Here is a 72,089-nt window from a genome sequence, read left to right on the forward strand (position 1 = left end):
TCTGCTGACAATACCTTTCCAGCCCCTGCTCAGAATAGCCCTCAGCAGAACCACAAAACCTCACCCAGTCCAGAAAGCTTTAAGGGCAACACAGCCAATGCAATGATACAGCATTCCCTCTCAGAAAACATTTCAACACTTGGGCTCTTTTCCAGTAAATCTGAGCTCTCCCTCAAAATCCATCCCTTGGTCAGAATAACCTGAACCAGACTTTCCATGAATAGTAGAAAACAGCGAGAAATTGGAGAGGTGACCCACTCCCACAGTGGCAGGACTGTACAGGCACCGCGATTCCCCACGTGCCAGGACCACTTTCACATTGGCATCCTGCACCAGCTCAAAGTCAGAGACATTCTGAAAAAGACAAAATGGATTTCCATCAGATTGGGTTACTATCCACTCTTCAGTCATTCCACCAGCCCCTCACTCACCCTCTCAGTCCTGTACACACCCCACCAGCCCCTCACTCACCCTCTCAGTCCTCTACACATCCCACTAGCCCCTCACTCACCTTCTCACTCCTCTACACATCCCACCAGCCCCTCACTCACCCTCTCACTCCTCTACACATCCCACTAGCCCCTCACTCATCCTCTCAGTCCTGTACACACCCCACCAGCCCCTCACTCACTCTCTCAGTCCTCTACACATCCTACCAGCCCCTCACTCACCCTCTCACTCCTCTACACACCCTACCAGCCCCTCACTCACCCTTTCAGTCCTGTACACATCCCACCAGCCCCTCACTCACCCTCTCACTCCTCTACACATCCCACCAGCCCCTACTCACCCTCTCAGTCCTGTACATATCCCACCAGCCCTTCACTCACCCTCTCAGTCCTCTACACACCCCACCAGCCCCTCACTCACCCTCTCAGTCCTGTATACACCCCGCCAGTCCCTCACTCATCCCCTCAGTCCGGTACACACCCCACCAGCCCCTCACTCACCCTCTCAGTCCTGTACACATCCCACCAGCCCCTCACTCACCCTCTCAGTCCTCTACACACCCCACCAGCCCCTCACTCACCCTCTCACACCTGTACACATCCCACCCTAGCCACTGTCCCCCTACATCAAAGAGATCTCGGAAATGACTGCCAGATGACTCAGACCCCTTGGTATCATACAGTCGACAAACCCACCAACACACTAAAACAGTAGCTAATGAAATTGTAAACCCTACACAGACAACAAGCAAAACTAATGTCATTTACACAATACCTTGCATGAACTGTAACAAACACTACATTGGGCAAACAGGCAAAAAAACTAGCCACCTGGATACATAAACACCAACTAGCCACAAAAAGACATGACCCTCTCTCACCGGTATCCTCACATAGAGATAAGGAAGGACACCACCTTGATTGGGACAACACATCCATCCCAGGACAAGCCAAACAGAGACATTCCCAAGAACTCCTAGAAGCGTGGCATTCCAACTGGAACTCTACGAACAAACACATTGACTTGGATCCCATTTCCCACCCCCTCAGAAAAAGGACATGAAATTACATCACCACAAGAAATGTCATCACCAACATAGGAAACCCAAACATATAAATAGAAAGTGGGCTACACCACCAGTGCTTTATCCGGAGGCTCAGTGAAGATGTTACCTAGTATGGTGATGAAACATCTGAAAACGAACCTTGTAGCTCAGCGAGCAAACCTCCATCCAGAATTCCATCTCTGTCACACTCTGGAAATGTGAAAGTGCTGACACACAAGAGACACCCACAACCAGATCGAGGTGTCAGTGACAAAAGAGAATTTCTATTACAATGTTTGCACATTTTGAGTTAAAGGCAAATGTCCCACATGTGAAAATGTGTGTGTCGTTGAGGTACTGCAGGACCCAGATGAAATTATTGCATTCTTTCTGTAAGACATGAACCCAAGAGATTTCCTCCATCATCCTTTCTCCGATGTTTCCCTTCACAAGGGACTCATAGCCATGGATCCATAGCACCAAGCATCAACAAGAAAACATCTCCAAAAGTGACTCTCCTCAACTGATAGAGCCGTACAGCATGGAATCCAACCCTTTGGCCCAACTCTGCCATGTAAACCAAGTCTCCCAAACTAAACCAATCCCACTTGGCTGTGTTTGGCCCTTATCCCTCCCAATCTTTCCTATTCATGTCCCTGTCCAAACATCTTCTAAATTATGACCTCAGGGTATAACTTCATGACCTTCTCTACCTACGCTGTGAGCCTTTGCAGTCTCAAAATGAATTGAGTCGTTTTGGGGTAGTGATATAATTCACTATTCATCCAACTCATTGCTAACGTTTCCTGTAAATACCCAATCTATTCCTGCAACTTCTTCTCAAGTTATTTTTCCACTCTTCCCATCACTTTTTCTCACCTCTCTTTTACATCTGTTGTTCTTAATTATTTTGTAATTGTTTTCTTTATAGTTTATCTCAGTCTTCCCTCTCCTTGAAACATTAATTTATCATTTATTGAGCTACCAACTAATCCAGAGTAGAGATAACTAAAATAGAGCAAGCTCTCATCATCCATCTGCACCTCCAATAGGCAATGTTGCTCACTCCTTATCATGCAGCTTGCTTTTGTATCTCACCCATTTCCCTCTAAATCCACTTAAAGTCAGAGGTACTCAGAAAGACAAGCTAGGGATGAATATGGGGGATTGATAGATAAAACTTCTGATAAAACTGATAAATCTTCCTGAAACATTATCTTGCTTTCTCCCCTCACAGATCTTTGTCTTCAGACTATGTTTCCAGCATTTTCTATTCAAGGTGGTCTTCTGTCGATCAGCTTCTTGGTTCCCTATCGAAACCCCTCCTTCATCTCATTCTTGATCTGACCACTTCCTGATAACTGAGCGCAGGTTTCCACCAGCACTAGCACTCCCCCTGGGATTACTGTGCCATGTGCAGGTGCACAGCTGGTCTGCCCTTCTATGGTGCAATCCTTCCTCTGGTCCTCCGAGACTTGTCACGCGATCTGCCAGAGAAGTGGACACGGGTGAACTGAAGAACTGCATGGAGGAAGTAGTTAATGGGTAAATAGAAAGGAGCAATGGGTTCCTGTCATATTACTAGGTGAAAGTGAGGACTGCAGATGCTGGAGATTAAAGTCAAGATTAGTGTGGTGCTGGAAAAGCACAGCAGGTCAGGCAGCATCCGAACAGCAGGAAAATCGACGTTTCGGGCAGGAGCCCTTCATCAGGAATCCCTGATGAATCCCTTCCTTCCTGCCAAGTTACTTCTGACCATCTCAATGATCCACAGTTCAGGGTTGTATGTAACATGTAACTAAACTGTGCACATACTGTGGCTTTCAGTACTCTGCTCAAATTCATAATGAAATTAATCCATCACTGCAATTAAAACTTCCGTTAAGATATGAACAAAAGAGTGAAAATGGATTGTTTCTTTAAGCTCATAAAGATTTCCATTTGAAACCTCCAGCGTGGAATGAGAAAAGGACAGAGACGGGTCGGCAGGTAGCCTCCAAAAGGTCCGCTGACAAACAGGAACCTGTTCGTAGAATCATAGAGTCCTTACAGTGTGGAAACAGGCCTTTCAGCCCAACAAGTCCACACCAACCCTCCAAAGAGTATCCCATCCAGACCCATTCCCCTACCCTATTATTCTACACTTACCCCTGACGAGTGAACCTAGCCTACATATCCCTGAACACTATGGGCAATTTAGCACGGCCAATTCACCCAAGGTGCACATCCTTGGATGTCTTTGTGTCTCCCTCAATATCACACCTCATCATCTGCTATTATATGAGGGGGGGGGGAGGGGGGGGAGGGCTTGTGGGCAGGTGTGATCCACCACAGCTGATAAAACCATAACATGTCGGAGCAAGTCTCCCCTTCAGCCCATCGAGGATCTTCTGTCATTCTTTATGATCATGGCTGATGTGATAATCCTAGCCCCACCCCCCTTTCTTTTCTCTATAACCCTTGATTCCCTTACACGTTAAAAATCCCCCATCTCAGCCTTGACTGTACCTAATGACTCAACCTCGACAGCTCTCTGCCGTGAGGAATTCCACAGATTCACTATCCTCTGACAAGAGAAATATCTTCCCATCTCAGTCTTAAATGTGTGCTCCCCTTATTCTGAGATTACACCCTCTCTTTCCAGAGTCTCCCACAAGGGGAGATAATCCTTTCATATAGACCCTGTCAAGTCCTTTAAGAATCTTATATATTTCATTAAGGTTGACTCTCATTCGTCAAATGAACACAGTCCCCTCCTACTCAACCTCTCTTCAGTCCCTCCGTACTGAGGATTAGCTAAAGGAACCCTGTCTGGACTCCCTACAATGCCAGCGCATCTCTCCTTAGAGAAGGGGCCCAAAACTGTTCACAGTATTCCAGCTGTGCTCTCACTAGTGCTTTGTGCAGTTTTAGCAAGACCTCCCTATGTGATACACCATTCCCTTTGAAATAAAGGCCAACTTGCCCTAGTACCTGCTGAACTTGTATGCTAGTCTTTTGTTATTTATGCATGAGGACTCCCAAATCCCCCTGTGTTTCACAGTCTTTCTCCATTTACACAATATTCAGCTCATCTATTCTTCCTGCCAAAACGCACAGCCTCACATTTCCCACACTATATTCCATGTGCCAGGTTTTTGCCAATTTGCTTTCGTCAGTGGCAAATTGATGGTCCATTTCTCACCCCACGCACAGGCCTAACTGAGGCTAGGGGCTTGGTGTCAGTGGGAGGAGGGGTGCAATGGGAGAGGGACAGGAAGCACTGAAGGTTATCCTACTTGGGCCTAGGGGGCATGGGGATGACTTTCTAGGTCACCCAGGCTGCCCTCACCCATCCTACAACAGCAGTTGAATAGATCCATAATGATACAAAATGATCATGAACCACAACGTACTCCCTAATGCTTTAACCTCTTGATTCACGGCAGTAAGGCTAAGAGCACAGATCGTGCCTCCAGCTCCCACATACAACACATTCTCCCTCTTTCCAAGCACTAGGACCCTGCAGTCAGGTACATGCTTCGTGTAGAAGTGCCAGACAATGGGTGTGTGGAGGTCTGTGAGGTAAAAAAGGAAGGTTTTGAGAATAATTCCTTGGTTGTGCAACATGTAAACTTTAAAGTGGCAAGGCAGCTCTCATTTTCCAATGCTATCTAACCTCTTCTGGGCATGAGAATCTTGGTCTATCGAGAATGTACACATGTAGCAGGGATATTTAGTTAAGTACTACCCAGGATTCCGATCAGGAAAAACAACAGAAAAAAATCTCTGATGTGCTCAATTGGAAAACTGCATGTGACAAAGGAAATTTAGACAAAATACACACGTTATATCCATGTGACCCATTTGTGCATTTGTCTGTGATTAGAGTGGATACAGGGTCTAGTTATAGGCATGCACTTCCTGTACTTCACAGTTAAGTATATCCCATGGAACTAACTGGACTCAATAATCACAGTCAGCAGTCAATATCTGCACATTCCCACAGATATGGGCTAGGATTATCACATCAGCCATGATCATAAAGAAAGACAGAAGAGACTCGATGGGCTGAAGGGGAGACTTGCTCCGACATGTTATGGTTTTATCAGCTGTGGTGGATCACATCTGCCCACAAGCACCCCGCCCCCCCTCATATAATAGCAGATGATGAGGTGTGATATTGAGGGAGACATAAAGACATCCAAGGATGTGCACGTTGGGTGAATTGGCCGTGCTAAATTGCCCATAGTGTTCAGGGATATGTAGGCTAGGTGCACTCGTCAGGGGTAAATGTAGAACAATAGGGTAGGGGAATGGGTCTGGGTGGGATACTCTTTGGAGGGTTGGTGTGGACTTGTTGGGCCGAAAGGCCTATTCCCACACTGTAGGGGCTCTATGATTCTATGAACAGGTTCCTGTTTGTCAGCGGAACAATCCCACAGATGCACTACCCCATGCACCTCAATGTCCTGGGCTGTTTACAGATTTCAACTTTTCTTAAATAGGCTGCATTATGAAGCAGAAACTGAGGGAATATTTGAAGATTATTTATTCATGATGGGGTTATAGGCCTCCCAATAGCCCAGGTAAGATAGAGGAACAGGTACGGAAACAGATCATGAAAAGATGTTAAAACTCCAGGGTTATTGTAGTGGGTGATTTTAACTTCCTCATTATTAACTGGGTTTCTAGAAACAATCCATTGATAATCCAACCAAGGAAGGGGCAGTACTAGATTTATCTTGGGGAATAAGCCGAGCCAGGTGATTGAAGTTTCAGTGGGAAAGCATTTTGGAAACAGTGATCATAATTCTGTCAGTTTTAAAGTACATGTGGATAAGGATAAGACTGGTCCTCAGCTAACAGTGCTAAAGTTGTGGAAAATGTATTACAATGGTTGGCATGATGGCTCAGTGGTTAGCACTATTGTCAGGGATATAGGCTTGATTCCAGCATTGGGCGACAGTGTGTGTGGAGTTTACACATTCTCCCCGTGTCTGCGTGGGTTTCCTCTAGATGCTCCTGTTTCACAATCCAAAGATATACAGGTTGGGCGGAATGGCTCATGTGGGGTTACAGGTATGGGGTGGGATGCTGTTCGGAAGATCAGAGTAGACTCGATGGGCTGAATGGCCTCTTTCTACACTGTGGGGATTCCATGATTTATGAACAATATGATGCTGGAATGATAGAAATTAGATTGGGGATGGCTGTTTGAGGATGACATGGAGTGGGAGTCTTTTAAAGGTCAGTTGATCAGAGTTCAGGACAAGCATGTTCCTGAAAGATTAGGGTGGCAAGATTCAAGAACCTTGGATAAGATATGTTGAAAGTTTAGTCAAAAAGAAGAAAGAAGCGAATGTAAAGTTTAGCAAACTGAAATCAGATGAGACCCCTGAGGAACATTAAAGAAGCAGGAAATGAAGATTTATGAGGGGTTGAAAGGGACCAGGAGATGTCCTTGTAAATAGAATTAAGGAGAATCCCATGGCATTTTATATGTATATTAGGAGCAAGAGGGCTATTTGGAAAAGGATAGGCCCACTTGACGACAAAGGAGAGAATTTGGGTGTGGAGCCAGAGGAAGTGGGTGAGGTCCTTGACGAGTATTTTACATTGGTATTCACCAAGGAGGAGGACATGGGTAAAGGGAAGGCTCTGTTTACATTCCAGGGCGTGTTGATATTAAGGAGGAGGCAGAGTTGGGGTGTCTTGAAAACTATTAAGGTAGACAAGTCCCCAGGGCCTGATGAGACCTATCATCGGGATACTGAGGAAGGCAGGACAGGAGATTGCTGAGGCTGTGACAGAGATCTTTGCATTCTCTTCAGCTAGAGGCAAGGTCCCAGAAGACTGGAGAATAGTCAATGTTGTTCCTATGTTTAAGGAAGGCAAAAGGATAATCCAGGAAATGATGGGCTTGTGGGCTTTACATCAGTGGTAGCAAGGTTATTGGAGAAAATTCTTAGGGACAAGATTTACTCAACATTTGGAAACAAATTGACTTATCGGGGATAGTCAGCATGCTTCATGAAGGGGAGGTCTTGTCTCACAAATTGGATTGAGTTTTTAGAGGAAGTGATGAAGATGATTGGTGAAGGCAGGGCAGTGGATGTTGTCCACATGGACTTTACTATTTGACAAGATCCCTCATAGTAGGCTGGTCCAGAAGAGTAAGTCACACAGGGTCCACAGTGAGTTGGTACATTGATACAAAATTGGCTTGGTCATAATAAACAGGGTAGCTGTGGATGGGTGCTTTCTGACTGGAGGTCTATGATGGCACAGTGGCTCAGTAGTTAGCACGGTTGCCATACAGCGCCAGGGATCCAGGTTCAATTCCAGCCTTGAGTGACTGTGTCTGTGTGCACTTTGTATGTTCTCCCTGTGTCTGGTGTGGGTTTCCTCCCACAGTCCAAAGACATGCAGGTTAGGTGGATTGGCCTTGCTAAATTGCCCCACAGTGTCCAGGGGTGTGCAGTCTAGGTGGTTTAGACATGGGAAATGCAGGGATACAGGGATAGGGTAGGGGGATGGAGCTGGGAGGGATTCTCTTTGCAGGATCAATGTGGACTTGATGAGCTGAATGGCCTACTTCCACACTGTAGGGATTCTATGATTCAATGGTGTTCCACAAGGTTCGCTGTTGGGAGCTCTGTTGCTTGTGATATATATAAATGATATAGATGAAAATGTACATGGTCTGATTAGTAAGTTTGCAGACAATACAAAAAAGTGAGGAAGGTTGTCAAAGAATACTTTTACTGGAAAATTAGCAGATGGGGTTTAATCCAGATAAGTGTGAGGTGATGTACTTTAGGAGGTCAAAGAGGAAAGTATGAAGTCAATGGTAGGACCCTTCAGAGCAAAAATATGTCAACGCACCTTGGAGTATAGCTCCCTAAAAGTGGCAACACAGATGGATAAGGTGAGAAGCAGGTGTGTGGCATGTTATCCACCAATGGTTGGGGCATTGAGTATAAAAGTTGGTAAGTCATATTGCAGATGTACAGAACTTCATTTAAAGTATTATGTACAGTCCTGATCGGCAAACTATAAGGAAGTTCTGGAGGGTTTACCAGCATGTTGCCTGAATTGGAGAATATTAATTATAAGGGGAGCTTTGAAAAAACTTGGATTATTTTCATTAGAGCATCAGAGGCTGAGGGTAACCTGATATGAAATTATGAGAGACATGGATAGGGTGGATAGAGAAAGAGTGACAGAGAGATATCTAGCATAGATACAGCCCCACCATGTCTATGCCAACCAACAAACTACACAAAGTCCATTGACCTGCACTTGCCCTGGCATTTTAAATGCCCATCCAGATTCTTCCTTATGTGAGTGTACCCACCTCCACCACCCTCTGAGGCAGTGCATTCCATTTGTCAACCACACTCTGGGTGAAAGAATTTCTCCAGATCTCCACTAAACCACTCACTCCCTCACCTTAAACTAATGCCCTCTGGCCTTAGACACACCTGCCGTGGGGATAAAGATTCTTACAATATATCCTGTCTGTGCCTCTCATAATGTTATACCCCTCAATCAAATCCCCCCTCAGCTGCCTCTGCTCCAGGGAAAACAAACCCAGCCTGTCCAGTCTCTCCTCACACCCTGTACCTGTCTAAATGTCTTTTCAATGTTGTATCTGTCCCTGCATCTAGCACCTTCCTCTGACGGTTGGTTCTGCAGTTTCAAAGAATAGATATGTTTCTAGATTTCAAGAAAATAATTAAACCTGCCGACACAAGAGTGCTGCAAGTTTACAACATCTTGAATGGCACATTTTATCAAAGATTCTATCTCTTAGTGAGTCATAGAGTCCTGCAGCATGGACACAGACCCTTCGGTCCAACTCGCCCATGCCAGCCAGATATCCCAAATCAATCTTGTAGAGTTTGAGGCCCTCTTGAACTGTGACTTGTCGCGAAACCACCTAGTGACTAATTTTAATCCATCCTCTGGAAATCTGACCTGATTGGCTGCTCAATTAACTCCCTCTTGATTTTACTCACAGGAGTCAACTGAAGGAAGGACCAGGTGGTGTCTGAAAAATCCAATAACTGACTGATTGTCTATCAACCTCCCATCAAGACAGGTTAGGTTAAATGTGACCCTTGACTAGAATGGATCCTATGGGCCAGAGTTTTGCTAATAAAGGAGGACAGGAAGGTAGGGGCAGGAAATTTGCCAACGTGATAATCTCATTCCTTTACAAGGGTCACATGGTGACAGTAGCTTAGGGAGGGTGGAGCAGTATAGAGTCAGGTCAGAGGCAGCCAACGACATGGATGAATGAGCAATTAGATTAGATTCCCCACAGTGTGGAAACAGGCCCTGCGGCCCAACAAGTCCACACTGACCCTCCAAAGAGTAACCCACCCAGACCCATTCCCCATATTTCTCCCTGACTAATGCACCTAACTCGATGGGCAGTTTAGCGTGGCACAAACCCACACAGACACAGGGCGAAGGCAGGAATTAAACCCGGGTCCCTGGTGCTGTGAGGCAGCAATGCTAACCACTGAACAACTTTGCCGTTCATTGGTTTATCATAGATCTGCACCACTTTAGCTCAGTTGTATTAAAGGCTGTTGATTCTCTCACCCCACTCCTCATACTACCTTACACGACCCTATTCATCCTCATCGCCCCATGTCCTCTCACACCCTCACCCACTCCGTTCTAAAACTGTAATAAATACGAGCCCAGCCAGCAACCCACATCTTAGAACGGGCCGAAACAAAACGTCTACCCACTGAAAAAAACAAATTATAGACATGACAAGTCGGACTTTGCACACTGACATTGTCAGTTTTAATTCTAAGCAGTTATTACTGAACCATTTCTTCCATTGAGCAGAGAATTCAAAAATCAAGCCTGACCAAACTCTGCTAACACGCCGATCTTATTAAAATTCAGAAGAAGTTTCAGAATGAAAATACTTAACTCAAAACCTACTTTAATTCTAACCTTTAAATTAGCATCTGGAGCTTTTGATCTGGTATTTAAAAAGGAAACTGCAAATCGGTGTCATTTTTTTCAACCTACCTCTCTCCCTGGAGACCATTCTACCCATCGTGTTTGTGCTACCCCTTTGAAGGAGCACTCCGGTTACTCCCACCTCCCTGCTCTTTCTCCTTAACCCGGCCTTTGCTCACTCCGCCATTAAAAAGTTAAGACTTGATTAGCCTTCCAGAACAAGATAAAATTTACCAGATCTCTAAAATCCCAGCCCCGGCGCTGTGCTGACTGACTGAAAGGCACATCTCAAGTTTTTAACGAGAAACGTATGCAAATTCTGTGGAAAGGAGAAATGTTTTCTCTAGACTAGAGCACTCTGCCAGAGTTTCATTCGAGACAAGGTTTAAATTAACCCACGAGCTGTTTATAATCCTGGGCGGGACTCTTGTTCAGATTGAAATAAAGGAACCAGCAAGAGTCAGTGCATCTCATCGACCTTCATGTTTCCTGGGTATTTCTTTTTGTTAAATGGGGGGAGGTGGGGGAAGAAGTGCTCACTCCCACCCGTGAGCTGTAACCGCTGCTCAGTGCTTCATCCAACACGGGCCCATCCAAAGTTAAAAATCACAAAACACCAGGTTATAGTCCAACAGGTTTATTTGTAAGCACTAGCTTTCGGAGCACTGCTCTTTCATTAGCTGATAATGGCCCACTATTACCTGATGAAGGGCTCTGAAAGCTAGTGTGCTTCCAATTAAACCTGTTGGACTATAACCTGGAGTAGTGTGATTTTTAACTTTGTACACCCCAGTCCAACACTGACATCTCCAAATCGAGTCCATCCAGACTGTGTTGCTCACTTTCTAGTGATGCTGCATCCTGTCCCTGTGATTATACTGTGTGTGTGAGTGAGTGGGTGTGTGTGAGTGTGTGTGCATGGGTGTATGTATGGGTGTGTGTGAGTGTGTGTGTGTGAGTGTGTGGATGTGCGTGTGTTGGTGTGTGTGTGTGTGTTGGTGTGTGTGAGTGGGTGTGTGTGAGTGTATGTATATGGGTGTGTGTGTGTGTATGGGTGTGTGTGTGTGTGAGTGTGTGTGTGTGTGTGTGTATATGGGTGTGTGTGAGTGTGTGTGTTGAACACTCATCCAGCACCAAATGAAACACACCTTTCCTGGCACCTACCCACAAGCACTTGCACTCAGACAAACCCGTGGGTTTGAGCTGATCACTCTCTCCAGACCTTCTGAGGGGGAGCAGGATCAGTGAACTTGGTCTTCCATCAAGTCTGGGGGGTCTAATGGGTTATCTTTAAACAAGGTTAACATGGCCACCTCAGGGACAGGTCAGGCTTGAACCCAGGCCTACACTAACCCCAAATGCCTCAGTGAGAGTGTAAGGAACAGAGGGTGATACATTGTGCTGCTCACAAACTAAAGTTTAACCATCTGTCATGGGGGGTTCAAACTCACTGCTCTAGAATATTAGCCTTGACTCTGGATAATTATTCCAATATCAGTACCACTCCAGCACAGCCTGCCCCTAGCTGCTGTCTAATAAGCAGTGGAAGTACAGGACTCAGTCATACTATGGCCCTTGTTTTTACCATGAAGTGTATATTGTGATGGGATTAGTTATGTTGTTGTTGTCCACTTTTGGTCAGCTCAGTCAGTGGTATATCTGAGTGAAAAGCTTACTGCTCCAAGTCCTACATCAGACACTTCGGCATTTATTTAAGCCAGGTTTGTCACATCTTTCCTCACAGTGGGGATGGGGAGGGGTGGTCACATTTCAATTTATCTCTCAGGTTAATGCTAGGTTTCATGTAAAGGACATACTTAGGCAATTTTCCACATTGTCAGGTAGATGCCAGTGTTGAAACTAGTGGAAGACCTTGGCTAGGGGAGTGATTTCAGATATTCACTATCAGATATTGACGATCTGATTGTAGATAGTCAACATGGTTTCGTCAAGGACAGGTCAAGTCTCACAAACCTCATTGAGTTTTTTGAGAAGGTGGCCAAGCATGTAGATGAGGGTAGGGCAGTTGACGTGGTGTACATGGACTTCAGTAAAGCCTTTGATAAGGTTCCACATGGTAGGCTGATGGAGAAAATGCAGAGGTATGGAATTGAGGGTGATTTAGCAGTTTGGATTAGAAACTGGCTTTCTGGAAGAAGGCAGTGAGTGGTGGTTGATGGAAAATATTCAGCCTGGAGTCCGGTTACTAGTGGTGTGCAACAAGGATCTGTTTTGGGACCACTGCTGTTTGTCACTTTTATAAATGACTTAGATGCAGGCATAGGTGGATGGATTAGTAAATTTGCAGATGACATTAAAGTCAGTGGAGTAGTGGATAGTTTGGAAGAATGTTACAGGTTGCAGGGGGACTTGGATAAACTGCAGAATTGGGCTGAGTGGTGGCAAATGGAGTTTAATGTAGCTAAATGTGAGGTGATTCACTTTGGGGAGAATAACAGGAAGGCAGAGTACTGGGACAATGGAAAGATTGTTGGTAGTGTGGATGTGCAGAGGAATCTTGGAGTCCATGTACATAGATCCCTGAAAGTTGCCACCCAGGTGGATAGTGCTGTTAAGAAGGCATACTGTGTGTTAGGTTTCATTGGTAGAGGGATTGAGTTCCGGAACTGCAATATCATGCTGCAACTATACAAAATGCTGGTACGGCCACACTTGGAATATTGTGTACAGTTCTGGTTGCCATATTTCGGGAAGGATGTGGAAGCATTGGAAAAGGTGCAGAGGAGATTTATCAGGGTGTTGCCTGGTCTGGAGGGAAGGTCTTATGAGGAAAGGCTGAGAGACCTGGGTCTGTTCTTATTGGGAAGAAGAGGCTAAGAGGGGATTTGATAGAGACATACAAGATGATCAGAGGATTAGATAGGGTAGACAGTGAAAGTCTTTTTCCTAAGATGATGACGTCAGCGTGTACGAGGAGGCATAACTACAAATTGAGGGGTGATAGATTTAAGACAGATGTCAGAGGCAGGTTCTCTACTCAGCGAATGGTAAGGCCGTGGAACACCCTACCAGCTAATGTAGTTCCATTTGAGAGATTTAAACAATCTTAGATAAGCACGTAGATGATTTTGGGATAGTGTAGGGGGACAAGCTGAGAATAGTTCACAGGTCGGTGCACCATCAAGGGCTGAAGGGCCTGTTCTGCGCTGTATTATTCTATGTTCTACGTCTTCAGGACTATTGCTGGAATGTTATCAGGGCCCATAGCCTTTGCAGTATCCAGTGTCTCCAACCGTTTCTCAATATCATGTGGTGTGAATTGAACTGGGACCTGGACTTTGCATATGACCCAAACCCATCAGCTGGAGAAGTTTGATTTCAACTGGCTGCTTGTAAAATAAATTTCAGGAGACTTTAATCTCAGTGTTTCTGCTCTTCACCTTTGCTAATAAAAATATCCTTCATCGTTTTGTCACACTTTCACCTTCTTTGCTCCACTGTTATCTCAATAAGGAAATGCCCTTTGTTCCCAAACGTATCAGATCAGAACAGAAGCTACCAATCTATTCCCTGGTTGTCAAGGATATAAATAATTTGGAGTCACCAGGATGTTTTAAAGTATGGTTACCCTCAATTTTTGTTGGATGTCTATTAATTTTGTACACACCTTTCTGAGCTCAGCATTCACAATCCATATCAAATAGCCGGCATGACCTGGTATTATCCTCACCCACTGAAGTTTACAATGGATCACATACCAACTGGTAGTTATAGCCCACTTTGAGTTATTTATCCATGTGGAACAATAACTCTGGGCCAGATTAAAGCCTTTGCAAAACTAACAGGAACGCTGGGAAAAGCCTGCTGATCAGGTCATCGAGTCATAGAGTCACAGAGATGTACAGCATGGAAACAGACCCTTCGGTCCAACCCATCCATGCCGACCAGATATCCCAACCCAATCTAGTCCCACCTGCCAGCACTTGGCCCATATCCCTCCAAATCCTTCCTATTCATATACCCATCCAAATGCCTCTTAAATGTTGCAATTGTACCAGCCTCCATCACATCCTCTGGCAGCTCATTCCATACACGTACTATCCTCTGCGTGAAAAAGTTGCCCCTTAGGTCTCTTTTATATCTTTCCCCTCTCACCCTAAACCTATGCCCTCTAGTTCTGGACTCCCCCACCCCAGGGAAAAGACTTTGCCTATTTATCCTATCCATGCCCCTCATAATTTTGAAAACCTCTTTAAGGTCACCCCTCAGCCTCCGACGCTCCAGGGAAAACAGCCCCAGCCTGTTCAACCTCTCCCTGTAGCTCAGATTCTCCAACCCTGGCAACATCCTTGTAAATCTTTTCTGAACCCTTTCAAGTTTCACAACATCTTTCTGATAGGAAGGAGACCAGAATTGCATGTAATATTCCAACAGTGGCCTAACCAATGTCCTGTACAACCGCAACATGACCTCCCAACTTCTGTACTCAGTACTCTGACCAATAAAGGAAAGCATATCAAACGCCTTCTTCACTATCCTATCTACCTGCAACTCCACTTTCAAGGAGCTATGAACCTGCACTCCAAGGTCTCTTTGTTCAGCAACACTCCCTAGGACATTACCATTAAGTGTATAAGTCCTGCTAAGATTTGCTTTTCCAAAATGCAGCACCTCGCATTTATTGGAATTAAACTCCATCTGCCACTTCTCAGTCCATTGGCCCACCTGGTTAAGATCCTGTTGTAATCTGAGGTAACCCTCTTCGCTGTCCACTACACCTCCAATTTTGGTGTCATCTGCAAACTTACTAACTGTACCTCTTATGCTCGCCTCCAAATCATTTATGTAAATGACAAAAAGTAGAGGGCCCAGCACCGATCCTTGTGGCACTCCACTGGTCACAGGCCTCCAGTCTGAAAAGCAACCCTCCACCACCACTCTCTGTCTTCTACCTTTGAGCCAGTTCTGTATCCAAATGGCTCGTTCTCCCTGTATTCCATGGGATCTAACCTTGCTAATCAGTCTCCCATGCTGGCCACAGAAACGTCTGTCTGTACCTCGGACTACAGAATCCCCTAACACAATTGATGTCTTGGAAGCCGACGTACCCATCATTGCATTAGAGCCAGGCTCAATACCAGAAACTTGGCTGTTCGTGCTACGTACCCCTGAGAATCCATCACCACCTACATTTTCCAAAACAGCATACCTGTTTGAAATGGGTATATCCACAAAAGACTCCTGCACTAGGTGCCTATCTCTCTCACCCTTCCTGGAGTTAACCCATCTATGTGACTGTATCTGAGACTTTCCCCCCTTCCTATAACTGCCATCCATGCAAATTCCTCATCGCTTCTATCTGTCTCTCCAACCAATCCACTCGATCAGATAAGATTCACATCCAACAGCATTTATGGCAGATATAATCCACAGTAACCCTTTAAACTCTCTTTAAACTCCCACATCTGACAAGAAGTACATATCACTGTACTAAAGGCCATTTTTGCTCCTTCACAATCTACAGACCCAGAAAATAACACCGTCTTATTCCTCTACAAACACTGCTCCAGGTTAAATTAATAGCTATGGCTTATATTTTAAGTTTAATCAAGAGACTTATCTCCAAAAACATATTATCAAGAAAGAACCCACGATACTCACTACTGCAGCCTTTCTCTTGGACAGACTTAAAACAACAATTAACTTCTCTGATTCTGTGCTGTGAACTTCGCCCAACAGTTCCTCCAAGATCAGTTGTGAATTTCACTGTTTGTTAATTTTCCCAGATGCACTCCGATGTCCAGCGATACACGAATTCAAACAGCAAAGGCGGTAACTGTGCAGGTTCTCTCTCTCTCTCCTACATTGTCCTCACCATGTGCTTCCTTTGTCTGCTCTTCTCCCTTTTAAAACTGCTGTTGTTTTGATTTTTTTTTCCAAAGTTCCAAAACAACATAACAGCATATTCAACAGTAATTGCTGCTCCTGGAATTCGAGGAAATCACCTCCAACACCTAAAATACCTCAAAAAAAAGGAGCAGCTCTTACAGACAAGCCAAGGTGTATTTGGAGGAAGAAGAAATGATATCTTAGGGTGATGACCCTTTTTAAGAACTAGGATCTGGTTTCTGGTAAGCATGCCCAGCTTCTAGTAAATGATCATATGATGATTAGATTAGATTAGATTAGATTACTTACAGTGTGGAAACAGGCCCTTCAGCCCAACAAGTCCACACCAACCCTCCAAAGAGTATCAAGTTACTTAGAAGATAAATAATTGAGAAGTTAATTCATCAGGAAGTTCTCTTAAGCAGTTAACTTTTAAGGTTTAGGACAAATGAGAGATAAGAATTTAGCAGAATTCAGTTAAAATTATGGGTGTTGGCTGAAAGATTGAAAGTTCCTGTTTTGTGAAGGACTCCACCAACAGTGAGTTGAACTCCTGATATATCAAGGAGAGAGAGCTTTAGATCCAAAACTCCAAAGCATTCAAGGATTTTACAGCTGGGAGAGGTCTGACCGAAGGTGTCTAAATGTATGTCGGCTTTGGAATTGCAGGGCAGTTGGAGAAGATTTGAAGGGGGAGGCTTTCTGGAAATACGCAGAAAGAACAATAAATCTCAGCTCGCGTCCAAGTTATTGACAGCACCCAATCAAACTTGTAATCTTTCAATTTGTGATAAGTATCAGACTAGAGCATTTTGGGATGCAAATCTAATAGGTAAAGGAGGAAAATGAAGTTAAAACATTTGACTTGCAGTCGAGGTAATTACGTTCATTGTATTTTATTGTTTTTACCGTATGATCTTAAATTCCATTTAGTAATACAGAAATGGAGAATTGCTGAAAGAGGATATGTTTTGTTGAAGCTTTTCATCTTGAATACATCTAGACATTTCACAAAAATACCTCTTCAAGAGGGAAAACCTTTTTATAATGTAATCAGAGGAGAGTGCTGATTATATGGCAAATGGACTCTGATTGGTAGATGCATTGCCATGGGGAATGCACCAGTTAATGATGAATGACAGTTAACTGCCAGGCTTTGGTTAAATTTTGAACTAGGCAGGATGATTCATATATCTGAGGGAAATGCTTTGACCACTGAACCCGAAGCCTGGAATGGTAGGAAAATCTTATGAGGAAAGGCTGAGGCACTTGGGGCTGTTCTCATTGGAGAAGAGAAGGTTTAGGGGAGATCTGATAGAAGTGTATAAGATGATTAGGGGTTTAGATAGGGTAGATACTAAGAACCTTTTACCGCTAATGGAGTCAGGTGTTACTAGGGGACATAGCTTTAAATTAAGGGGTGGTAGGTATAGGACAGATGTTAGGGGTAGATTCTTCACACAGCGGGTTGTGAGTTCATGGAATGCCCTGCCCGTATCAGTGGTGAACTCTCCTTCTTTATGGTCATTTAAGCGGGCATTGGATAGGCATTTGGAAGTTATTGGGCTAGTATAGGTTAGGTAGGATTCGGTCGGCGCAACATCGAGGGCCGAAGGGCCTGTACTGCGCTGTATCCTTCTATGTTCTATGTTCTATGAGACAGTGAGGACTGCAGATGCTGGGGATCAGAGTTGAGAGTGTAGTTGTGGAAAAGCACATCAGGTCTGGCAGCATCTGAGGATCAAGAGAATCGACGTTTTGGACATAAGCTCCTCGGATGTTGCCTGACCTGCTGTGCTTTTCCAGCACTACACTCTCGACCTTAATGAACCAGAAAACTGCCATCACCTCTTTTGTTGAATTGAAATAGGCGCAGTGCACATATATATTCTTCTTCTCTGCAAAGACAAGGAGCTTATGTAGCTTCCCATACACAATTGCACCACCAAAGACAGAAATTGCTGGAAAAGCTCAGCAGGTCTGGCAGCATCTGTGGAGAGAAATCAGTATTAATGTCGTGACTCTTTGTCAAAACACAACTGCACCAAACTGTGAGCCTGACTGACAAATCTAAATTGGCTTTCTTCAGTGTAATTCTTCACATACTCAGAATTAGCCAGCAAATTTGCCCAATTGCTGAGTTTTACAGTGATTGATCATTGAGCATTGTCCTGAATAGGTCAATTGACCATTACTTTGGCCAATATTGTCTAAATATTGAATTACTTTTTCTGATAAGGATATGTTGTGAGATATGTTTCACAACTGATAAATTATTAGTATGCATTCAAAACAGTAGAAAACAAACAAACAGTCAGTGCTTGGGAATTCTGAGGTCATGATCTGAAGTGGCTGAAGTGGACATGGTTGAAACACATTGGCGCGCTGCTCTAACATTTTAAAACAAAGTTATCTGCAACTGAAATTCTTCTAATGTGCAGCTTAGAAAAAAATTAGCCCTCTTTTCTTTTAATTTCAATATTGCGTGAAGCTGCATTGACTGTTTTCCCACAGGAGAGCCCATTACTAATGCTCACCTGCATTTCAAAAGACTAAAAAGCACTTAGCTTATCAGAAGGTTGTCTGTAGCATTTAATTGACATTTTATATGGTTATAAAAGGATTATTTGTCTTTGATGTGGTTTCTGAATAGGCATTTGTTTTTACAACTCAATGACCACTGGACAGGACTTTGTTTTTTCTTCTTGAGTCTGACCTATTTGTTTCTGTATGGTATGGATGGCATGTAACAGAGTGACACCGCTTTTAGACCTTAAGATGTTTATTTTCTTTGCACCCATTTTAAGGACCACCTATTGTTGCTAAGTGACTCTTGAGGCATCTGTCCCGAGCAGATGCAGAATGGCAGTAATGGAGGGGAGGTTCAGAGAGGGCCTGGGTTGGGCTGGAAGGAGGCGTGGATGTGATGATACATGGAGAGGAAAAAATCAGGCTCAAGGAGATGTACCTCTCCATGTCACTCGGCCTGCATTTACAGATTCACTGGAGAAAATGAGAAATATTAGAAAGTAATTGTTGAAAACCTGTAAATTGATAAACATTGTTAGAGAAATTGTTTCCATTTCAGTAACCACTCAGCCAGCCCTCTCCCCAGCATCCCATACCCGTCCACATCCCCAGTTCAATATTTTCGCAGCTCGGATGGTCTGCTAAACTTCTCCAGTTTTCCTTCTCGGGTCTTACTCAATTCTTTGGAGTACAGATCAGTTAGAACCTCTTGGATACCAGCTGGAAATTTTGCTTTTGTGACTTTAGAGGCTCCGGAGCTTAAGGAAGTGTCTCGCTCCTTGGGTGTTGTCCCAGGAGGAGTCTGGTGTAGATCACCTTTCTCATTGACTGTACAATCATCCTGTTCACCTTCAAATGTCAGCTGACTGCGTTCAATCACAACATTCTCATAATCTGGGGTAGAAACTGATGTACTGGAAGACAAGTTCTGATCTTCAAGGCTACCCTGTGAATTTTCATAGAGTGACTTTTGTATGTCCTTGAGAAAGGATGGCTCGTCCTCAAAGGACAGCAGTGATTCTATATCCGAAACATTCTCATACACTGGGTCTATAGAAGAGTCATCACTGTAACTATCTCTATACTTTGTAGGATTAACCGTTGGCTCCTCCACATTAACCTTTGTTGCCTTTCCTTTAGGATATTTGACAGTAGCATAAACTATTCCACCGACACCCTCCCTATCATCGGTTGTAGGGAAGTTCCTTTCGGCTCCTGGAGGTGCCCTTGGTACAGCCCCAGAAGGTGAGTTACGGCCTTTACAACCTCGATTTTCTTTTCTCCTCCTAACCTCTTGATTTGAATCTGTGTCCTTCAAGGGTTTCACCCTTCCACCCTTTTCATCTGAAGATTCCTGACTAGGGGATGCTGCACTTGGCAGTTTTTGACTGGACGCTGTGGAAGTCTCAGAGCTAACAGAAGTTAAACTTAATCGTTTCTGTTTTTTCTTGGACTCCTTTTCCTTTACTGCTGCATCAATAATGTGGAAAATTCCTTTAACTGCCTTTGTTTTGAATCGAAAAATCCCCTGTCCTGAATCGCATCTTCTTCCTGCTTCAAATGTAAATGTTGCCTGATGATAAAGGAAATCTCCGTCAGACATAATGCCAGTATACAATTTTCATTAAATTACATTCAACTGCATATAACATTGTAATATTAGAGCTTGCATATAGAATGGTGACTCAGTGGTCTCTCAGTGCCTCACAGCACGAGAGACCCACCTTCGATTCCACCCTCCCTGTCTGTACGGGGTTTGCACGTTCTCCCCGTGTCTGTGTGGGTTTCCTCCAGGTGCTCTGGTTTCCTCCCACAGTCCAAAAATGTGCAGGTCAGGGTGGAATGGCAATGGAAAATTGCCCCATGGTGTCCAGAGATTTGCAGGTTAGCTGGATCAGCCATGGGAAATGCAGGGTTACAGGGATGGTGTCATTGTGGGTGCGATGCTCTTCTGAGAGTCAATGGGCCATACGACCTGCTCCCATACTGTGGAAATTCTATCACGACAAATTCCACACAGTAACTCTCCTGCGTAATCCACAAGGCAACCTGAAACTCAAGCCTGTTCCCCACTAATCACAGAGGCTATTTCATTTACTGTCTGTGTCTCTGCAGGAACTGTAGTAAAGAGCCAGCAACAAATGAAAAGCTTCAGACAGGGAGAGGGTCTGAGAAATTACCCCTATCTGGAGCAGAGCCAAGATTGGTTCATCCAAGTCAGCACTATCTGCTTAAACCGCTGTAACTGAACAGCAGATGGAACTGTGGAGTTGGATATATCAAAACGACAGACTTTGGGATAGTGGGAATTTGATCGAGGCGTTGCTGTATTATCAGCTTTGGCGTGAAGTCCCTGCCCTGTTGTCGACAGCACATTGTCTCAATGGTTAGCACTGCTGCCTCACAGCGCCAGGGACCCAGGTTTGATTCCATCCTCAGGCGATTGTCTGTGTGGAGTTTGCATGTTCTCCCTGTGTCTGTGCGAGTTTCCTCCCACAGTCCAGGGATGTGCAAGTTACATGGACAGGCCTTGGGAATCGCAGGTCAAAGAGATAGGCTGGTGGATCTAGGTTGGACCAGTGTAGACTCAATGTGCTGAGCATTTTGTCCCCACTATGATTTTAAAAGCACAACTTACAGAGATGGGCCAAGCACAGGGATGTGGTCACACTGTAACACTCTAGGTCTGTGTGAGGAGAGTACTCTGCACTGTACATATTAGATTATCTTTAAATAAATCATCAGAAATGATCAATTAGTGGAATCCTCATCCCTCAGCTCCCTCACATTTAGGTGATGACTAGCTTCCTCACGAGTTGAGATTTGAGTAAGGCTGAATACTAATTCCTGCACCAGAACTCTGTCTTTAGTACAACAACCAAAGTGACATTAATCAATTGTTCATCGAGAAGTGGGTGAAGAGAGATAATCTGCATGAAGGGCTTTTATTGCACATTCCACCTTCTTTAATTTAAAAGGAGAGATATTTGCCTCACACAGTTTTACTGTCTCACATCCATAAAACAAATTTAATCAACAATTTATTTAAATGATTTGGATTTGAGGGGCCAGATCGTAATCGTTCTAAGTTTCTGGAGAAATGGAATGAGCTGGGAATACAAGTTGTGAGGAGGATGAACAGAAGCTTCAAGAGGAGCTGGGCAGGATACAGGAACCAGGCAAAACAAGGCAGACAGAATATAATGTGAACAAAGATGAGTTATTCACTTTGACAGTCAAAACAGAAAGGCTGAATATTTCCTATTCCTGCTCCCAGGAGGACCAGTTCCAATCGTCTCCGCCGCATCTGCTTCCAGGAGGACCAGTTCCAAATATTCCCAATTCCTTCGTCTCCACCGCATCTGCTCCCAGGAGGACCAGTTCCAATACCGTACAGCCCAGATGGCCTCCTTCTTCAAGGACTGCAGATTCCCCCCAGATGTGATCAACGATGCCCTCCACCGCATCTCCTCCACTTCCCGCTCCTCCGCCCTTGAGCCCCGCTCCTCCAACCGCCACCAAGACAGAACCCCACTGGTTCTCACCTACCACCCCACCAACCTCCATACACAGCGTATCATCCGCCGTCATTTCCGCCACCTCCAAACGGACCCCACTACCAGGGATATATTTCCCTCCCCTCTATCAGCGTTCCGCAAAGACCACTCCCTTCGTGAGTCCCTCGTCAGGTCCACACCCCCCCACCAACCCAACCTCCACTCCCGGCACCTTCCCCTGCAACCGCAAGAAATGTAAAACTTGCGCCCACACCTCCTCCCTCACTTCCCTCCAAGGCCCCAAGGGATCCTTCCATATCCGCCACAAATTCACCTGCACCTCCACACACATCATCTATTGCATCCGCTGCACCCGATGTGGCCTCCTCTATATTGGGGAGACGGGCTGCCTACTTGCGGAGCGCTTCAGGGAACACCTCTGGGACGCCCGGACCAACCAACCCAACCACCCATTGGCTCAACACTTTAACTCTCCCTCCCACTCCACCGAGGACATGCAGGTCCTTGGACTCCTCCATCGCCAGAACATAACAACACGACGGTTGGAGGAAAAGCGCCTCATCTTCCGCCTGGGAACCCTCCAACCACAAGGAATGAACTCAGATTTCTCCAGTTTCCTCATTTCCCCTCCCCCCACCTTGTCTCAGTTGGTTCCCTCAACTCAGCACCGCCCTCCTAACCTGCAATCCTCTTCCTGACCTCTCCACCCCCACCCCACTCCGGCCTATCACCCTCACCTTGACCTCCTTCCATCTATCCCACCTCCATCGCCCCTCCCCCAAGTCCCTCCTCCTTACCTTTTATCTTAGCCTGCCTGGCACACTCTCCGCATTCCTGATGAAGGGCTCTGGCCCGAAACGTTGAATTTCCTGTTCCTTGGATGCTGCCTGACCTGCTGTGCTTTAACCAGCAACACATTTTCAGCTCTGAATATTTCTTAAACAGTGAGATTGCAAAGTGTGGCTGTTGAAAAGGATACAGATGTCCTTGTCTTTGACTAACTAAAAACTACAATGTGGAGGTGCTGCTGTTGGACTGAGGTGGACAAAATCTGAAGTCACACACCAGGTTAGAGTCCAACAGGTTTATTTGAAATCACAAGCTTTCAGAGCGCTGCCCCTTCGTCACCTGACATACTCCTCACTTCAGCTGATGAAGGAGCAGTGGTCTGAAAACTTGAGCAGTACTTTGAACACAGCAGCAGAGATATCGTGCTGCAGTTCTGTATCACCTTGGTGAGACCCCAGCTAGAGTTCTGTGTATAGTTTTGGTGTCTTTATCTAAGAAAGCATGTATTTGCCATAGGGGGAGCTCAACAGATATTCATGAGATCAATCCCTGGGATGCAGGGTTGGTTTGAGAAGAGATTGAGAAAGAGCTCTGAAATTACTGGAGTTTTCAACAATGAGAGGCAAGCTTATTGAAACTGATAAAATTCTAAGAGATTGTGACGGGGTAGACGTAAGTAGATATGTCGCTTTGTGACTCTCGGATCAAGAAACGTAATCTCAGGATTATGACGGTCAACATTGAGCATTCTGTACCTGGAGCTCTGTAGGAGCTCTATCATTGAACATGCTCATGATAGAAATCAATAGGTTTCTGGAGACTAATGACATGACTGAGTGTGGAGAAAGAGCAGGAAGGTGGTATTGAGGTAGACGTTTCTAAGGACTGAAGTGTCCCAGTTGATAAATCACTGAAGACTAACGTGGAAATGCAGCAAGCTCTTGGGAAGATTAATAGGATTGTTAGTAGACAGGCAGGAGGCTGGAAGAACACAGCAAGTCAGGCAGCATCAGGAGGTGGAGAAGTCAACGTTTTGGGTAAAACCCTTCTTCAGGAATGCTTACAGAATTGTTAGCGTTTATTGCAAGAGGGTTTGTGACAGGACGAGTGAAGACTTGCTTCAGTTGTATAGGAGCTTGGTTAGATTGCACATGGAGTGGTATGTGTAGACTTGGCCTCCTTATCCCAGCAAAGAGATCATTGCCATACAGAAATACAGTGAAGGTTCGCCAGTTTTCCTCCTGGGATAGCAGCGCTGTCTTATGGAGAGAGATTGGGCAAACTGGGTTGAAAATCTCTGAAGTTTGGAGGAATGAGAGGTGATCACATTGAAACCTACTTCAATACACAGTGAGTTCCTGGACAGTTACAGACCTGATATAGTCTCTCCCTTCCTCAGTTGGTTCAGCTATCACAGTCATTGACTGTGCCAATGACCTCTCCTCAATACTCCACTGTCCTAAATCAACGGGCCCTAATTCTCAGTCCCCTGACCTGAAGGGATTGGGGTTAGGGTGACTAACCTGGATTGTTTATGTGAGACATGGGAGTTAAATGGCCCAGGCTTTATAGTAAAGGGCTTATGCCTGAAATGTCGATTCTCCTGCTCCTCGGATACTGCCTGACCTGCTGTGCTTTTCCAGCGCCACTCTCTCGCCCCCAGAAGGGATGTCCATCCCAAACGAGCCCCCAAATAAAATCAAGGCAGAAGGCTCATTCCTATTGTAAATGACTTTACTGTAATGCTAAATTTTGTTCTAATTGAGACTAGTTAGTTGTTTCACTGTTCTTCCCAAATATTCCTGTGGTGTTTACTGCCTCTTATTTTAACAGGCATTGTCCATGGCAGTGATGTGGGGGCAGCTGACTTTAGCAGAAGCATTACTTTCTGAATACTACAGTAATATTCAAGAGAAACATCAACACCAAGGAAGCAACACAACAGGACGAAGATTCAAACAGATATATTTTCACCTGATCCATTCCATATCGACGTAGATAGCTGTAAGGCCATTTGTAGACATCATGTTTTGTTATGGGATCTTTCAGAATCAGGCTGTCTTTGCCTGCAATTAACAGATAGGTTCCATGGAGCTCACACCTTGTTGCAGCTTCAGACTTCTGCACCGTCACAGTGAATTGATTTCCAGCTGTTAAATACATTTTCAACAATTTAATGACAAAGAATGTTCACCTCTGAACAAGAAAAACGGGAGGAACTGCGCATGCTGTAAATCAGAAACAAAAACAGAAGTTGCTGGAAAAGCTCAGCAGGTCTGGCAGCATCCGGAGTTCTGAGGAAGGGTCACTCAACCCGAAACATTAACTCTGATTTCTCTCCACAGATGCTGCCAGACCTGCTGAGCTTTTCCAACAATTTCTGTTTTTGTTGTTAATGTTCACTACTAGAATATTTTTGGGAGGAGCTTTCTCCAGACGTCTGTGATCTGCCATTCTCTGAGACAAACACACGAGGTCCTCCCATTTCCTAAACCTACCTTAGCATCGAGATTTAGTGTAATTTTCCTTTGGAAGTATGTTAGTTCATTTTGTTCTTGAAATAAGTAAATCAAGTTGGAAACTCCATACATTTATTCCTAATGACTTCAATGTCTACTCACAGAATCCAAATAACATTGGTGAGAATTGTTCCGCTCACTACACCCAGCATCTTCATAGGCTGGGGCTTACAATCTGAGGAACTACCACTGCCACCATGGCTTCACAGCCAGACAGTGTTTCCACCTACACATCTGCTGTCAGGTTGGAAGCAACTGCAACAAACTCCCCTGTCATTGGACGTTTTCTCCAGCCAATGCTGTTGCTCAACAAGTTTAGGACCATGATTACTGAGACATAGAACTCATACTCTACTGTCAGCACAAGGATTCTTACTAGTTTTTCTCAAAAGGTTTATGCCCGTACTGGAAGACAGAATTTTATGTTGAAACTATTGCCTCTCAAGAGTGCTCCTCTGTTGTCAATGTTACTGGGATCACCTTACTTTGTTTTACTCCAACTCTCCAATCAAAGCTAAATAATTTCCATCTCTTCCCATCTCTGATACCTCCTGGGTTCCTCCAGACATGTTTCCTTCACTACCTGCACTTCCTTACCTGCCTGCTGACCATTGGCAAAATCACTTGTGGGCATGAGGTCAACTTCTGACACCCAGGACCAGGCTTAGGTCCTTCGAGGTGGGGATCGTGATTCAGACCATTCCTGACGTTGCAAAATCATGTGCCAAGTGGCACTGCCTGGCTATACCATCTTCATTTAGAGAGCTAGTGTAGACACAATGAACTGAAAATGACAAGCCGTGATTCTGAGTGGTGGAGATGGTTGATGTTAGACCTTTCCATCTGGAAACAGGTATGAAGAGAGAGCAAGACAGGCAGATCCAAGGACCTGGTTCTATTCACAGTGATAGAAGCCCAATTCTGTTCCCTAGCTCTCACCACTTATATACCTCTTGATCCCTTTCAGCCTCACTCATATCTGCTTACCCAGAATCCACAATGAACTGAACTTATGAACCCAAGGAAGTATTTGAATGTCTTTGAGATGCTCATAAAACTGTTTAAATAAAAAAACAAACATCCATTCAAAAACCTCTTCAAATGAATGTAATCCTATTAAATGCTCATAAAACTATTAAAATGTTCATTGTCCATTTTACAGTTCTGTCAATATCACCTGAATCAATGAGTGATATTTAGAGCTTACTGAAACACCACTAATCAGGTCCCACTGCACAACTGATTAAACAAAGCCTCCAGAGATGAATAGATTAAAGTCTTAAGTAGTGAAACAATGGCTGAGCACCCAAACAAAAAGTCAGCTTTCTGGTTAGCCATTTAAAGGATCAAAGGATGGCTGATCTGTCAATCAATGCAAAGATTAAAGCACAGGATCCAAATGATATTAAGACATGAATCTCAACACTGATGTGTGGAGAAGAGCACTCCATCTGGTAAACAATATGCTCACATCCCTTTATAGACTTCCCCAATAGAGTCGCAGAGTTGTACAGCATGGAAACAGACCCTTCCCAAACTTAATGATCACATTTGCCTGCATTGGGCCAATATCACTCTAAAGCTTTCCGATTCATGTACCTATCCAAACGTCTTGTAACTGTACCTGCAACTACCACCAGCTTTTGTAGTTCATTCTATACATGACCCACCCTCTGTGTGAAAAGGCTGCCCCTCAGGTCCCTTTTAAATTGTTCTCCTTTCACCTTATAATTCATTGTACTCTCCTACCCTAGAAAAAAGACATTTGCTCATTCATGCCCCTCATAATTTTATAAACCTATATAAGGTCACCCCTCAACCTCCTACGCTCCAGGGAAAACAGCCCCGGCCTGTCCAGCTTCTCCTCATAACTCAAACCCTCCATTTTAGCAATATTCTGGTAAATCTCTTCTGAACCCTCTCCAGCTTAATAATATCCTTTCTGTAGCAGGACGACCAGAACTGGGCTCAGTCCTCCAAGAGAGACCTCATCAACATCTGTACAACCACAACATAACGTCCCAACTCCTATACTCAAAGGTCTGAGCAATGAAGGCAACTGTGGTATATGCCATCTTAACCACCTATCTATATGTGATGCAAACTTCAAAGAATTATGTACCTGAACCCCTAGGTCCATCTGTTCTACAGCACTCCCCAGGGCCCTACCTTTAACTGTGTAAGCGGTAAGCCCTGCCCTTGTGCATCTTACCAAAATGCAACACCTTGCATGTATCTTCTGAAACCTCTGAACTGACTTGCCCTACACAGACTTTGGAAACCTATCCACTTCTCTGAAGATTTTAAACTTGAGGAAATACAGAATAATATGCAAGTCCCAACTTCTCTATTTGCGTCAGTTTATCTCAGCCTTGAATATTCAAAGTTAAAAATCACACAACACCAGGTTATAGTCCAACACCAGGTTATAGTCCAACACCAGGTTATAGTCCAACACTTTTAATTGGAAGCACACTAGCTTTCGGAACGACACTCTTTCATCAAGTGGTTGTGGAGGGCTGCCCTCCACATTTAAGAAAGCTAGAGTGTCACTCCGAAAGCTACTGTGCTTCCAATTAAAAGTGTTGGACTATAACCTGGTGTTGGACTATAACCTGGTGTTGTGTGATTTTTAACTTTATACACCCCAGTCCAACACCGGCATCTCCAAATCTTGAATATTCAAATTGACCCAGCCTCTGCTGCCCTTTCTGGTAAAGAGATCACCTGAGAGAAGAGATTCCCCTCATCTCCTTCTTCTGAGATTATGCCCTCCATGCTCTCTCCCACAACAGGATACCTATCCTGTCACATCCCCTAAGAACTGAGCCTGTTTCAATAAGGTTACCTCTCATTCTTCTATATTCCAATGAGTTTAGGCCCAATCAACACAACTTCATAAAATAGTCTGATCTCTTCCTGGTATTGGCCTTTCTCTCAGTGGCCTCAAATGTGAGCCTATCTTTTCTTAGATAAGGGCCCAAAGTTGTTCAAAGTAATCCAGCCATGGTCTGAATGGTGTGTTGTACATTTTTAGCAAGACTTCCTTACTTTTATATCCCAGTCCCTTTAAAATAAAGGTCAACGCTCCACTTGCCTTCCCTATGACCTGCTGAACTTGATGCTCACTTTTTATGATTCACAGGCGATGAGTTCAGAATCCCACTATTCCATAGCTCTCTGCAGTCTTTCTCCATTTAAATAATATTCACCTCTTCTATTCCTCTTGCCAGACTCCAGTACTTCACATTCCTCCACATCGTGTTCCATCCACAAGGCTTTTGCCGACTTGCTTAACCTGCTAATATCCCGAACAATCTGTTTGTATCACCTTCATCACCTGCTTTTCCAACTATTTTTCTGCCATCCACAAACCTGTCTCTATTACATTCACTTCCCCCATGGGGAGAAGGTTAGATGTTCTTGACCTGGACATGAATTCAGAATGGATAGCACATTTTCCTTATCTTATTTCATACTGCACCTTGGGATATTGTTGAATAAAGTTCATTTTCCTCCATTATTAATGAGTCACCAGGCAACATGTTACTGGAGGCAGAAACATCTTCATTTGGTTTTGTTGTACTAGTATTCTGAAAAGGTGGAGGAAATGAAAGCTGTAATTATAGATTTAAAAGTCATGACAAAGTTCAATAATGCATGTCAGACCACAAATGTAACTTTCCACTTTTGCTGGGGACTACTCAGTGGAAGCCAGTATATTGAACAATTGACTGTATAGTGTCTCCAAACCTGGGGGAGTAATCTGAAACAGCAGAGACCAGCGCAATGCCTGCTGAAAACATCACCAAGCAATTATGTCCCTGTTTTACTTATTGCAAAGCATGTAGACAAAATATCTTGCATAAATGTTGTGTAAAGTTTTAAAGAATGATAATGTAAATTGAACTCTCTTAAACATTTCTGTTATGTTTATCCAAATGAGGGATGTCTTAATGGATGGCAATGCTATAGTGCTAATGTCATTGAACTCATAATCCAGAACGTCATGGTAATGTTATTAGATTAGATTACTTACAGTGTGGAAACAGGCCCTTCAGCCCAACAAGTCCACACCGACCCTCCGAAGAGCAACCCACCCAGACCCATTCTCCTACATTTACCCCTGCACCTAACACTATGGGCAATTTAGCATGGCCAATTCACCTAACCTGCACATCTTTGGACTGTGGGAGGAAACCGGAGCACCCGGAGGAAACCCACGCAGACACGGGGAGAAAGTGCAAACTCCAAACAGAGAGTCGCCTGAGTCGGGAATTGAACCCGGGTCCCTGCCGCTGTGAGGCAGCAGTGCTAACCACTGTACCACTGTGCTGCCCAAAATAAAAGAGAAACTTATCGTCCTGAGGTCATGGTTTAAATGCCACCACAGCAGGCGGCAAAATCTGCGTCTAATAAAAATCTGGAATTGACAGCTGGGCCCATTTCATAGAATAGAATCCAACAGTGCGGAAGCAGGTCGTTCAGCCCATCGAGTCCACACCAAACCTCTCAGCCAGATCCACCCCCACCCATCCCTGCAACCCTGCATTCCTCAAGGCCAATCCACCCTAACCTGCGCATCTTTGGACTGTGGGAGGAAACTGGAGCACCCAGAGGAAACCCACACGGACACTGGGAGACTGTGCAAACTCCACTCAGAGTCACCCAAGGGTGGAACTGAACCCGGGTGCCTGGTGCTGTGTGCGGTGGTCATTTGGGGAAATAAGCATGCTATCCTTCCCTGGTTTGTCTTACATGTGTTTCCAATCCCACAGTAATGTGTTTAACTCTGAATTATCTTCTGAAATGGCCTAGCAAACTTTGCATTCCTGATGAAGGGCTTATGCCCAAAACGTTGATTGTCCTGCTCCTTGGATGCTGCCTGACCTGCTGTGCTTTTCCAGCACCATGCTCTCGACTCTGACCTCCAGCATCTGCAGTCCTCACTTTCTCCGAGCAAACTTTGTATGTCAAGGGTAACAAATACTGACCTTGTCAGGAATCCCCATATCCCATACAAAAATAAAAACAAACTCTAGAAATTTACAATCACCAGGGAAGTGGTCCTGGATTGGAGCTGTGGACCCAGGCCCTAATGGATTTCATCCTTGGGACTTTTTAAAAAGAGTGGCTAGTCAGAAAGTTGATGTACTGGTTAGAATTTTCCAAAATTTATTTAGGTTTGATTATGGTTCCATTGGAATTGAAAATTGCAAATGTAGTTCCTTTATTTGTAAAGGCATGCAGCAGAAAGTAGGAAGCTGTGGGCCAAATAGTTTAAGATGTGTCATTGTGAAGATATTAGAATTTGTCATTGAAGGCAGTAAAACAGAATCTTTCAAACTGTTCAAGGAGATCAGGCACAATCAGTGATTTTGTGATCAGGAGCTCAAGCTTAACCAATTTTTCAGTGTTCTTTGAGGAAGAGGGAAACCAGCAGGAAATGCACTATTCTTAGATTTTCAGAAATCTTCTTGTGAAGTAACACATCAAAGGCTACTGCAGAAAATGGTAGCCATGTTACGGGCCTAACACATTGGCGTGGATAGAACATTAGCTAGCTAACAAGAAACAGAATCTGTACAACTGGGTCATTTTCTGGTTGGCAAGGTGTAGGAAGGATCAATGCTGGGACCTCCACTTTTTACATGAACAGGAAAGGTTTGGAGGGATATGGGCCAGGCGCAGGCAGGTGGGACTGGTTTAGTTTGGGAACATGGTCAGTACGGACTGGTTGGACCGAAGGATCTGTTTCCGTGCTGTATGACTCAAGGTGTGGTTGGCAAGTTTGCTGATGACACAAAGATAAGGCTAGAATGTATGTTGTGAAGAGGGACATAAGGAGGATACAGAGACATACAGATGGACTAGGTACATGCCAAAGATCTGGCAAGTGAAGCACACCTTGGGACCAACTGTTTCTCGAATAAAGAATGTTTTTGTTTTTCAGATACACTTATACCAACCAGCCAAGGGGGTCTATCTTCAAACCTGAGACTGCCGACTGTTTAAGCTTCCTGCTTTAATTGATAGTCACAGCCTGGTGTAATCAGTCCTATTGACATTACAGAGTATCAATGTGCATACATTTATTTGTCTGCTTATGTGCTGTGTCTGAAGTGATGGAGATCTGAGTGGATAAGTAATCTACTCTTTTCTAATTGCTGGCCCAGATTGGTTAAAAAGTGATGTGCACTGTACAAGAGGATTTTTAAAATATCGAAACCATAGGAAATACACTACACGCAAAATGAAATTCTACTGACAAAAGTGGATAAATCTGTTTGGGTCCTTTGGAAAATAAACTTCATTTGACCCAAACAGAACATACAGAGCGCTGGACACTGAGTTCATGCCTTTTGGAAAAACAACTTGCAAGTTTGAGCTGAGCAGAGCTAATCTCCAAAGGATCATGTCAACAGCTCTGTTCAGGTTTACTTTGTAAAAGAGCTTTGGATTTTTAGATCATTTCGGTTTAGGGAGGTAAGGGGAAATATATATATAAGGTGAAAATGTGAAATTGTTCATTTTGTCAGGAAGAATAAAAGGGAAGCATTTTATCTCAAATGTTGAGAAATTGCAGAGCTCTGAGATGCACAGGTCTGGCTGTCCTGAATAACAGCAGGTTAGTGCGCAGCTACAGCACCTAATCAGGAAAGCTAACAGAATGTTGTCATTGTTTGAGAAGTTAACAGAAATCAAGAGATGGGTAAGCCTCAGTTACAGATTCATTGTACAATATTGATTTTTTTTTAAAAGAAGGAAGGATTTTAATGTATTGGAAGCAATTAAGAAATCATTCACCAGATGAATACCTGGAATGGCAGGTTGTTTTATGAGGCAACATCACAGGTTTGGCTACAATACATTGAAGTCTAGAAGAGTAAAGAGTAACGTGTTTGAAACATAAAAGATTTTAAGGGGTCTTGACAGGGTTGTTTATACGGTTGTGATTTACAACAGGTGAAACCTGTTAGACTATAACTTGATGCTGTGTGATTTTTAACATTGTACACTCCAGTCCAACACCAGCACCTCCAAATCATGACAACAGGTAGGATAAACATTGAAGGCCATTAGCTCAGTTTCAGTTTACAATAATGAAAGATTGGTTTCAGGTTAGGTAACCCTGGGACTGAAATGTTTTAGGGCAGTTCAGCAGAGACCTGACTGAGGCCAGCAGCACAGTTTCTCTCCAAGAAAGGAGGGTTTTTTTTTCAGAGGGTTTAATTTATTCAGTGGAAGATTTGATCTTGTGTGATCTCCAGACCAGGAGTTATTTGATCTGAAATCTGCAGGTTATAAAAGGCTGTGAAAATCTAAGCTTTCAGTTTTGAGGATATTCTGAAAAGAAGATCGCACAGTTCAGGGAACAGAAGGAACAATCCATTACTTAAAAATGTGATACATGGGGCAATGTTTCTGGATTTGAATCACTGTAAAGTGATGGTGTTGAGAGAGGGAGTTGTTCCAACTTTGTTTCGCTGTGTGTTTCAAGATCTGTCTAACTGTGTTCAATATCAGATAGCTTTTTTCAATTTTGTCTATTGTGTAAGAAATTGTTCTGTTGTTAAAGAATCTCAGCAACCCTCGTGTGACTATGTTTATGTAAATGATGACTACATTAACTAATTCTTTCAAAAACCGATCAACAAAAGCTGATTTCCCTCTGGGAATAAATTTACCCAGTAGCACCACCAGCTAGGTTTGTAACATGCCCAATAAATCCATGAATACTGCATAAGCAACTCAACTTTTATTTTGAGGAAAGCTACTCATGAAAACAAATGTATGCAATTGCTCCCTTTTTAAATGACACTAACATATTTACTTATCTAATAGAAAGCGAATAACTTTCACTTTCCACTCCCCTCTGATGCACCCACCTGAAATGCTAATTCACAAAGACACTTGACCCAAGCCATCACATCATGTTTTGAAGTTGCCATGATGTAGGTTTTCTCCATGGTGATAATGCTAAATGTCGCCGTCTCTTTCGGAGGGTTTTCCACTTGGTTCTGATTAATGCTGATACAGTCAGACAAACGAATGATCCGTTCCACTCGCTTTGTAATCTGCTTCTCATGAGGGTTAGTCCAGTCCCTTGCATCAAACAGTTCCAGCCTGGCTATACTGTTTGAACTTGCTGGGTACAATATCGACCAGTTCCTTTTCCAAACTTTCTGAAAGAGTGAGAGGATGACAATCAACATGGAGGGAGGGCATAGAATCCGTGTGAAACCAATGGGACATAAAGAATTCGAGATAACCACTCTGTTCCAGCATTTAAAAAAAAACATTCATGGGGTAAGGGCATTGCTGGATAATCCAGCATTGATTGCCCCAGAGGGCAGTTAAGAGTCAACCACATCACTGTAGGTTTGGAGTCACATGTAGGCCACACCAAGTAAGAACTGCAGTTTCCTTCCCTGAAGGGCATTATTTCATGGTCATCATTAGGCTCTTCATTCCAGACTTTTATTGGATTCAATTTCTACTTTGTGCTGTGGCAGGATTTGAACCAGGGTCTGCAGAACATTCCCTGGAGAAATAGCTTAGCGATAAACACCACTCAGCTATCACCTCCACACCTTGTAGATGGTTTCTGAATGTTATTTAGTTCACTATTTGTGACAGGAGATTCCTCCCCCCCCTTATTAAAATGGGTCAATAACAGTTGCAGCATGTCAGAGACTGAATCATAATTCACACCAGTTTCTGCACAGTACCTGAGGGAGTTTTGAATGGAGTACAGAGGAACAGGCAACTTCTAGTGTACAACTAGTGTCTAGCTCATGAAGATAAAGGAATGGGGAGAGAACTATTGGTAAAATTAACAAAGAAATGAAACAAATGCAGCAAGCACACAAGTCATAGTTATAGAGATATACAGCATGGAAACAGACACTTCAGTCTAACTCATCCATGCTGACCAGATATCCCAACCTAATCTAATTCCATTTGCCAGCACTTGGTCCATGTCCCTCTAAACCCTTCTTAATCATATACCCATCCAGATGCCCTTTAAATGTGGTAATTGTACCAGCCTCCACCACTTCCTCTGGCAGCTCATTCCATACATGTACCACCCTCTGCCCAAAGTGAGGACAATGTTTTTGGGATAGTTGTGTCATAAGAAGTACAAGCACCGTACTTGCACTGTATCACTATGAGAACAGACTGCTCTGAAACTGGCTGGCCAACAGAATGTTATATTCAGTTCTAATGCTGAGTCAATAATATTATTACAATTTCTGTGAACTAAGTGCCTTTCTTGCAGAGCTGTAGCAGTTACAGTGTCTTTATTGTTCAACAAGTGGGTATAGTATTCAACACAGAATTTCCTGCGCAATCATACTAAGAGGCTCTCTAATACTTCAGACCAAACGTAGAGACAACTCAACAGAATGTTCAGACAAACTGATGACTGCCATTACATGAATCTAATCCCAGGGCAATCCAACGCATATTGTGCCAACTTTCGAAGAGTCTGCATTGTATATAAACAATTAAAATGCAAAACTGTGGGGGTGGTGAGGGGCAGGCATGTTCAGTGATGACTGACTTGCTGCCTTTCCCCACGGAGATTGGCTCATGAATCAGCCAATCAATTTAAGAGCTGACAGAGCAAGCTTCTCTTGATTTGCAGGCTTGGCCTGCAGAGTCCCATCTTGTCAGAAGCTTCTGCCCAATCAGAGATCAGCAGCTTCTAGGTCCTAAAGATCATGAGTTAGGTTCTAACCATCAATGGTTGAGGCCTAGGCTTCAGGGATTGGGCAGTGAAGATGAAAGTGGTTTTCCTTCACTTCCTGCAGTTAGAAGGTTGCAGGAAGAATGGCATTGGAGGTGAAAGGAGTGGGTGGCATTCAAAGGCCCCCCCACCCCAAATCTATGCCTCTGATTGCCCCAAATTGAGGATATTGGAGATTTCCTACGAACCTGGCAGCAAAGTCACCTCGTTTAGGGAAGCCAGCCAGTTTTCTTATCTGATGGCAATTGGGCTGGTGGCAAATTGAGATCCCAAAGAGGCCATTTATTGATCATTTCAGGACTTCTCACCCAGCTCTTAATTACTGAGATGGTGAGAAAGAGGTGATCTTTCTCCAGGAACTACTCGTCCAATTATTTGTGACCCTATCTCTGGGCCAGAAGGTCCATCTAAGAGTCCTAACTGCATCACAGGTGTGTCATACCATGTCCAAACAGATTGAAAATATAAGTAGAGTTAGAGGTACACTCAATTGTTTAATATTCTCTCCACCAAATCCACAATCACCTTCTGATTTCAGGAACTCAACATAACTCACCAGTACCACCAACCGCCATTTATACAATGTGCCATAAACATTCAGTGCTTTGTAAGTTACTGCATTATTGCTGATGAAGAATTTCAATAAGAAATGTTACGGAGCAGATCAAATCCCCTCAAGATATATTAACAAGATAGTCTATACTTAAATTTTTCTGATTATAAACGCAAATGCTAGGTATTGTATTCTGCAATTTGATTGGTCAAACTACCAGATTTGAAGCAGAACATATTTTATTCATACACTATAGTTGAGATTCAACAAAAGAAAGGAGAAATTGGATTAACTTAACTCTATTGGAAAACCTAGCAGAATAATAGATTATTTAACTACTAAACAGTAACTGTTCCAACATCCCATAAACATACACTTGGCAAAGGCAAATTGACTAAAACGGATTGTCTCTCATACTGTCGCAGCAGCAGGAAGGGAGGCCCAGCTTTTAGCTGTAACCGGGAGAGGAATTAGAACTTCTACATCCAGCTTCAAGACTGCAGGAAGCTAAAACTACAGCCTTGGTTCTGTGGGAGCTTGCCCCCACCAAGTCAGGCTGCTTCTATTGTTCCAACATTTTAAAAAAGCCAAGGCCTCACGAGCTGTTTATTTTATTAGCTTTGGAGCAGACTGCTCATCATCTCTGTCTCAATCTTTCTTCATAAAATGTCTAGGACAGAATATACCTTTTAAAGCCATAATATTGTCACAGAAACTACTGCTGGACATAAGTTAGATTTAGAAACATCTGCAGCACAAGGGCTCATGATGTACTCCTTGCTTATAGCTCATATTCCCCTGTCCAATCTAAGCAAACTAAAACCAAGCCCCATCAAGAGTTAACTCTGCTAAAAACTGAAAGTGCTGTAAATCAAAAACAAAATCAGAGATGGCTAGAAAAGCCCAGCAGGTCTGGCAGCAGGTGGGGAGAGAAATCAGAGTTAACATTTCGGGGCAACTGACCCCTTCCTTCGAACAGATTGTAGCTGGGGAAATGTTGGTTTATACGCAGAAGAATAACTCAGATGCTTGGTAACTTGTTTACACTGCTCCATCTCATATAACCAACACATCAGTCATAGGAGCAGTTAATTACAATTAAATCATCCCTGCACAAAACTAGGTTGCACTTCCTTTAAACTTATGAGAGTTCCTTTTTTATCAGAAAGGCATCCTCTCTCGGGTGAGTTGGGCCCTGGTAAAGTTAGAAATTTAGCTTCACTTAGACCTTTGTATCACTGACATACTTATTCTAGTCAATGAATTAAAACATGATTTGAGGCCTCCATTAGTGAATTTGGTGTTTGAACAGATGGAAGCTGTTTGCAATGCTTTGATATATTTAGAGTTTTTCACTCAACCAAATGAGAGAGAAAACAGGCAGTCACAATGGAGGACCAGAAACAACCTAGTGTAAGGTCTTCTGGATTGGGGCGGGGCGGGGGAATGGATAAGTTGAAGAGAGGGGGGTGGGGAAGAGAGAATAATAGTCAGGGGCAGACCAGGCGCATGCCATTGGTAAGAAAACTGGGACAGGTTTACAACAGTGTGGGAAACAAACCTGGACAAGGATTAATGCAGGAGATCATATTAAGAGAGCCATTAAGAGGAGAAAACTATTCAGGCTGCATTGTTTGTAATGGCTCTCTGGGAAATCAAATCCACAGGTTCCACTCCCACATCCTGTCCCAATAGCCCAACGTTATTCCCCTCCCCAAACTGTTTCGAAAGCCTTGTTTGAATTTGCATCTACCACATTCCACATCATACCAAGAAGGGGCAAAGGTACTAGATACTGCAAAGGCTTCTGGCCCTGACAACATTCCAGCAACAGCACCAAAGACTTGCGCTCCAGAACGGATTATGGCCTGGACAAGCTCTCCCACTACAGCCAGAACACTGGCATCTACCTCAAAATGTGGAAAATTGCCCATTAAGGTAAAAGCTAAAGTTGCCATCGTTCTGCCAAACCACTAGGCTGCTCGATCATTGTGAAGAGATACTGGTGATGGTTTAACTTCAGGGTCATCACACCTCAGGAACAATTGAGAAGCAGAGTCCTTCATGATAACCTCAATCAGTGTGGGAATTGAACCCACATTGTTGGCACAACATTGCATTGCAAACCAGCTGTCCAGCCAACTGAGCGAACCAATCCCCTTTTCCAGCTATGACTTGTCCAACTACTATTATACCAGCCTACACCCAGTTATCAGCAAAGTGATGGAAGAGGTCATTGACAATACTCAATAATAGACTGCTCATTCTGCTAGAGTCACTCAGCTTCTGACCGCATTACAGCCGTGATTCAAACATGGACAAAAGAGCTGAGCTCCAGTGGGAAGGTGAGAAGGACTGCTCTTGGTGTGAGGGTAATATTTGACCAATTGAGGCATCAAGGATTTCTGCCAAAAACTGAACCCATTGCTAAGCAAGGAAAACAAATCTCCACTGGTCGGAGTCCCACCTCGCAGTAAGGAAGATTGTTATGATTGTTGGAGGACAATTATCCCAGTCTGAGGACATCACCACAGGAGTTCCTCAGACTAGTGCTGAGGCTGAATCATCTTTAGCTGCTTCATCAATGATTTCTCTCCTTCATAGGGTCAGAAGTGAGAATCAAAAACTGAAGTTGCTAGAGAAGCTCAGCAGGTCTGGCAGTAACCATGGAGAGAACTCAGTCTCGAGTGACCCTTTTTCAGAACAGTTCTCAAGCCAAAATGTTAATTCTGATTTCTCTCCACAGGTGCTGCCAGATCTCCTGAGTCTTTCCAGCAATTTCTGAATTTGTTTCTGATTTACAGCATCCGCAGGTCTTTCAGATTTTTTTTTTAAACCATCCTAACTCTGAATGATATTATCATTCCTTCCCTGCCGCTGGGTCTGCCGCTGGAACGCTGTACAGTATGGTGTGTGCACCTACACAATGTGCACTGCAGAGGTTCAAAGAGAAAGCACATAACCAACCACCTTCTCTCAAAGGACAAATCAGAATCGACAATAAATGCTGACCGAGCCAGAGAGAGACATACATCTCATCAATGAATCAATAAAGGTGGAACATTCAGATACGCATCTCTTTAGATACTGCCTCCACCTTAAATCATCAACTACTCCCCAAGGTCTCATGAAGAGGTGATTTGCTCAGGCTACAATTGGTAAGACAATTACAAAGTGGAATCTCATTATGAATGCTTGGTTGACCTCCAAGACCCACTAATGCATTCTTCCCTTTCAGAAATATTTACATAGCTGTGAAGGAGACCTGTAGCTTTATTTGACAGTGAGTCTGTTTTTTAGCTGGACACAAATTAAGGACATTAAAGATATTTTTCAAAGCAAGTGTGAATTGCAGTGTGAACTTTATGAATGTGTAAGAAATTTAATTGGGATTTTAAATGATAATTTTATTGGTTCAGCGCAGAGTGGGTACTGGAAGGAAGCTTCCATAAATGATCATTTCAGCAGTTATCAGGACATTAAACCAATATTAAAATCAAACCCCAGGATTCTCTGTACACATTCAGATCTGATTCGCCTTTATTGTTGAATGCAGAAGAGCACTTTACACACTGGAATACGTACTCTAATGCAGCTCAATCTTGAACTGTACTAACCAACTTGACAATCTCTTCACATTTAAGGACAGGACATTATGGTAAATCAATAACATGTAATCCAATAATATATTTTACTTTTCAGAAAGCATCGCTTATGACAATTGAAGTTGATAAGAGCTTTTAAACTTACATCCTAGCAGGAAAATCCATTAAAATGTGTGAATAACGTATACTGGGCCAATACCTCAGGACAGAAAAAGAAGGAAGCATATGTCAAGTATAGACAGGATAGATCGAGTGAATTCTTAGAAGAGTATAAAGGACGTAGGAGTATACTTAAGAAGAAATCAGGAGGGCAAAAAGGGAACATGAGATAGCTTTGGCAAATAGAGTTAAGGAGAATTCAAAGGGTTTTTACAAATACATTAAGGACAAAAGGGTAGGTAACTCAGGAAAGAACAGGGCCCCCCCTCCCGTCCCTCCAATCGCCACCAGGACAGAACCCCACTGGTCCTCGCGTACCACCCCACCACCTCCATATACATCACATCATCCTTCGTCATTTCCACCACCTCCAAATGGACCCCACCACCAGGGATATATTTCCCTCCCCTCCCTGGCAAATAGAATTAAGGAGAATCCAAATGGTTTTTACAAATATATTAAGGACAAAAGGGTAACTAGGGAGAGAATAGTGCCCCTCAAAGATCAGCAAGGCGGCCTTTGTGCGGAGCCACAGAAAATGGGGGCGATACTAAATGAATATTTTGCATCAGTATTTACTGTGGAAAAGGAAAATAGGGAAATAGATGGTGACATCTTGTAAAATGTCCAGATTACAGAGGAGGAAGTGCTGGGTGTCTTGGAGGGAATCCTGAGGGACAGGATGTACATGTATTTGGAAAGGCAAGGACTGATTCGGGATAGTCAACATGGCTTTGTGCGAGGGGAATCATGTCTCACAAACTTGATTGAATTTTTTGAAGAAGTAACAAAGAGGATTGATGAGGGCAGAGCAGTAGATGTGATCTATATGGATTTCAGTAAGGCGTTCGACAAGGTTCCCCATGGGAGACTGGTTAGCAAGGTTAGATCTCATGGAATATAGGGAGAACTAGCCATTTGGATACAGAACTGGCTCAAAGGTAGAAGACAGAGGGTGGTGGTAGAGGGTTGTTTTTCAGACTGGAGGCCTGTGACCAGTGGAGTGCCACAAGGATCAGTGCTGGGCCCACTACTTTTTGTCATTTACATAAATGATTTGGATGCGAGCATAAGAGGTACAGTTAGTAAGTTTGCAGATGACACCAAAATTGGAGGTGTAGTGGACAGTGAAGAGGGTTACCTCAGATTACAACAGGATCTTGACCAGATGGGCCAATGGGCTGAGAAGTGGCAAATGGAGTTTAATTCAGATAAATGCGAGGTGCTGCGTTTTGGGAAAGCAAATCTGCGCAGCACTTATACACTTAATGGTAAGGTCCTAGGGAGTGTTGCTGAACAAAGAGACCTTGGAGTGCAGGTTCATAGCTCCTTGAAAGTGGAGTCGCAGGTAGATAGGATAATGATGAAGGCGTTTGGTATGCTTTCCTTTATTGGTCAGAATATTGAGTACAGGAATTAGGAGGTCATGTTGTAGCTGTACAGGACATTGGTTAGGCCACTGTTGGAATATTGCGTGCAATTCTGGTCTCCTTCCTATCGGAAAGACGTTGTAAAACTTGAAAGGGTTCAGAAAAGATTTACAAGGATGTTGCCAGGGTTGGAGGATCTGAGCTACAGGGAGCAGCTGAACAGGCTGGGGCTGTATTCCCTGGAGCGTCGGGGGCTGAGGAGTGACCTTATAGAGGTTTACAAAATTATAAGGGGTATGGATAGGATAAAGAGGCAAAGTCTTTTCCATGGGGTCGGGGAGTCCAGAACTAGAGGGCATAGGTTTAGGGTGAGAGGGGAAAGATATAAAAGAGACCTAAGGGTCAACTTTTTCACACAGAGGGTGGTACGTGTATGGAATGAGCTGCCAGAGGAAGTGGACGTTGGTACAATTGCAACATTAAAGAGGCATTTGGATGGGTATATGAATAGAAGGGGTTTGGAGGGATATGGGCCGAGTGCTGGCAGGTGGGACTAGATTGGGTTGGGATATCTGGTCAGCATGGACTGATTGGACCGAAGGGTCTGTTTCCATGCTGTACATCTCTGTGACTCTATAACAGTTTCCAGTGCAACCAGTACATGTGTTTTCAAGTCTTACCGTTTAAGTTTTACTCAGATGTCAAAAGCTTCGGAACAGGAGACTTCCCGCAAGATTTACAAACTGAATTACCAATCATGACTCCTTTAGGAACCCAATCTCAGTGAAAGTAACGACACAAGATAAAATTGTATTTCAGCCAGCTGCTTAAATAATGACTCTCACAGTTCTGAGGAAGGGTCATTGGACCTGAAAAATTAACTCTCTTTCTCTCCACAGATGCTGCCAGACCTGCTGAGCTTTTCCAGCAATTTCTGTTTTTGATTATGATTGACATCATCCGCAATTCTTTTGGATGTGTGTGTGTGTGTGTGTGTGTGTGTGTTGGGTGACAATCTGCCATGTTGCCTGACACAGGAGGAACAGCGGGTGGTGAGAATGGGCTGATCAGCTTAAATTTGCAATGATGCCTAACTCCCCATTTGGTCCTCTCAAGACAAAGTTGCTCAGTCAGGACAGGAGAAAGCATCCCAAACCTTCACTTAGAATGCCCATGATCCAAAATGGATTGTAATAACTCTCTGTAGCTGCAATGCCACCCATTGACATTCAATACATATCCCCGTGTCTCTCTGCTCTGACACTCACTGAACTATTATACTATTTATTTTATTTTAATTGATTCTCTTTCTGCTTCTAACCAAAATATACAATTCAGCAATTGCCTGCATTAGATTTCACCTATCACCTTACTCCCTGTCCCATCAGCCTGTCTACATCCTAAGACCATAAGACATAGAAGCTGAAATTAGTCCATTCAGCCCATCGACTCTGCTCCACCATTCAATCATGGCTGATAAGTATCCCACCAAGACCCAGGTCCTGCCACTGTATCCCTGTAATGCTGCGTTTTCCACAAAACCTGCACAACCCTGGACACTATGGAGTAATTTACGTTTCTCCCGCTTTCTCCCCATAACCCTTGATCCCCTTGATAGTTAAGAACCTATCTATCTCCGTCTTAAATATACTCAATGCCCCGGCCTCCACAGCCTTCTGTGGCAGTGAATTCCATAGATTCCCCACTCTCTGACTAAAGAAGTTTCTACTTCTCTCTACTTTAAAAGGTCTTCCCTTTACTCTAACGCTGTGCCATCGAGTCCGAGTCTCTCCTACCAATGGAAATATCTTCCTAACATCTACTCTGTCCAGGCCGTTCAGGATTCTCTACGTTTCGATGAGATCATGCCTCATTCTTCTAAACCCCACCGAGTATAGACTCAGAGTCCTGGGACAATTCTCATGAACCTCCTCTGAACCCGCTCCGGGGCCAGTACACCCTTCCTGAGGTGTGGGGCGCAAAACTGCGCACTTCCACAGAGTTCACATTGCTGCCAATTTTTGGATAGAACATAGAACAGTACAGTACACTACAGGCCCTTCAGCCCTCGCTGATATGCTGGCCTTTTATCCTACTCTAAGATCAGACTAACCCACAAACCCTTCATTTTACTATCATCCATGTGCCTATCCAGCAGTCACTTAAATGTCCCTAATGTCTCTGACTCTATTACCACTGCTGGCAGTGGATTCCACACACCCACCATCTCTGTGTAAAGAACCTACCTCTGACATCTGCCCTAAATCTTCCTCCAATCATCATAAAATTATGTCCCCTCATGATAGCCATTTCTGCCCTCGAAAAAAGTCTCTGGCTATCCACACTCTCTGTGCCTCTCAACATCTTGTACACCTCTATCAAGTCACCTCTCATCCTTCTTCGCTCCAATGAGAAAAGCCCTAGCTCCCTCAACCTTTCTTCATAAGATATACCCTCCTGCCCAGGCAGCATCCTGGGAAATCGCCTCTGAACTCTCTCTAAAGCTTCCACATCCTTCCTATAATGAGGTGACTAGAACTGAACGTAATATTCCAAGTGTGGTCTAACCAGGACTCTAGGAGCTACAGCACGGCTCATAAACTCAATCCCCCTGCGAATGAAAGCCAAAACATCATACACCTTCTTAACAATCCTAGCAACTCATGTGATAACTTTGAGGGATCGCTGGACATGGATCCAAGATCCCTCTGTTCCTCCACTCTGCCAAGAATCCTGTCTTTAACCCTGTATTCTGCATTCAAGTTCGACCTTCCAAAGTGAATGACTTCACATTTATCCAGCTTGAACTCCATCTGCCATGTATCAGCCCAGCTCTGCATCCTGTCAATGTTCCGATGTAACCTACAACAGCCCTCCACACTATCCACAATGCCACCAACCTTTGTCATCAGCAAACTTACTAACCCAGCCTTCCACTTCCTCATCCAAGTCACTTATAAAAATCACAAAGAGCAGAGGTCCCCGAACAGACCCATGTGGAACACCCTGGTCACTGAGCTCCTGGATGAACACTTACCATGTACTACCACCTACTGTCTCCTATCGGCCAGCCATCCTTGATAAAGAGCTTTTGCCCGAAACGTCAACTCTCCTGCTCCTCGGATGCTGCCTGACCTGCTGTGCTTTTCCAGCACCACACTCTCGTCTCTAATCTCCAGCATCTGCAGGCCTCACTTTCTTCCAGCCAATTCTGCATCCAGACAGCCAAATGTCCCTGTACCTCACCTTCTGAATGAGCCTACCATGGGGGACCTTATCAAACGCCTTGCTAAATTCATGTACACTACATCCACTGCTCTACCTTCATCAGATCCTCAAAGAATTCGATAAGCTTTGTGAGGCATGACCTGCCCTTCACAAAGCCATGCTGACTACCACTAATCAAACTATGCTTTTCCAAGTAGTTATAAATACTGTCGCTTAGAATCTTCTCCAATAATTTACCCACCACCAACGTAGGACTGACTGGTCTGTAACTCCCAGGATTATCTGCAATCCCTTTCTTGAACAAGGGAATAACATTTGCCACCCTCCAATCATCTGGCACCACTCCTGTGGACAGTGAAGATCATCACCAAAGGCACAGCAATCTCTTCCCTCGCTTCCCATCTGGCTCAGGGGTCTTATCTATCCTAATGTTTTTCAAAGTTTCCAGAACATCTTCCTTCTTAACACCAACCTGTTTGAGCATATCAGTCTGTTTCACGCTGTCCTCACAAACGACAAGGTCCCTCTCACTAGTGAATACTAAAGTATTCATTAAGGACCTCTCCTTCCTCCTCCAACCCCAGGCTCAAGTTCCCTCCACTATCCCTGATTTGCCCTACCCTCACTCTGGCCACCCTCTTGTTCCCCACATAAATGTAGAATGCCTTGGGCCATCAACAAATTTCAAATAGGTCTCAGTCGTTCAGATAGAAAAGTAGCAGTCCTCATACTGAGGTGTGTGTGGGGTAGGGTGGGGGTGGGGTTTGGGGCAGACCCAGGGGGATAGTGAGGAAAGAGATGGATCTGAGACTGGTACAGTTGAGAACAAAGACGAGCAGGCAGGGATAAAGCAGAGAACAAGGTAAGGCTGATAAATTAAACTGCATTTATTTCAATGCAAGGGGCCTAACTGGGAAAGCAGATGAACTCAGGGCATGGTTAGGAACATGGGACTAGGATATCATAGCAATTACAGAAACATGGCTCAGGGATGGACAGGACTGGCAGCTTAATGTTCCAGGATACAAATGCTACAGGAAGGATAGAAAGGGAGGCAAGAGAAGAGGGGGAGTGGCATTTTTGATCAGGGATAGCATTACAGCTGTGCTGAGGGAAGATATTCCTGGAAATACATCCAGGTGGAACTGAGAAATAAGAAAGGGATGATCACCTTATTGGGATTGTATTATAGACCCCCCAATAGTCAGAGGGAAATTGAGAAACAAACTTGTAAGGAGTTCCCAGCTACCTGTAAGAATAATAGGGTGATTATGGTCAGGGATTTTAACTTTCCAAACATCGACTGGGACTGCCATAGTGTTAAAGGTTTAGATGGAGAGGAATTTGTTAAGTGTACACAAGAAAATTTTCTGATTCAGTATGTGGATGTACCTACGAGAGAAGGTGCAAAACTTGATCTACTCTTGGGAAATGAGATGTCAGTGGGGGAGCACTTTGGGGCCAGCGACCATAATTCTATTTGTTTTAAAATAGTGATGGAAAAGGATAGACCAGATCTAAAAGTTGAAGTTCTAAATTGGAGAAAGGCCAATTTTGACGGTATTAGGCAAGAACTTTTGAAAGCTGATTGGAGGCAGATGTTCACAGGTAGAGGAACAGCTGGAAAATGGGAAGCCTTCAGAAGTGAGATAACGAGAATCCAGAGAAAGTATATTCCTGTCAGGGTGAAAGGAAAGGCTGGTAGGTATAGGGAATGCTGGATGACTAAAGAAATTGAGGGTTTGGTTAAGAAAAAGAAGGAAGCATATGTCAGGTATAGACAGGGGAGATCGAGTGAATCTTTAGAAGAGTATAAAGGAAGTAGGAGTATACTTAAGAGGGAAATCAGGAGGGAAAAATGGTACTTGAGATAGCTTTGGCAAATAGAGTTAAGGAGAATTCAAAGGGTTTTTACAAATACATTAAGGACAAAAGGGTAGGTAACTCGGGAGAGAACAGGGCCCCTCCCGCCCCTCCAATCGCCACCAGGACAGAACCCCACTGGTCCTCACCTACCACCCCACCAACCTCCATATACATCGTATCATCTGTCGTCATTTCCGCCACCTCCAAACGGACCCCACCACCAGGGATATATTTCCCTCCCCTTCCCTATCAGTGTTCCGGAAAGACCACTCCCTCTGTGACTCCCTCATCAGGTCCACACCCCCCACCAACCCAACCTCCACTCCCGGCACCTTCCTCTGCAACTGCAAGAAATGCAGAACTTGCGCCCACACCTCCCCCCTCACTTCCCTCCAAGGCCCCAAGGGATCCTTCCATATCCACCACAAATTCACCTGCACCTCCACACACATCATTTACTGCATCCGCTGCACCTGATGTGGCCTCCTCTATATTGGGGAGACAGGCCGCCTACTTGCGGAACGTTTCAGAGAACACCTCTGGGACACCTGGACCAACCAACCCAACCGCCCCGTGGCTCAACACTTCAACTCCCCCTCCCACTCCACGGAGGACATGCAGGTCCTTTGACTCCTCCATCGCCAGACCATAGCAACATGATGGTTGGAGGAAGAGCGCCTCATCTTCCACCTAGGAACCCTCCAACCACAAGGGATGAACTCAGATTTCTCCAGTTTCCTCATTTCCCCTCCCCCCACCTTGTCTCAGTCAAATCCCTCGAACTCAGCACCGCCCTCCTAACCTGCAATCCTCTTCCTGACCTCTCCGCCCCCACCCCACTCCGGCCTATCACCCTCACCTTGACCTCCTTCCACCTATCGCATTTCCAACGCCCCTCCCCCAAGTCCCTCCTCCCTACCTTTTATCTTAGCCTGCTTGGCACACCCTCCTCATTCCTGAAGAAGGGCTCATGCCCGAAACATCGACTCTCCTGCTCCTTTGATGCTGCCTGACCTGCTGCGCTTTTCCAGCAACACATTTTCAGCTCTGATCTCCAGCATCTGCAGTCCTCATTTTCTCCTCGAAGATTTTAACCTACTGTGAATCCTCTTGAAGAAGCTCTCTTCCTCCCTCTACAAGGGTTTCAGTGAGTCCCTCTCTCACTGCACCCCCCAGGTCATCTCTGCACAGAAGCTCTTCAGCCACGTTCTCAAACAGACTCGTTACCACAGCCACATCTCCTTCCTCAGCACCTACCTACGGAACCGACTGATCCCGCACGGACTCCGGACTACGTTCAGACCAGCAAAATTTGCACCCAACCAGGACAACCTGTACCTACAACAAATCCGAAGCCTCCAGCAACAGACCTCCCGCCGGATCCTCCGCTCCACCCTTGCAGCCATGCGTCGCTACCTACATTCCCTGCAATCAGCCCCACCCCAGCTCAGGACAACACTCTCACAGACCTGCAAAGGACCTCTACTCTTCTTCATTCTCAGAAGAATCCATTCACTAAACAAACAGTTCTTCCTAGCCATATTGGAAATTAAAGACAGTAAGTACCAAAAGCTTTCATGTACTTACCCCCACACTCCGGATTCCTCAACCGTTCCAGAATCTTCCATCAGCCTCTGGAACCGCTCGAGCGCCATTAACCACGCGGCAGCAACCGCCGCCGTGGACCATTAACCGCCCCCACCAACCTCGCAGCCTCCGCGATCGCCGCCCAGACAACCGCCTCCATGATCGCCAGGAAGACCATCACCGACAGATTCGCGACCCCCGCGGGGCCCACGGCTATCGGGAATAACACCGTTTCTGTCGTCGCCACAGCCACTTCCGCCCCCAGTGACATCACTAACCTGCACAACCACCGCGCCGCATGCGTCTCTGCCCCCGCCGATCTCCGTCACCAAGCCTAACTCCGCCCCCACTCCATTCACACGCCTAACCCTGCCCCCAATCCCAGCTCCAGCCCCACACCAGGTCCTAGCTCCCAGCCCTGCCATGTTTTCACCATCCCTCCAGATCTCCCCCTCTCTGAGGATGAAAGATCAGTCCTCAGCAGAGGCCCCACCTTCATTCCCCTACGCCCTCGGATTAACGAGTTCAACACACGGCGAGACATCGAACAATTCTTCCGCCACCTTCGCCTTCGTGCCTACTTCAACCAGGATTCTCGCCCACCCTCTGACAACCCCTTCTCCCGCCTCCAATACACCCCATCCACCTGGACACCCCGTGCTGGCCTCTTACCCTCCCTTGATCTCTTCATAGCCAACTGCCGCCGCGGCATTAACCGCCTCAACCTCACCACCCCTCTCACCCATTCCAACCTCTCGCCCTCGGAACGTGCAGCCCTCCACTCCCTCCGTTCCAACCACAACCTCACTATCAAACCGGCAGACAAGGGAGGCGCGGTAGTAGTTTGGCGCACCGACCTTTACACTGCTGAGGCTAAATGCCAGCTCGTGGACATCTCCTTCTACTGCCCCCTTGACCATGACCCCACCTCCCACCACCAAGCCATCATCTCCCAGACCATCCATAACCTCATCACCTCAGGGGATCTCCCATCTACCGCCTCCAACCTCTTAGTCCCACAACCCCGCACCGCCCGTTTCTACCTCCTGCCTAAAATCCACAAACCTGACTGCCCCGGCCGACCCATTGTCTCAGCCTGCTCCTGCCCCACCGAACTCATCTCCGCGTACCTCAACACGGTCCTGTCCCCCTTAGTCCAAGAATTCCCCACCTACGTTTGGGACACCACCCATGCCCTCCACCTCCTCCATGATTTTCGCTTCCCCGGTCCCCAACGCCTTATCTTCACTATGGACATCCAGTCCCTGTACACCTTCATTCCCCATCACGAAGGACTCAAAGCCCTCCGCTTCTTCCTTTCCCGCCGCACCAACCAGTACCCTTCCACCGACACCCTCCTTCGACTGACTGAACTGGTCCTCACCCTGAATAACTTCTCTTTCCAATCTTCCCACTTCCTCCAAACCAAAGGAGTAGCCATGAGCACCCGCGTGGGCCCCAGCTATGTCTGCCTCTTCGTAGGATATGTGGAACAGTCCATCTTCCGCAGCTACACTGGCACCACCCCCCACCTTTTCCTCCGCTACATCGATGACTGTATCGGCGCTGCCTCGTGCTCCCACGAGGAGGTTGAACAGTTCATCCACTTTACCGACCCTTCCACCCCGACCTCAAATTCACCTGGACCGTCTCAGACTCCTCCCTCCCCTTCCTAGACCTTTCCATTTCTATCTCGGGCGACCAAATCAACAAGCGCATTTACTATAAACCAACCGACTCCCACAGCTACCTGGACTACACCTCCTCCCACCCTGCCCCCTGTAAAAACTCCATCCCATATTCCCAATTCCTTCGTCTCCGCCGCATCTGCTCCCAGGAGGACCAATTCCAACATCGCACAACCCAGATGGTCTCCTTCTTCAAAGACCGCAATTTCCCCTCAGATGTGGTTGACGATGCCCTCCACCGCATCTCCTCCACTTCCCGCTCCTCCGCTCTTGAGCCCCGCCCCTCCAACCGCCACCAGGACAGAACCCCACTGGTCCTCACCTCCCACCCCACCAACCTCCATATACATTGCATCATCCGTCATCATTTCCGCCACCTCCAAACGGATCCCACCACCGGGGATATATTTCCCTCCCCTCCCCTATCAGCGTTCCAAAAAGACCACTCCCTCCGTGACTCCCTCGTCAGGTCCACACCCCCCACCAACCCAACCTCCACTCCCGGCACCTTCCCCTGCAACCGCAAGAAATGCAAAACTTGCGCCCACACCTCCCCCCTCACTTCCCTCCAAGGCCCCAAGGGATCCTTCCATATCCACCACAAATTCACCTGCTCCTCCACACACATCATCTATTGCATCCACTGCACCCGATGTGGCCTCCTCTATATTGGTGAGACAGGCCGCCTACTTGCGGAACGTTTCAGAGAACACCTCTGGGACACCCGGACCAACCAACCCAACCACCCCATGGCTCAACACTTTAACTCTCCCTCCCACTCCACCGAGGACATGCAGGTCCTTGGACTCCTCCATCGCCAGACCATAGCAACACGACGGTTGGAGGAAGAGCGCCTCATCTTTCACCTAGGAACTCTCCAACCACAAGGGATGAACTCAGATTTCTCCAGTTTCCTCATTTCCCCTCCCCCCACCTTGTCTCGGTCAAATCCCTCGAACTCAGCACCGCCCTCCTAACCTGCAATCCTCTTCCTGACCTCTCCGCCCCCACCCCCACTCCAGCCTATCACCCTCACCTTTACCTCCTTCCACCTATCACATTTCCAACGCCCCGCCCCCAAGTCCCTCCTCCCTACCTTTTATCTTAGCCTGCTGGACACACTTTCCTCATTCCTGAAAAAGACTCATGCCCGAAACATTGATTCTCCTGTTCCTTGGATGCTGCCTGACCTGCTGCGCTTTTCCAGCAACACATTTTCAGCCCACAAAGATCAGCAAGGCGGCCTTCGTGTGGAGCTACAAGAGTTGGGGTAAGATATTAAATGAGTATTTTGCATCAGTATTTACTGTGGAAAAGGAAATGGAAGATATAGAATGTAGGGAAATAGATGGTGACATCTTGAAAAATGTCCATATTACAGAGGAGGAAGTGTTGGATGTCTTGAAATGCATAAAAATGGATAAATCCTCAGGGGATCAGGTGTGCCCTAGAACTCTGTGGGAAGCTAGGGAAGTGATTGCTGGGTTTCTTACTGAGATATTTGTATCATCGATAGTCACAGGTGAGGTGCCAGAAGACTGGAGGTTGGCAAACGTGGTACCACTGTTTAAGAAGGGTGGTAAAGACAAGCCAGGGAACTATGGATCAGTGAGCCTGACACCGTTAGCTGGGAAGGTTTTGGTGGGAATCCTGAGGGACAGCATGTACATGTATTTGTAAAGGCAAGGACTGATTCGGGATAGTCAACATGGCTTTGTGCGTGGGAAATCATGTCTCACAAACTTGATTGTTACTTCTTCAAAAAACTCAAAGAAGCTTGATGAGGGCAGAGCAGTAGATGTGATCTATGTGGACTTCAGTAAGGCGGTCGACAAGGTTCCCCATGGGAGACTGATTAGCAAGGTTAGATCTCATGGAATACAGGGAGAATTAGTCATTTGGATACAGAACTGGCTCAAAGGTAGAAGACAGAGGGTGGTGGTGGAGGGTTGTTTTTCAGACTGGAGGCCTGTGACCAGTGGAGTGCCACAAGGATCGGTGCTGGGCCTTCTACTTTTTGTCATTTACATAAATGATTTGGATGTGAGTGAAAGAGGTACAGTTAGTAAGTTTGCAAATGTCACCAAAATTGGAGGTGTAGCGAACAACGAAGAGGGTTACCTCAGATTACAACAGGATCTGGACCAGATGGACCAATGGGCTGAGAAATGGCAGATGGAGGTTAATTCAGATAAATGCGAGGTGCTGCATTTTGGGAAAGCAAATCTTAGCAGGACTTATACACTTAATGGTAAGGTCCTAGGGAGTGTTGCTGAACAAAGACACCTTAGAGTGCAGGCTCATAGCTCCTTGAAAATGGAGTCGCAGGTAGATAGGATAGTGAAGAAGGTATTTGGTATGCTTTCCTTTATTGATCAGAGTATAGAGTACAGGAGTTGGGAGGTCATGTTGCGGCTGTACAGGACATTGGTTAGGCCACTGTTGGAATATTGTGTGCAATTCTGGTCTCCTTTTTATCAGAAAGATGTTGTGAAACTTGAAAGGATTCAGAAAAGATTTCCAAGGATGTAGCCAGGGTTGGAGGATCTGATCTACAGGGAGAGGTTGAATAGGCTGGGGATTTTTTCCCTGGAGCGTCAGAGGCTGAGGGATAACCTTCTAGAGAATTATAAAATCATGAGGGGCATGGATAGGATAAATAAACAAAGTCTTTTCCCTGGGGTGGGGGAGTCCAGAACTAGAGGGCATAGATTTAGGGTGAGAGGGGAAAGATATAAAAGAGGCAACTTTTATGGGGCAACTTTTTCACGCAGAGGGTGGTACGTGTATGGAATGAGCTGCCAAAGGAAGTGGTGGAGGCTGGTACAATTGCAACATTTAAAAGGCATCTGGATGGGTATATGAATAGGAAGGGTTTGGCTATGAATGCAGCTGGAAAGAATCCTGAATGATACAGGATTGAAGGTCATCCCAATGAATCCCCCCTCTGTTGTACTATCTGCCATCTTAACACTAGCCTCATCCATTGCTCAAGGATAATGCACTCAGTCCATTGGTCAAATATACAGCATAATGGAAAATCATTCCAGCACATTCAAAGAGAACTATATAATCAAGCCAGTAACGGAATAAACTGAGGAGTTTTCTCAGCTCAACCTCGAGGTATCTCTTGACATTACCCAAATATTTATATAAATATCGAGAATTTCAAACCTAAGAGCACTTAAATTAGTGGTCGCAAAAAAGTCCTGGAATACAAGAGATTAAAGAAGTCCAAATGACAATAAGACAAAACCGCACACTACACAGCAGTGTCACTGGATATCAGTGTGGATGCTGTTTACCCACTGAAGGACAAGGGGTCACTGGTGAAGGGTTAGGATCTGGCTAATTCCTGAACACTAAGCCCCTGCTCCAGTGACCTCGTCACTGAAAGGCAACTAGCTACTTGGCCTCTTGGAGTAATGGGCTTACAACATGCACAAAATCACTCCATTCCTGTTTCACATGGAGATATGCCGAGGAGAGGTTCACAGAACTCAAAAAGTATCCCACTGCATGTATTGAGGGAACAAATCAGAGCTGAAACAATTTTCCAGAATTTATTGACAAGGTAACGGTCGACAATGAGAAATTCACTGAAGAAAGGATGTGAAATGTATCCTACCATTATTAAAATGGTACAGGAGAGACCAATACACACCATGTAACGAATCACTTTGAAGTAGGTTTTCACCTTTTGGTCATTCCTGTCACCTTACCTCGTGGAAGTCTTATTATCATATTCATTCTATATTTGTTACACATCTGTCTGGTGTGGGCATTTATTCACATAAATGATTCAGCCACAAAGTTCAGGACTGTACCATAGTCATAGAGCCATACAGCACAGAAATTGACCTTTTGGTCTAACCAGTCCATGCCAACCATAATCCCAAACTAAACTAGCCCCATTTGCCTGCACTTGTTCCATACCCCTCCAAACCTTTCCCATTCATGTACCTGTCCGAATGTATTGTAAATGTTGTAACTGTACCCATCCACTACACTCTCTGGCAGTTCATTCCACATACGAACCACTCTCTCGTGTAAAAATGTTGCCTCAATTTCTTTTTCAAATCGTTCTTTTCTCACCTTAAAAGTATGCCCCTCGTCTTGATATCTCCCACCCTAGGGAAAGGACAGCTGGTGTTCACCTTATCTATACCCCTCATGACTTAATACACCTCTCTAAGGTCACCTGTCACTCTCAGACTGGACAGCAGACAGAGGCTGGTCTAACTATGGGAGCTTTGTTGGACTGTCCCCACAGTGTAGGGTCACCTTGTGGGCAGTTAACAGCATCGTGTCCTAATGTGGAGAGAGTGTCCACTCCAAGGATGCAGGCAGTGGATCTGCTTAACAAAGAGTCCAACTCAAGAAAATTTTATGATGATGCTCCCCATATGTAGAGGTTTATAAAATCATGAGGGGCATGGATAGGGTAAATAGCCAAGGTCTTTTCCCTGGGGCGGGGAGTCTAGAGCTAGAGGGCATAGGTTTAGGGTTAGAGGGAAAAAGAGACCTAAGGGGCAACTTTTTCACACAGAGGGTGGTACGTGTGTGGAATGAGCTGCCAGAGGAAGTGGTGGAGGCTGGTACAATTGTAACATTTAAAAGACATCTGGATGGATGAATGAGTAGGAAGGGTTTAGAGGGAGATGGGCTCAGTGCAGATGGGACAAGGTTAGGTTGGGACATCTGGTCTGAAAATGTGTTTCTGGTTAAAGCACAGCAGATCAGGCAGCATCCAAGGAACAGGAAATTCGACGTTTCGGGCCAGAGCCCTTCTTCAGGAATTCCTGATGAAGGGCTCCAGCCGAAACGTCGAATTTCCTGTTCCTTGGATGCTGCCTGACCTGCTGCGCTTTAACCAGCAACACATTTTCAGCTCTGATCTCCAGCATCTGCAGACCTCACTTTTTACTGGGACATCTGGTCGGCAGGGACAAGTTGGACCATAGGGTCTGTTTCTGTGTTGTACATCTCTTCGACTATGATTCTAACTTGTAAAAGATAATATACAGCTAGTCCTGAGATTACAAAATGTCTTAAACAGGAAGTCCGTGTCACCAACAACTGTTTGGGCAAGATAACAGTCACAACCTCAACTGAAAAATGTCCATTTCTGTTCCCGGAGCGTGATAAAACCTCCTAATTGTTTCCAATATTGACAAAACAAAAGCAGCATATGCACACACCTCAAAGTGAAGGTTAGGATAAAGCCTCAGGAATTAATGCCCCCAGTCAAACCCAGGTCAGCTCCCCCTGCCAGACCCCTGCTCTTTCTCAAACCTGTGCTGGTGGTGGGCACGGTGATATTGCCATCTGTGAGGGAGCTGCCCAGAGGGACTGGGGGCTGTGCTGGTGCTGCTGCTGCTGGTGCTGCTGGTGCTGGGAATGGGGACAGTGCCCCCGGGTTTGAGCACCACCGCAATTTCCGAGGCGTTTCCGGGAAAGCCGGCTCAGTCTCAGCCGGAGCTGGAGTGAGCAGGGACGGTCCAGGCAGCACCGGAATGCAGGATTTTACCGGGAACACTGCCGGATTGAAAGCTCCTGGTGCGAGCGGAGAGTGCGTCGGGGCGTGGGCTCGTGCGCTGCGGAGAGGTTGCAGGTTATATGGAAACGAAGCGCCGCGTTAAGGTGTGAGCGGGGGCAGAGCCCCTGTTGGGGGTCGGTGCCAGATTGCATTGGCTGTCTCCCAGCCCTGCCCTCTGCCCTGGGACTTACCAAACCAAACTTATACTGCAGAAGGTGCAGGATCCCCTCCTTCATGGGGCTTTCCATGTCCCGGTGTCTGCTCTGGCTCTGTCCACCAGGCGCTGGGAGAAACGTTTGCCCAACAACTGCGTCTGCACTTCCTCCAGATACACTTCCTTTTTCGGGTAGACTCAGGACAGAGAGACAGTGCCGCACCGTACCCACCTCTGGGACTTATCCAACTGCCTACAGTGGAAACCCGGGCTTCAGGCTGTGTGGCTACAAGCAGAGAAAGAGACCGTTCAGCCCATCTCTCTGCAAGAACAACTTGTCCTCTGACCATTTTATTTGAAATCTTCTTTTGCTGATCCAATCCCATTTTCAGGAAGCCCCCATTGAATCTGCATCCCACCTTCAGGAAGTTCATTCCCAATGCTGACCACTCCCGACGCATGAAATAACATTTCTCATCCGATTTTGCCAACCACTCCAATCGGGGAGCTCTGGCCTTTGACTCCTCTGTCGGTGAAAACCAATTCACTTTGGTCCAACCCCAGCGTTCCCTTCACTCAGGACAGCACAGCCTCTCCAAGGTAAAAACAAGGACTGCAGATGCTGGAAACCAGGTTCTGGATCAGAGTGGTGCTGGAAGAGCGCAGCAGGTCAGGCAGCATCCGAGGAGCAGGAAAATCGATGTTCCTGGCCTTTCATCACAGCCTGTCCAGTCTAGTCTCAGAAATAAAGTCACTCACTCTTGGAACTATTCCTTATCAACCTTTTCCCTGTAAATCTGCACACTCTCCCCAAACTCCAATAGTCTAGATTAGAGTGATGTTGGAAAGGCGCAGCAGGTCAGGCAGCATCCGATGAGCAAGAAAATCAATGTTTCGGGCAAAAGCCTTTCATCAGGAATAAAGGCAGAGAGCCTGAAGGGTGGAGGGCTCCAATATCCGAACTAGACACAATGTTCTGGTTGAGGGTACACCAGGCTTTTCCAGAAGTCCATTACAACTTGCTTGCTTTTGTATTCTACCTCTTAATTTTAAAAAAATCCCGCTGCAAGGCGTATTTCACCATTTTCATGGCCTGGTGTCTGCTCTGACTCTGTTCACTAGGCACTGGGAGAAACGTTTGCCCAACAACTGCGTCTCCACATTAACCCCCAGGTGCCTCTGATCCTGTCACTTCCTCCAAATTGTACCCCCGAAGTTAGAATGCCTTTCCTCAAATGTGCCACATCACAGCCCTCTGCATTCACTGTCAGCCATTAGGGGCCTCACCCACTCCACCGGCCTGTGACCTCTTGAAAACTATCACAATCCGCCTCTCAGTTCACATAAGTTTCTGGTTCCAAATTTACTCTGCAGATCCAAATCTAAATGCAAACGTAAATGAGGAAAAGCTGTGGTTCTGGTACTGACTCCAGGGGAGCCCCTTACTGCAGTCGACTGTCCCTGTAATTAAGCCAGGTTATTGTCCACGCTGCGGCTTTGACGCGGTAGGAAAACACTGTGCCCTTGAACCATATTATTTCACTACCTTTGGGGATCAACCCTCATTGAGAAACACAATCCAATTAGTTAAGTATAATTTGCTTTATAAAATCACAAGGGGCCTGGATAGGGTGAATAGTCAAGGTCCTTTCAGGGTGGGTGAGACCAAAACTAGAGGGCATAGGTTTAAGGTGATGGGGGGAAATATTTAAGAGGGTGGTATGTGTATGGAGTGAGCTGTCAGAGAAGTGGTGGGGGCTGGTACAATTACAGCATTTAAGAGGCATTTGGATGGGTATATGAATAGGAAGGGTTTGGAGGGATACGGGCAGGGTACTGGCAAATGGGGACTAGATTGGGTTGGGATATCTGGTCGGCATGGACAGGTTGGACCGAAGGGTCTGTTCCATGCTGTACATCTCTGTAACTCAATGACTCTAAATCTGTGCTGGCTGTCATTAACGTTTGAAAGGTGCTGCTGAGAGAGCTTTGGTAGGTTGTTGCAATGCTTCCTGCAGATTGTGCCTTATGCTGCTGTGTGTTCATGGTGGACGGAGTGAATGTTGAAGTAGGTGGATGCGGTGTCAATGAAGTGGATTCCTTTGTCCTGGTTGGCATCATTTTTCCTGATTGTTTGGAGCAGCCCCCATCCAGGTTTGTGGAGAGTAGCTCACCACTGAGTTACTTGCCTTTGAATCTTTGCTTCCGAGCTGACCTTGCCAACCACATTATTTAAAATGGTGGGTCCAGTCCAATTTCTGCTCAATGGTTGCCCCCATGAAATTGTTAATGGGGGATTCTGTGATGGTAATGTCATTGTACATCAGGAGAAGATATTTGAATTCTCTCTTGTTGGAGATAGTCAGTGCCTGATATTGGTGTGGATTGATTATAATTCGCCACTCATCAATCCCCAAGCCTGAACGTTGTCCAGAATGTGTTATGTTTGGGCGTGGGCAGCTTCAATGCCTGAAGAGTTTCAAGTGTTTTTGAGCATTGGCAGACATCCCCCAATTCTGACCTTATGTCAGAGGAAAGGTCATTGGTGAAAGATGGTTGAGCCAGGAAGGATAAGCATAGCAGATGCTGCAGGTTCCTGCAGGTTCATCTCTGAGGCACATAGTCCTGATCTGGAACCAGATCACCATTCCTTCGCTGTTGCTGAGTCATGATCTGGAATTGTCTTCATTATAGATTGTGGGGGTCCCTACATCATATGGATTGTAGCAGCTCACCACCACCTTCTCATGGGTGCAGTTAGGGATGGGCCATCAGTGCTGGCATGGACAGTGATGCCTAGGTCCCACAAAAGACTAAAAAAAAGTTAAATACCTGTTGAAGGTCTTGGATTTGTCATTACACATATACGATTGGCATCACATCCACAAGCATCCACTCCCAACAATACCAACACTCAGTAGCAGCAGTGTGTACCATCTCCAAGATGCACTGAAGAAATTCACCCAAGAGTCTCAGACAGCACCTTCCAAACCCATGATGGATACTATCTAGAAGGACAGGGGCAGCAGATGCATGGGAACATCACCCCCTGTAAGTTCCCCTCCAAGCCACTCACCATATGTCCTGACTTGGAAACATGTCACCGTTCCTTCACTGTCACTGTCACTGTCACTGGAGTTCCCTCCCTGAAGGCATTGTGGGTCAATGCAAGTGGATGTTACCAGGATTCAATGGTCTGAGTTAAAGGGAGAGGTTGGACAAGCTAGGACTTTTTCTTTAGAGTTTAGGAGATGAGGGGGGGAGTATTGTAAAAGATCTTGAGGACGTGGACTGTACCAGTTCAAGAAGGGAGTTCACCACCACCTTCTCATAGGCAACTAGGGGGAGACAATAAATGCTGGATAACCCAATGATGCCATGACCCACAAGGGAATACAACATTAAAAAAAAACATATTCCTGCATTCTTGGTCATTTTCTAGCAGTTTTGCTCCTCTATATCTTACCAATGCTGTGGTGGCCTTTAGAAACTACCCAGTATTGTACTGATGCTAATATTCTTTCTTAAATCCAATCAAACATGTTTTGTCTTGACTGCAGGACATCTTTCCTGCCAAGCAGTGGAATGTTTTCCTTACTCAATACTGCCACGCCTCTTCCTTTATTTCACTCTCTATCTTTCCTGAGCATCCTAACATCTAGTCCGACCTTATTTTGAATCTGATTTTCATTCACAACTTATTCCCATGTGGTATTAGCATCAATCTTACTGCACACAGCTCTGGTCGCCACATTACCAAACGGATGTGGATGTTTTGGAGAGGGTGCAGAGGAAGTTCACCAGGAAGTTGCCTGGTATGGAAGGTGCGAGCTATGAAGGGAGTTTGAATAGATTAGGATTATTTTCATTAGAAAGACAGAGGTTGAGGGAGGGCCTGATTGAGGCCTACAAATTCATGGGAGGTAGACAAGGTGGATAACAAGAAGCTTTTCCCCAGAATGGGGGACTCAATTATTAGGGGTGAGAGGGGAAACGTTTAAGGGAGATATGCGTGGAAGGTTCTTTACACAGAGGGTAGTGGGTACCTGGAGCACGTTGCCAGCGGAGGTGGTAGAGGTGGGCACGATAGCATCATTTAAGATGTATCTAGACAGATACATGAATGGGCAGGGAGAAGAGGGATATAGATCCTTAGAAAATCGACGACAGGTTTGGATAGAGGATGTGTATCAGTGCAGGCATGGAGGGCTGAAGGGCCTGTTCCTGTGCTGTAACTTTCTCTATTCTTCGTTCTTCCTTCTTATCAACTTCTGATCATTTACATCCGTGCACTATAAATCAGAAATAGACCTTACTGTACTCTTTGTCTGGCCCAACCTAATACATTGCTATTTCCTAGTCTAGTCCTGTCTGGCTCATCCATTCCTTTGTACAATTCATTCATCTTTCATAATACTAAATCCTGCTTCCCACCTCCCTGCCAAGCTCAATTCATACAATGGTTCTCAAACTATGGATTGCGACCCCAATTAGGGTCCGAGAATCATTAAACAGTGTCGTGTGAAAGAAAACCATGTTAATCTCAAAGGCTTCAATGTATATCAGCGAGTTACAAGGTAAAGTGCAAGATGTGGCAACACACAGACTATATTTAGAGTTTGAATCAAGCCCACCCAATCATATTTGTGTGTGGTGACAGTTACCAAAGCACCACACCCTTTCGATTAATTAATTGATTTCTGGGAATTGTTGAATGAACAATTGTTGAATGCAGTTGGATGAACATCTTTCAAAAACCATACTGGTACAACAGGACTAGGTGATTGTCATTTATCTAATGACATACGTCTGTTGAATGATTATAATGAAACTTTTACAAAGTTATTTAAAATCACAGACGTCTGTGTCTTTATGGTATCTAGAACAGACAAATATTAATATTTATGTCCAGAATGTTACTATGTTGCTTGAGTTAGCAGCTCAGGTAACATTAATAATGGAGTGTTAGTAAGAGCTTGCATGCATTAGAAAATAATTTGGAAAGGTTTGCCTTAAATCTTGCACGATGGCACTCATAGTCTGTGTCTCCAGCACAATGTCAGAGGGGGGGTGCTTACTGATTACTGCGTGGTGTCCAGTTCCAGTTGTACCTCCTCAGAAAATTAAGTGGAGCCTGCAGACATCCAACAATCTTGTGTGGATTAATAGCAAGTGAGATTTGTGTATTGAAAGGGTCAGACATGGCTGTCCTCAATTCTATTACTACCGTGGATGATCTCATTATTAACACTGTGTGGGTCAGTTAGGCAAACACTGTGGATAAAACAATGAGTCAGACTCACTGTCTGCCTCTCCAAAATCAGTCTACAAGGCATAGGTTGGATGTGTGATGGAATACTCCTTTCTTGCCTGAACAATGATAAGACCATATGAAAAAGCAATCAGCTTGATGGACCATCAACAGACTACACTGTAGCAGCTGACCAGCAAGTGCCTCATTGTGTAGCCATCTGGACTAGGAAATGGATGGCCATTCCTTTACTGTTGCAGGGTCAAATGCCTTCCTAACAGACCTGGGTGTGCACCTACATTGAGTGGATTGTAGTAGTACAAGAAACTGGCTCACTTCCTCTGTTCTCAAGAAAAATTTGTAAAATCATAGAATCCCTACAGTGCGGAAACAGGCCCTTCAGCCCAATAAGTCCACACTGACCCTCTAAAGAGTAACCCACCCCCCCTATCCTATTACTTTACATTTACCCCTGATGAATAAACCTAAACTACACATCCCCCTGAACACTGTGGGCAATTTAGCATGGCCAACCCAACGTAACCTGCACATCTTTGGACTCTAGGAGGAAACCAGAGCACCCATAGGAAACCTGCACAGACAAGGGGAGAATGTGCAAACTCCACACAGACAGGAATTGAACCGAGGTCCCTGACGCTGTGAGGCAGCAGTGCTAATCACTGAGCCACCGTGCCACCCCATAACTGGGTAGTAAATGGGACCTTGCTATAATTATATCCACATCCCAGAAGCAAATAATTTAAATAAAAGCAGGAATAAGCAGCGTTCCCCTTTTCCTACTGGAAAGTGGGAGGTCCAAGCATAGCTGAAGAGAATGCCAAAAGGTTCCAGCATCCATTAATGCGACCGGCATTATCCAGGTGATGTGGGAGAAATCCACGAGGGCAAGGAAGCTTTCCCTGTCACATTTTATGGAAGCTGCAGACTTCCTTCACCAGTTATCTCTGAACCATGCTTTTCTGCATATCTTCCTGCAAGGTCCCATTGCAAACATACACAGGCAGGAAAGGACCAGTTGGCACATCAAATCTGCCTGGTCCATGATGATCCCCTGACCATTACCACCAAGCCCTTTCACTGACATCCTCCCTGCCCCCACGTTTATTTTACAGAAGTAAAACCAGAACAGCCCACCTTCCAGCGGAGGAACAGTAACCCACAGGACACCCAGCATGAAGCCTGATAAAGATCAGGAGTCACATTGACGATAGCAACATCCCACGCGTAGCAGCTAGCTCTCTCCCTGCCTAGCTCCCTTCACGGGGACAAGGTGAGTGGAACATATCCGCAGTTACGGGAAGCATTAACAGTGACCCTATCTGGAGCACACTTCTGTATTTGGCCAAATTATTTTTGATACTGTACATGCAATGCATAGTTTCGTTTTGAAGTTTGAGACTGAGGTAGTTTACTGGGGACTGAATGAGGTTGTTCTCATCATGTTGTGGCTCTGGTTTAATCCCAGGACACATGATAGCTGGTGGGAGAAGAGGAACTGGGAGCTCTGGTGTGGGCGTGGCAGGGGATGTTTCCTCAAACCAAGACCAATTATATTTTGCAAAGTGAGAAGGCATGTTGAAAGGCTATTAATAGAACATGGAATCTTTAGCTTTATTAATATAAAATACAAGAGGTTACAGAAGGTATACTCAACCTTTAGAGCTGGAACAGTGGCTCAGTGGTTAGCACTGTTGCCTCACAGTGCTAGAGATCCAGGTTCAATTCCACCCTTGGGTGACTGTCTATGTGAAGTTTGCATATTCTCCCTGTGTCTGTGTGGGTTCCTCCCATAGTCCAAAGATGTGTGGGTTATGGTGCATTGTCTGAGAGAAATGCAGGGTTATAGAGTGGGATACACTTCAGAAGATAGAAAGGTACAGCACAGAACAGGCTCTTTGGTCCACAATGTTGTGCCAAGATTTAATCCTAATGTAAAATATAGTAACTTAACCTACACACCCCTCAACTCACTGCTCTCCACGTGTCTGTCCAGCAGTCACTTAAATGTCCCCAATGACTCTGCTTCCACCACCACAGCTGGCAATGCGTTCACAACTCTCTGTGTAAAGAACCTACCTCTGACATCTCCTTTATACCTTCCTCCTAATATCTTCAAACTATGACCCCTCATACCAGTCAATCCTGCCCTGGGGAAAAGTCTCTGGCTGTTGACTCTATCTATTCCTCCCATTACCTTGTCCACCTCGATCAGGTCTCCTCTCTTCCTCCTTCTCTCCAGAGAGAAAAGTCCGAGCTTATTCAACCTTTCTTCAGAAGACAAGCCCTCCCGTCCAGGCAGCATCCTGGTAAACCTTCTTTGCACCCTCTCCAAAGCCTCTGTATCTTCCTTAGAGTAGGGCGACCAGAAGTGGACACAATATTCCAAGTGTGGTCTCACCAGGGACCTGAAGAGCTGCAGCAAAGCCTCATGGCTCTTAAACTCGATCCTCCTGTGAATGAAAACCAAAACCCCATATGCTTTCTTATCAACCCTAGCCACTTGGGTGGCAACTTTGAGGGATCTATGTACTTGCACACCCAGATCCCTCTGTTCCTCCACACTGCCAAGAATCCTGTCTTTAATCCTATATTCAGCATTCGAGTTCGACCTTCCAAAATGCATCACTTCACATTTATCCAGGTTGATCTCCATCTGCCATTACTCAGCCCAGCTCTGCATCCTGTCTATGTCGCGCTGCAGCCTGCAGTAGCCCTCGATACTATCGACGACACCTCCAACCTTAGTGTCATCTGCAAATTTATTAACCCACCCGTCAACCTCCTCATCCAAGTCATTTATAAAAACTACAAAGAGTAGAGGCCCGAGAACAGAGCCCTGTGGTGTAGGGTCTGGGGTTTAGAGCTCACCCACTTAAAACCTTTCCAGGATTCCTTCGCTCCTCCCTCACGCCTCTCAGAGTGTTGGTGTGGACTCAATGGGCCGAATGGCCTGTCTTCACACTGTAAGGCTTCTGTGATTCGTTATGAAACACTGGTTAGGCCTCAGTGTTCAGTTTTGGGCACAGCTTCTTGTATTATACAAATTTTCGAGAGGATGCAGAATAGATTGTCTGGAATGGAATCAGGCATGTGGGATTGTCATCTTTATACCAGGCAAAGTCAACACGAGATTCGATGGCAGTGATCAAAACTAAGACAGGGTTTGTTAGAGTGAAATGCTGACATTAGAAGAAGGATCAGAACTGGAAGATTATAGATTTAAAATTATCAGCAAAAGCATCAGCAGTGACCTTTGGAAAAAGAATGGTATGGTGTGGAATCCTTTGCCTGAAAGGTTATATTGGAAGTTGATTTAGCAACTTTTACAAGGGAACTATATCAAGCAGCTGGAAGGGCAAAACAATCCCTGGGCAATGGGGAGAGAGATAGAGAGCAGCAAAGTGGGTCTGGCTGCTCTCAAAGAGTCAGCCAACGTACAAAGGACTGACTGAACTCCTTCCAGGAGCGTACAGGCGGCTGTTGTACCTGCCAAGTGGACTGGCTGGTCGGCTGGTTTCTGTGTTGCTTCATTTCACTACAGGAGCACGTCCTGTTCACCCCTGAACAACCATCGGGACAAATTGTGTAATGTTTGTCAAAGTTGATAGTGGATTCTGTGAGATGTAATAGAAAACTCTACAGGTTAATTAACACATTTATTTACATTTTATATGTATATATATGTATACACACATATATATTTTTAAAAAGTGAATATTAATCAGTAAGAACTTAAATAATAAATATGTTAAGCAGTAAATATATTTCAATAGTAAATATATATAAATCAGTAAATATATACATAAAAACTGTAGATATAAAAGCATTTTTATATATATCTACTATATATAAAAAACACATAGTAAAAAAAGTGGTTAGCACTGCTGCCTCACAGTGCCAGGGACCCAGGTTTGATTCCAGCCTTGATGACTGACTGTGTGGAGTTTGCACGTTCTCCCTGTGTCTGTGGGGGTTTCCTCCGGGTGCTCCAGTTTCCTCCCACAGTCCAAAGATGTGCGGGTCAGGTGGGTTGGCCATGCTAAATTACCCTTAGTGTTAGATGTAAATATTGGGTCGGAGAATGGGTCTGGATGGGTTACTCTTCGGAGGGTCAGTGTGGATTTGTTGGGCCGAAGGGCCTGTTTCCGCACTGTAGGGAATCTAATCATATAAAACAGCAAATATATTTTGAGAGTCTTACACCCTTCCCCCCATCAGGGACCCTGCTTTACCATGACTAGTCTGGAAAGCTCAGGGTTCCTGGCACCATTCCTCAATCCTGGCCTGAGGTGAGTAAATAACACATGCGTAACTTTGACAACAAGTCTCACTGTAAAAAGTGAGGTCTGCAGACGCTGGAGATCAGAGCTGAAAATGTGTTGCTGGTTAAAGCACAGCAGGTCAGGCAGCATCCAAGGAACAGGACAATCAACGTTTTCCTGCTCCTCAGATGCTGCCTGACCTGCTGTGCTTTTCCAGCACCACACTCTTGACTCTGATCTCCAGTATTTGCAGTCCTCACTTTCACCTGAGGAAAATAATACACTCCACTCCATTCCACTCCACTCCCACTCCACTCCCACTCCCACTCCCACTCCCACTCCCACTCCCACTCCCACTCCCACTCCCACTCCCACTCCCACTCCCTGTGGTGCCCACCTTTCCCTGAAAACATCAAGCAGTTTTTGCATTCAGCCTGCTTTCTGTGGACTTTTCCACTTTATTTCAATTGCTCGTTATCACATCCAATTAACCCTAAACAATTAACCCTTAATTGTAGGAACACATTACTGCAGATGCTGGAAACTGTATTGAAAACAATAAACACTGGAGATCACAGCGGGTCAGGCAGCATCCATGGAGCGAGAGCAAGCTAACATTTCGGGTCTAAGTGACTCTTCTTAATGGTCTGGCTTGAAGATATCATCTTTAATCCAACCACCACAACATTTTGCTGTTCTTTAAGTCTTTGAGTGTACAACTGTCTTTTCAATTTTGCATAATTTAATTTTAGATTTGATTCTTTTCCCTAATGAAATATCAGAGAGAAAGTCAGAAGCCAGGTTACAGTCTTAACAGATTTATTTGAAATCACAAGTTTTCAGAGCACAGCTCCTTCGTCAGGTGGGGTGTTCTTCCAGTGAAGGATTCTTCCACAAATCCCCAAGGTGTCAGCAGCAAGCCCAGTGAGACAACCGGTGAACTGGAACAGTCGACAGAGAGATCCACAGTGCAAAAACCAAAGAAGAGTCATCGAGTCAGAGAGATGTACAGCATGGAAACAGACCCTTTGGTCCAACCTGTCCATGCCGACCAGATATCCCAACCCAATCTAGTCCCACCTGCCAGCACCCGGCCCATGTCCCTCCAAACCCTTCCTATTCATATACCCATCCAAATGCCTCTTAAATGTTGCAATTGTACCAGCCTCCACCACATCCTCTGACAGCTCATTCCACACACGTACCACCCTCTGTGTCCCTTTGATATCTTTCCCCTCTCACCCTAAACCTATGCCCTCTAGTTCTGGACTTCCCCACCCCAGGAAAAAGACTTTGTCTATTTACCCTATCCATGCCCCTCATAATTTTGTAAACCTCTATAAGGTCACCCCACAGCCTCCGACACTCTAGGGAAAACAACCCCAGCCTATTCAGCCTCTCCCTGTAGCTCAGATCCTCCAACCCTGGCAACATCCTTGTAAATCTTTTCTGAATCCTTCCAAGTTTCACAACATCTTTCCGTTAGGAAGTCGGCCAGAATTGCATGCAGTATTCCAACAGTGGCCTAACCAATGTCCTGTACAGCCGCAAAATGACCTCCCAGCTCCTGTACTCAGTACTCTGACCAATAAAGGAAAGCTTACCAAATGCCTTCTTCACTATCCTATCTACCTGCGACTCCACTTTCAAGGAGCTATGAACCTGCACTCCAAGGTCTCTTTGTTCAGCAACACTCCCTAGGACCTTACCATTCAGTGTATAAGTCCTGCTAAGAAGTCAAATTGGATCCCTCCAGAAAGCTGCTGCCCTTGTCTCGACATATATGATTAAACCGTCAGGATATGTGTTAAAGCCAGATTCATCAGTGCTGCTCACAAGATAACACAGAACATTATCCAAGCATAACACAGTGCCATCCATATTCTCAAGATCAACATCAGCTTGTCATCAAACCAGCAGACAAAGGAGGAGCCATCATCATACAGAATAGAACACTCCACCTGATGTAGGGGCAGTGTTCCGAAAACTTGTGATTTCAAATAAACCTGGTGGACTCTAACCTGGTGTTGTGTGACTTCTGGCTTTGTCCAACCCAGTCCAACACCAGCATCTCCACATCATCAGGGAAACACCAAGACTTTCAAAAGAAAATCATTTTATTACACACCTGTACCAGAAAATCAACATTAGGATTAAATCACTTCTTTAGGTCATGTCTGACTTTGAATTGTTTTCTGCAATGATGAGGAAACCTTCTGACCTCCTGATGCTGAGTGTATATACGGGATAGTCAGAGTCGTTTGTTGAGACGGAAACCGAATGGTCTCGTCTCTACGTGTTCGTTGGAAGGAGAGATCAAACCGGCTAGAGTTTGGAGCAAAAACACCGTTTATTACAGAATCAAAACTGGCACACTATACAACGAATTCAAAAGCATGCAAATTCGTTGGAGAAGGCGTTCTGTCTCTCCCTTCGGATCAGGTGCAGTTATACTTGGCGCTTCCTCGAGTTCCCGGTCAGGTTCCCCTTGTTCGGCTCTTTCATTGGTCGGTTCACCTGTCTGTGAATGGATTAGTGTCTCTATTGGCTGCCCCGAAATACCTGTCCAACTCCTGCTGTGCTGAACAATGGGTAGACATCCTGGGTTCGGCAGTTTCCGATCTTGTAAATTAAAAGTTTATTGTTTGGAAGGGTTTCCTCATTGCCATGCGTCTGGCTGTCTGGGCGTTCACAATAGTTCTCCATAGTTGAATATACAGATATTATCATTTAACATAGGACCCGAATGAGTTTGACGTCAGCAGAGGCATTAGCAAGTACTTTATCAATCAAGTGTAGTATCGGTGCGATTTACACTATCCGATAGTTACCGGTTTCCTTTATTAACAATGAGAGTGTAGCAGGATGATCTGAAACTGACGGACATGTTCTAATCCCCCAGGAATGTGGCTCCAGGCAGACAGTCCTGCAGTGGCTGGGTTTACTTTACATGGCTGTGTTTTAGCTGGTATCTGACAGTGTGTGCTTTAATAATGGTGCTCCCCTCCCTAGCCCCAATGTAGGTACCCCAATAGCAGATTCTCCCCAACATTCCCTCCCTTGGCCTCGAAAGAGGCCACACTCCCTTATAGTATAGGGGTACATCGTGCCCTCCCTTAGTTGTACAGTGAAGTGTCAGCCTGGAGATAGTGATCCTGCAAAGGTTGCAAAGAAAGACAATTAGGTCAGCCACGGAGAAGGGGTGTGATGGGGTTGAGGTGACAAGGGGTTGGGGTCGGGAGGGAGAGGTAGAGATGTGTCGGTGTGGGAGTTAGGTCTGCAGTCCACGGAACATCCAAAGGTAAATTCAGGTGGCTAGCAGCTGTCTCAGGCTCGGCAGTGATCAGAGCGCAGTGTTCTGTGGCCTGGTCGTGGTGTAGAGTAGCGAACTTCATCGGTACATCAGAGGGCACAGACATGGACTGAGAGTGGTGTAGAGCAGGGCCATGAGCTGAGACTGAGCCTGGTTTAGGTGCGCCCTCATCCGTGTGGGGCCACCCGCCATTGGCTAACCAGTCGTCACCCTACCGGGTGCTAGCCTGCTGTTGGTCAGTGTCGATGCGAGGCGAATTCGTTCAGCGATGCCGGGTGATGTGACCATTGTAGGCGAGTCGTCGGGGCACACAGTAGTATCTGATGTAGGCTGCCAGTAGACAGTGCTAGCGTAGAGACTGCCAATGAGTGAAGGCGTTCGTAGACTGTCGACCTAAGCATCCTCGGGGTATGAGGTTAGGATAGGGTAGGAGTGGGAGAGAGACATAACGTTGCTGACTGACCGGGTGAGAGGAGCATAGAGAATAAGCCCCGAAAACGCGTGTACGCTGCTCAAGGCAAGAGCAGCAGGCATCACTGCACCACAGCAGGGGTGTCCTGCTGGTAGTGAGAGACAGTGGCTGGTGAGGGAAGTCATTGGGACTTCTGGAATGGCAGGGCCTTGAGAAGTGTACACAGAAATAACCGCGAACGATCGAAGTATCCCACCCCAGGTTAATGGAGGTTTCAATGTGCAGGAGATGCAGTGAGGCAAAGTGTAGCAGTAGGTGAGAGTGAAGGGGCCTCGCGAGATGGGGTAGTCAAATTTGTGACAGCCATAATAGTTCAGGATGTGGAGGGGAAATCGTAAACCGTAGTACGGGTCGCACAGGAAGATGCTGTGCGTTCCGGCCGAGAAGTTTGGGAAGCGGACATATCAGGTGAATGGTGTAGCACTACGGCCTGGTAGATGGGTGTAGGGGAGGCACTGCCAGATAGAGTACGGTCAATGGTGCGCGAAACAAGCGCTTTCAGGCACGGAACTCCACAGCATGCACAAATAATTATAATGGCGAATGCGATGCACAATCCTAGAGCTGCTTGGGCTAGTACAGAACCCCATTTGCCAAAGGTGGAGCTAAGCCAGTTGAGAACGGGGTTCGAAACGCCGGACTGATGTTTTAGTTCCGTGGCCAGGGCTCGTAGTTTAACGAGGGTGGTGGTAAGTTTGCCATCCGGGCCGGTGTTATTAGCAATGGCTGTGCAGCAAGTGGCACCAAAAAGGGCACAAACACCTCCCTTTTCGGCTAATAGCATGTCCAGAGCCATCCTGTTTTGCAAAGTCATGAGGGAAGACTGTGCGAGTTGCTCGTGGATGGCATCAGCAGCATCTCGGGTCAGATTAGTGAGTCGTTGTACATTGTAGTGGAGGAGGTTGATCCGGTTAACATTTTTGTTTACCGTGATAGGGAAAATGGCGGAAAAAAGGGGGAAGCTCTCAAACCCAGCGGCAACCTCATCCACCAGTTTGTACTCATCAGGGATATTCCTTGCCTGCCCGATAGCATCAATCCACACTCCGTCGGAGTTGGTGAGGGCCAAGAGTGGGTCAGCTGCGCGTTTGCGTCGGGCTGAGGAAGTGAGGCTTGGTGGTGGGTCGTTAAAAGTGTACTCCCCGGGGGCCCGTGGGGATATGAAGAGGGGAACGTTAAGGGTGACAAGGACACAGGTGCCGTCCCAGTTGAGGGGCAACCAATTGTAGAGAACCTGTCCTCCACAGTACCACCACAAATCTGCGCGGCTTACTGTTAATGTGGCTGCTTGTCGTCCAGTAAGCGGCCAGGTCCTGGCGCAGGCTGCGCGGTTGACTGAGCCAACTGGGTAAGCCATGGTGATCGGTGGGGGGTTGACGAAGCAAGTGAAGTTGGATAGCGGGTGCATAATAAAGTTGGGAGGGGTGACATTCGCCGGCGACATAGGGAAATACTGTTCCCATGATTTGCACCCGGGCATAGGTATCGTGTTGGACATTATGTCTAGGGCGCAGGCGATGTGACCATCCTCAAATGGGGTCCGACTCATTATGAGACCCGGCCTCCCCCCTGCGCACACCCAGCAGTGGTCGTGGCCTGCTTGTCGCGAGTACTGGATGACTCGGTTCAGCCAGGTGTTCGTTTCTACATACCCGGTGGCAAGAGCGATCTGCTGTCGGGGGTCGATCAGCTTATTGATATTGCGTGAATCAAACTCTGCAACTGTACGTGTTGCAGGACGCAGGGGGTGGTTGTTTTGGGGTAGAGGCGGTGCGGGGCGAATATACGCGACAGTGGGCGTGGACAAATTTATCCTGATAATCCCCTCCGGATCTGTGCCAGCGACTGCGACCCCAATTGCTAGGTAGAGTACCCTAGCGTGGTCGACGTGGGGGTTGTCAGGGTGGTGGTCTTGTGCCCAACAGGTGTCGGGTGACCAGCCTGCCATAATCATAGGGTTCGTGAGCCCGGGTGCGATACGGAGGAGCAAAGGGTTCCTCCGAGTTAGCGAAGTGGAGACATGACCTCTCCTTAGGGTGATTTTCTGAGTGAAATTTAGGTATTCAGGGCACTTTGGGGAGCTGGTGTGAATCTGACCCCACCAAACATCATCCCATGAGGAACACATACGGCGGGTGCGGATGTTTTTAGGGTATCCGTAGCACTTATGCAGGATGCGGGGGTCGCATGAGCAGGGGCACATATAGACGCTGTAGGGCGTCCAGCCTGCTTCGTAGTTAGGTCCGCCACAATTGATAACATCACAGAGGTCAAATTGGAAGGTCATGTCTCGCACAGGGTCAGCGTTGATGACTACAGATGCGCCACAAGGATCCCTTGGACCTTGCACAGACAGTCTTACCACCATGCAGAAACACAGGCACCAGAGCGGTGGGCTATTCAGTGTCATTGTCGTGCTCTTTGTCGGGCTCGACTTCCGGAATCGGGGTCAGCGTAGGGCTAGGCTTGTATGACCTGGAGCAATGAGAGAAATGGTGCCAGTTATTGTCCCCCTCCCGTCTCACTCGGAGGGCGCCGGCAGCAACCTCCACAACTGGGTAGGGGCCGTGCCAGCGTTTCTCGTCCCAAGTGTTGTGGCCCCCCCTGCCGGAGGTAGACTGCATCCCCCTTCTTAAAGGGCGTGGGGATCTGGGGGGTGGCCTGTCTTGCGACCTCAATCTGTTTGGATATGAGCCGGACCATTTCGCCCAGGACCTGCATGTACTGGGTCATGTCCTGGTTCATGGCATCCCAGCGTGATTCCCAGTTTGGCGATGAACGGGGCCCAGGCATTGACCGGCCTGTTAGGATTTCATGGGGGGATAAAAAGGTGTCACCACTCTTCTCCTGTCTCATGGCGAATAGGGCTAAGGGGAGGGCCTGCACCCAAGTCATTGTAGTTCCCGCCATGACCTTGGCAATTTTTTCTTTGATTGTTCGATTCGCCCTCTCTACTAAACCTTGACTCTCAGGGTGGTAGACACTACCATAGCGATGGAGTATCCCTAACGTGGACTCAACCCGGGAGAGGTGTTCATTTTTTAAGTGTGTGCCGTTGTCCGTACAAATTTTGAGGGGTACGCCATAGCGAGGGATGAGCTCCCTTGTGAGCCAGTTAACGACCACCGTGGCATCCTCTGTTTTAGTAGGAGTCGCCTCAACCCACCGGGAGAACCTATCGACCACTACTAACATATATCTGTACTTATCGGGGGTCCTCCACTTAACCCCCATGTCAGTGAAGTCCATGCAAATCTCTTGCCATGGCCCTGTCAGGGTAGGGAATTTTAGCATGGGGTGGGGAAGAATTCTCCTGGCGTTGTGTTCGTTGCACACGCGACATTTCGCTCTAAGATTCTCCATGTGCTCCCTTAGCCGGGGTGCCCACCAGTGCTGTTGAATGGCCTTCACTACCTGGGCGACACCTACATGTGTTGGCCCGTGTGTCTCGGCAAACAGAGTGGGCAGGAGTGCCCGTGGGGCCACTACCTCTCCGCCCGGGGAGCGCCAGAGTGGTGTGTTGGAGCCGTCCAATAGAATATCCTGCCTGACTGCGCCCTTATTCTCCCATTCCTTGATCTCAGCAGTGGTCGCTCG

General features: G+C 45.7%; 1 protein-coding gene across 1 annotated transcript; it reads right to left on the reverse strand.

Annotated features, from left to right (window-relative positions):
• Window positions 1-17,359: 17,359 nt before the first annotated feature.
• On the reverse strand, window positions 17,360-55,291 carry LOC132823119 (docking protein 3-like). Its single transcript, XM_060836661.1, has 5 exons — window positions 55,211-55,291; window positions 33,560-33,856; window positions 29,155-29,263; window positions 25,126-25,301; window positions 17,360-20,417 (listed from the first exon to the last, which is right to left on the reverse strand). Exons 1-5 carry the CDS (start codon window positions 55,265-55,267, stop codon window positions 19,458-19,460), a joined length of 1,599 nt encoding a protein of 532 aa, XP_060692644.1. The 5' UTR covers window positions 55,268-55,291; the 3' UTR covers window positions 17,360-19,457.
• Between the last annotated feature and the right edge of the window lie 16,798 nt (window positions 55,292-72,089).

This window comes from Hemiscyllium ocellatum, chromosome 16 (assembly GCF_020745735.1).
Source record: "Hemiscyllium ocellatum isolate sHemOce1 chromosome 16, sHemOce1.pat.X.cur, whole genome shotgun sequence".
NCBI classification, from domain to species: Eukaryota; Metazoa; Chordata; class Chondrichthyes; order Orectolobiformes; family Hemiscylliidae; genus Hemiscyllium; species Hemiscyllium ocellatum.

Coding starts and splice junctions, on each gene's coding strand:
- LOC132823119 (XM_060836661.1), bottom strand. CDS start 55,267: ATGGAAAGCCCCATGAAGGAGGGGATCCTGCACCTTCTGCAGTATAAG. Junction 33,857..55,210: donor TGCAGTATAAGTTTGGTTTG/GTAAGTCCCAGG, acceptor TCACTCTTTCAG/AAAGTTTGGAAAAGGAACTG. Junction 20,418..25,125: donor GTCGATATGGAATGGATCAG/GTGAAAATATAT, acceptor CTTTATCATCAG/GCAACATTTACATTTGAAGC.